This window comes from Somniosus microcephalus, chromosome 3 (assembly GCF_052327205.1).
Source record: "Somniosus microcephalus isolate GS21.2 chromosome 3, FLI_Smic_1.0, whole genome shotgun sequence".
Lineage (NCBI taxonomy): Eukaryota > Metazoa > Chordata > Chondrichthyes > Squaliformes > Somniosidae > Somniosus > Somniosus microcephalus.
This window is the reverse complement of record NC_140989.1, coordinates 80,411,603-80,483,691: the sequence shown is the minus strand read 5'-3', so window position 1 is coordinate 80,483,691 and position 72,089 is coordinate 80,411,603. Positions and strand designations below refer to the sequence as shown.

The window sequence follows — 72,089 nt, the reverse complement described above, 5'->3', positions numbered from 1 at the left end:
TTATTTCAAATGCGTTGTGCTCATCCTCGCTGTTTGCCAGATTTCAGAATATATCTCATCACTTCTTTCATGCTGACACCTAACAGTTATATTTCTGTGCCTTCTCGCTTTTATTAATTTGAACCTGTGTCCTCATATCCTACTTTTGCAAATGATTTTTAAGTATTAGTCCAGATTTACCTTTTCCATTTCCTCAACTATCATACATACCTTGATAAGATCACCGCTCAGAGATTTCTCCAGTCTCTCCTCAAATAAGAACATAAGAAATAGGAGCAGGAGTAAGCAATGCAGTCCCTCGAGCCTGCTCTGCCATTCAACAAGATCATGGCTGATCTTCGATCTCAACTCCACTTTCCCGTCTAATCCTCATATCCCTTGATTCCCTTAGTGCCAAAAATCTATCGATCTCAGTCTTCAATATACTCATCGTCTGAGCACCCACAGCCCTCTGGGGTAGAAAATGCCAAAGATTCACAAACCTCTCAGTCCTAAATGGCCGACCCCTTATCCTGAGACTATGACCTCTAGTTCTAGACTCTCCAGCCAGGGAAAACAGCCTCTCAGCATCTACCCTGTTAAGCCCTCTAAGAATTTTATACGTTTCAATGAGATCACTTCTTATTCTTCTAAACTCCAGCGAATATAGGCCCAATTTACTCAATCTCTTCTCATAGGACAACCCTCTCATCCTATGAATCAATCTAGTGAAGCTTCGTAGCACTGTAAGTATATCCTTCCTTAGGTAAGGAGACCAAACCTGTACACAGTACTCCAGGTGTGGTCTCACCAAGGCCCTATATAATTGTAGCAAGACTTCTTTACTCTTATACTCCAACCCCCCCTTGCAATAAAGGCTAACATACCATTTGCTTTCCTAATTGCTTGCTGTACCTGCATGTTCACTTTCTGTGATTCATGTACAAGAATACCCAAATCTAATGCACGGAAGGTAGTAAAATATTTTCGCATATCACGTTTGTATCTCAATATTTATTCATGATTAGATTTTAGCATTGCTACAAAAACACAGCACGTGATTTAGAAGAATTGATATATCTTAATACACTAATTGATCTTCTGTTGCATTGCATACTGTGAGTCAGAGAATATGATCATTCTTACTTGTCTCTATTCTCTTTGTTTTGCTGATTCTCTCTTTAAGGTGCTCTCTCTCAGTCCTCTTCTGTTTCTATCTGTCTTTTTCTATTCCTCTTTCCTTTTGGGTGGGTGGTCTGGCATGGCAGGTAAAGTAGCCACCAGTAGCTGCAGATTGCATTTTCGGTGGACGCTGCAGGATAAATATGGTGCTCAGTCACAACCCTCCCCAAATCACTTGTGATTTCTCCCCCAATCCCTTGTGTTCCCTATTCCACCTTCCCACTATCAATTCCCCATCCTACAACCCCCCCTAACTCCGATCACTACCCATATTTCTTACTCTTTGAATGACCCACTCAATCCCTGTACTCTTCCATCCCCCTTGCTCTGCTGGATTTCACCTCACCCATAATCCTCCATCACTCGCCCACTCGCTTCCCCCAAGGTTGGGTGCTGAAAGGCAAGAGGCTCCCACATCGTCAATCAGTTTCCCTCCTCCCCTTCCCTCTCCTTCCTAAACTCCCTTCTTATTTGTTGCCCTCAAAGAGGCTTTGTTTGCTTTTAAAAGTTAATTTTTTTAAGGAAACTAAATTAGAATGAAGATAAAGTCAGTGTCAGTCTTTTTTCTCTCTTCTTTCCCCCTGGTCTCACACGTGTTATTAACTAGAATCTCTGTCACACAGGTGTACGCAATTAGCATTGATCTTCTAACTGTCAGGTGGAGAATTAATTAGCTTCAAAATTGTGCAAATATCAGGGTATTTAACTATAAAATAGCAGGTATGACACCTTTCATTTGGAAAGCAACTATCATGGCACCACTTACAGGATTAAGCATGCACCTCTTGTACCGGATTTTATATATACGTTAGATAAATCTCTTGTACTGACTTTAGCACTATCACATCCTCTTCTCTTTTCCTGTTGGGATAGGTTTTTGTTCCTAAATTTGTTTCTTGACTGCTGACAAAGTATCTATATATATAAAAGGATATGTCTGTCTGTCTGTCTCTCTGTCTCTCTGGCCGGCTATTACAATCAAAAGTTATAGAGCGTACCTACACATATGTTATATCAAAAGAAAGCTCATCATTAGGGGACTCTTGTAGGCGTATTTACTTTTTGCTCGACAAAAATTGTGCCGACGGTATCCAAAAAACGTTCAAAATTCCTCTCATTATCCGCTCATTTGCATCGAATGGGGGCGGGTTCATTGTGTGTGCGGGCGGGCCATCCTACAGTTGAGTGACGTGATGATTGACCAATCCTACAGTTCAGTGACCTGACGGTTGACCGGTGCGTGTGTGGGCGGGACTTATCATTCTGAACCGAGGTGAGTCGCCACCATCTTGATTCCAAACTTTTCATTTCTTTTTCCCACTTTCTGCGTGTTTCTTTTCAAATCTACATTTCCAGCAAAAAAAAAGTTGCTTTTAAAACACAAATTGTTTTTAAAAAAAAGTTAATTAATTTGTAAATCTTTTCTCTAACATCTAGAATTTTCCTACCTTTCACCGTTTTTCCAGGCCTGTAAGCCTGGGCCTCTGTTGCCGAGCCACACCCGAGCTAGGCACCACCCGTCGCGCTCAACAAGCGGCTCGCGATCGCCGCCATCTTTGTGAAGGCTGGAGGAGGCGGGCCTAAGCCGAGCGTCGCCACCCGCCGCCATCTTAGTAAAGGCGGGTGGGGCAGGAGTCAGCGCGCGCGACTTGAGTCCGGCCGGGCCTCACGCGGTAGGTTGTGCGGCGGCATCTCTCTCTCTGCTCTTGAAGCCGGCTCGGGTGGGGGGCGGGGCTCGGGAAATCGGGGTTCGGCAGATCGGGGCTCGTGAGATCTGGCCTTGGGAGATGGGGGGGCGAGCCTCGGGAGATGGGGGGTGCGGGGCTCGGGAGATCGGAGATCGGGCCTCGGGAGATCGGGGCCGGGGCTCGGGAGATCGGGCCTCGTGAGATCGGGCCTCGTGAGATCGGGCCTCGTGAGATCGGGCGGGGGGGCGGGACATCGGGGGGCGGGGCTCGGGGACTCCCCCCTCCTTCCCCCCTCTCCCCCTCCTTCCCCCTTCCCCGGCAGAGGGGAGAGGGTCTGCTGGCTCCCCCCTCCCTTTCTCCCCCCCTTCCCCCCTCCCCCTCCTCTCCCCTCCCCCTCCCCCCCTTCCTCTCCCCCCTCCTGCCCCCCCTCCCCACCCCCACTCCCCCTCCCCCCACTCCCCCGCACACCCCCCGCCCCCTCCCCCACTCCCCCCACACCCCCCTCCCCTTCCCCTCCCCTCCCCCCTCCCCTTCTCCCCTTCCCCCCTCCACCCTCCCCCTCCCCCTCCCCCTCCTCCTCCCCCTCCCCCGTTCCCCCTTTCCCCCCTCCCCCTTCCACCCCCTTCCCCCCTTCCCACTCCCCCCTTTTCCCCCTGCCCCCCCCATCCCCCTCCCCCTCCCTTCCCCCCCTTCCCCCTCCCCTCCCCCCTCCCCTCCCCCTCCCTTCCCCCTCCCCCTCCCTTCCCCCCTCCCCTCCCTTCCCCCTCCCCTCCCTTCCCCCCTCCTCTCCCTCCCCCTCCTCCCCTCCCTTCCCCTTCCCCTCCCTTCCCGCCCCCTCCCTTCCCCCCTCCCCTCTCTTCCCCCACCTTCCCTCCCTCCCCTCCCTTCCCCCCCTCCCCTCCCTTCCCTTCCCCCTCCCTTCCCCCCTCCCTTCCCCCCTCCCCCCTCCCTTGCCCCCTACCCTTCCCCCTCCCCCTTCCCCCTCCTCCCTCCTCCTCCCTCCCTTCTTCCCCCCCCTTACCCCCCTTCCCCCTTCTCACCCCTTCCCTCTTCCCACCCCTTCCCCCCTTCCCCCTTCACCCCTTCCCACCCCTCCCCCCTCCCCCTTCCCACCCCCTTCCCCCTTCCCACCCCCTTCCCCCCCTGCCCCCTTCCCACCCCCTTCCCCCTTCCCACCCTATTCCCCCCCTTCCCCCTCCCCTCTCTTCCCCCTCCCCCTTCCCCCCTCCCCTTTCCCCCCTCCCCGCACCTCCCCTTTCCCCCCCGCCCCTCCCCTTTCCCTCCCTCCCCGCCCCTCCCTTTCCCTCCCCTTTCCCCCCCGCCCCTCCCCTTTCCCCCCACCCCGCCCCTCCCCTTTCCCCCTCCCCTTTCCCCCCTCCCCGCCCCTCCCCTTTCGCCCTCCCCGCCCCCCTTCCCCCCTCCCCTCCCTTCCCCCCTCCCTTCCCCCCTCCCTTCCCTTCCCCCCTCCCTTCCAGCCCCCCTCCCTTCCCCCCCCTCCCCTCCCTTCCCCCCCTCTCCTCCCTTCCCCTCCCTTCCCCTCCCCTCCCCCCACCCCTTCCCGCCCTCCCCTCCCCTTCCCCCCCTCCCCACCCCTCCCCTTTCCCCCCGCTTCCCGCCCCTCCCCTTTCCCTCCCTCCCCGCCCCTCCCCTTTCCCTGCCCCTCCCCTTTCCCCCCCACCCCTCCCCTTCCCCCCCGCCCCGCCCCTCCCCTTTCCCCCTCCCCTTTCCCCCCTCCCTGCCCCTCCCCTTTCCCCCCTCCCCGCCCCCCTTCCCCCCTCCCCTCCCTTCCCCCCTCCCTTCCCCCCTCCCTTCCCTTCCCCCTCCCTTCCAGCCCCCTCCCTTCCCCCCTCTCCTCCCTTCCCCTCCCCTCCCCCACCCCTTCCCGCCCTCCCCTCCCCTTCCTCCCCACCCCTCCCCTTTCCCCCCTTTCCCCCCTCCCCTTTCCCCCCGCTTCCCGCCCCTCCCCTTTCCCCACCCCTCCCCTTCCCCCCCTCCCCTTCCCCCCCTCCCCTTTCCCCCCTCCCCGTTCCCCCTCCCCTTTCCCCCTCCCCTTTTCCCCCCTCCCCTCCCCTTTACCCCCTCCCCTTTCCCCGTCCCCTCCCCTTTCCCCCCCTCCCCTCCCCTTTTCCCCCCTCCACTCCCCTTTTCCCCCCTCCCCTCTCCCCCCTCTCCCCCCTCCCCCCCTCCCCTCCCCTCTCCCTCCCCTCCCCTCTCCCTCCCCTCCCTTCCCTCCCCTCTCCCCCTCCCCTCTCCTCCCTCCCCTCCCCTTTCCCCCCTCCCCCCCTCCCCTTCCCCCCTCCCCTCCCCTTTCCCTCCCCTTCTTCCCCCCTTCACCCCCCCTGCCCCCCAGTCGCGATCTCTCTTCACCCCAGTCGCGCTCTCTCTTCCCCCCAGTCGCGCTCTCTCTTCCCCCCAGTCGCGCTCTCTCTTCCCCCCAGTCGCGCTCTCTCTTCCCCCCAGTCGCTCTCTCTCTCTCTCTCTTCCAACAACAACATGCCCTCAAAAATCCCTCGGTACCGCCGGGCACTTCAGCTAGTATATTATAAAAGAGTATATCGATATTAATATATAACCATTCTTCCCACTGATCTATTATAACACTCTAATCTTCATCACTCCTGTTTATTTCCTTTTTGATCAACAGTGACAACTCCATGAGAAAGTGATGAAAAGGGAGGACGATGTGGGCCTGCACCTTCAATAAACTTCCCTTCTCCAATAACAGCCAGAGTTGTAGCCATTCTTGCAGCTCCAGGCCTGTCAGGGTTTCTGTTTCTGCCCCCTGTTTCCCAGAGCATTACTCTTCCGGGGGGGCAGGCCTGCACCGGGGGTGTGACCAGATCTTGCTAATAACCTGGTCCATTTAATTACAGAAGCACTGTTCAGGAGAAGTGGCCCTGCCCTGCAAAACTGCAACAATCACTTTAGCATTTTGGGGATGTGGTAAACCACTGTTTGTATTCCTGTTTGTCCTGTTTGTATTCCACTGTGTACATGCCTGGACATGCCTCGGCTGACTCCTCCCACAGGTCCTAGTATAAAGGTGACTGCTCCCCAGCCCTTGTATCCTGGACCGGTCGACCACTCGAGGCAGACCTCCATTCTGTTGTTAATAAAAGCCTTTAGTTACTCTTCTAACTCTCAGTCTTTTATGAGTAATTGATAGCGCATCAATTTTATTAACAACATTTTTATAATGGAGAAGATCCTCACACCAGCATGCCTGGACTTAGATCATCGGGAGGCAGACTCATCCACCAAGTTTACTCACTGGCTTAAGTGTTTCGAAAAATTCCTGACCGCCTCCGAAGCAATCAAATCGGACGAGGACAAACTGGATGTCCTGACCTCCAAAGTGAACCACCGAGTGTACTCGGTCATCCAAGACGCGACCTCGTACGCGGATGCTATCAAGCTCCTCAAGGACCAGTACACGCGCCCAGTGAACGAAGTGTACGCCAGGCACCTCCTGGGGAGTCGTAAACAACAACCTGGGGAATCGACCGTGGAATACCTTCAGGCACTGTCTGTGCTTGGCCGGGCCTGTGGTTGTAAGGATGTAAAGGCCGCCGTGTACACAGAGGAACTTATCCGGGACGCTTTTGTAGCGGGCCACAGATCCAATTACACACGACAGCGACTGTTGGAGCAGAGTAACCTCGACCTCAACAAGGCCTCTGAACTCGCACTATCGTTGGATGCAGCCTACCAGGGCATGGATGCCTACTCCTCTGCACCGTGGACGCCGCGGGGAATGACAGCCTGGGACACGGTAGGACCGCCTCATAGCGCCGTGCCACCCCAGCCACACCCCAACAACGGCTCAACTACCGCAGCAGTGTCCCAAGGCCAGACAGCAGTGCCCCAAGGCCAGAAATGCTACTTCTGTGGCCAGGCAAAACACCCCAGAGCGCGCTGCCCGGCGAAAAACGCGATCTGCTGGGGCTGCGGGAAGAAGGGACACTACGCTAGCGTCTGCAGGGCCAAAGCCACCCCGAACCCCAGCAGCGCCGCGTGTGGGCCATGCGGGCCGCCATTTTGGACCTCCCCGGCCGTGTGCGAATCACCGGTACAGCAGCCATTTTGGACGCCTCCAGCCACATGGGGATCATGGACGCCGCCATCTTGGACGACAGCCGGGACGCAGCAGGCCCCCGACACCGCCTCATCTGATACCCGCAGCGACACACCGACCCCTACGCTGGCATCCGTTACACTGGACCAAGCGAGACCGCACCAACTGGCCAGTTCCACAATGGACATTAAGGTAAATGGTCACGATACAATCTGCCTTTTTGACTCTGGGAGCACGGAGAGCTTCATCCACCCCGACACGGTGCGGCGTTGCTCTCTCCCAGTCCTGCCTGCGCAACAGCGGATTTCTATGGCCTCCGAGTCCCAGTCGGCGGACATCGGCGGCTACTGCGTGGTGACACTCGTAGTAGACGGGACCGTGTACGATCATTTTAAACTTCTGGTCCTGCCTGACCTCTGCGCTGCCGTCCTGCTGGGGTTAGATTTTCAGTGCCACCTTAAAAGTGTTACGATGGCGTACGGTGGACCCCTACCCCCACTCACAGTCCGCAGCCAGCAGCTTCCAAATTGCCCGCCGCGCACCAGGTGCAACCTCTCCACACTCAGAGTCACCCCCCCACCACTGTTTGCTAACCTCACCCCCGACTGTAAGCCCATCGCCACAAAGAGCAGGCGATACAGTGCCGGGGACAGGGTTTTCATTAAAACCGAAGTGGAGCGGCTCCTGAAAGAAGGGATTATTGAGGGCAGCACCAGCCCCTGGCGAGCCCAGGTTGTGGTCGTTAAGACCAGCGAGAAGCAGCGCCTGGTCATCAACTACAGCCAGACAATAAATCGCTACACCCTGCTGGACGCCTACCCACTCCCCCGTATAGCTGATATGGTCAACCAGATCGCGCAGTACCGCGTCTTCTCGACCATTGACCTGAAATCAGCGTACCACCAGCTCCCCATCCGCCCTGAGGACCGCCAGTACACTGCCTTTGAGGCAAACGGCCGCCTCTATCACTTCCTTAGGGTTCCCTTTGGCGTCACCAATGGGGTCTCCATCTTCCAAAGGGAGATGGACCGGATGGTAGATCAAAATGCGTTGCAGGCCACTTTCCCATATCTGGACAATGTGACCATCTGCGGCCGTGACTTGCAGGACCATGACGCAAACCTCGAAAAATTCCTCCGCACCGCCCAACTCCTAAACCTGACATATAACAAGGAGAAGTGCATATTCCGCACAAACCGCCTCGCCATCCTTGGCTGTGTTGTGGAACACGGAGTCATCGGCCCCGACCCCGACCGGATGCGTCCCCTTATGGAACTTCCACTGCCCCACTGCCTCAAGGCCCTGAAGAGGTGCCTAGGGTTTTTCTCCTATTACGCCCAGTGGATCCCCTACTATGCGGACAAGGCCCGTCCGCTGATCAAGTCCACCTCTTTTCCCTTGACGGCAGAGGCCCGCTTAGCCTTCCACCGTATCAAGGAGGACATTGCCAAAGCCACCATGCACGCAGTGGACGAATCCATCCCCTTCCAGGTGGAAAGCGACGCGTCCGACTTTGCCCTGGCCGCTTCCCTCAATCAGGCGGGGAGACCCGTGGCCTTCTTTTCACGAACCCTCCAAGGCCCGGAGACCAGACACTCCGCTGTTGAGAAGGAGGCCCAGGCGATTGTGGAGGCTGTGTGTCATTGGAGGCACTACCTGGCCGGAAAACGATTTACCCTGCTCACTGACCAGCGTTCAGTTGCTTTTATGTTTAACAACAAGCAGAGGGGCAAAATCAAAAATGACAAGATCTTGAGGTGGAGAATCGAACTTTCCACCTACAACTACGAGATCTTGTACCGGCCAGGGAAGCTAAATGAACCCCCGGATGTGCTATCGCGTGGCACCTGCGCCAGCGCGCAGATCGATAGACTACGGGTCCTCCACAATGACCTCTGCCACCCGGGGGTCACCAGGTTCTTCCACCTCATCAAGGCCCGCAACCTGCCTTACTCTATTGAGGAGGTCAGGACCATGACCAGGAACTGCCAAGTCTGCGCTGAGTGCAAACCACACTTTTATAGACCACCTGATAAAAGCCACTCGCCCCTTCGAGCGCCTGAGCGTTGATTTTAAAGGGCCTCTCCCCTCCTCCGACCGCAATGTGTACTTCCTCAATATTATTGATGAGTACTCCCGTTTCCCGTTCGCCTTCCCCTGCCCGGACATGACCAGTGCCACGGTCATTAAATGTCTGAACAACCTCTTCACCCTGTTCGGCTTCCCCAGCTATATCCATAGCGACCGGGGCTCATCGTTTATGAGCGACGAACTCCGTCAGTACCTGCTAACTAGGGGTATTGCCACAAGCAGGACCACCAGTTACAACCCCCGGGGGAACGGACAGGTGGAAAGAGAAAATGCGACAGTTTGGAAGGCCGTCCTGCTAGCCTTAAAGTCTAGGGGCCTTCCAACCTCCCGCTGGCAGGATGTGCTCCCCGATGCGCTCCACTCTATTCGGTCACTGCTCTGCACTGCCACTAACGCCACCCCTCATGAGAAAATGTTTGTCTTCCCAAGGAAGTCCACATCAGGGACATCGCTACCGCCATGGCTGACGTCCCCAGGGCCGGTCCTACTGAGAAGACACGTGAGGACCCATAAAACGGACCCCCTGGTCGAGAGGGTCGACCTCCTCCACGCCAACCCCCAGTATGCTTACATCGCATACCCGGACGGGCGGGAGGACACAGTCTCCATAAGAGACCTTGCACCCTCGGGGACCACAGTAACCCACTACCCACTACCACCCCCCCCCACGATCCGATATCCAGCCCCAGCAGACGGCAGGCCTGGGCCCCGCGACCCGCTCGACATCTACGAGGACGACACGCCTGTGCCACAGCCTACGCTGGACTCGACGCCGGTAGCTTCACTACCCCTGCCGTCGCCACGCCGATCACAGCGGCAGACAAGACCTCCGGAGAGACTCCAATACACTAACTTTTAATACACTTCACCCCGCCGGACTCAATTTTAAACAAGGGGTGAATGTGGTAAACCACTGTTTGTATTCCTGTTTGTCCTGTTTGTATTCCACTGTGTACATGCCTGGACATGCCTCGGCTGACTCCTCCCACAGGTCCTAGTATAAAGGTGACTGCTCCCCAGCCCTTGTATCCTGGACCGGTCGACCACTCGAGGCAGACCTCCATTCTGTTGTTAATAAAAGCCTTTAGTTACTCTTCTAACTCTCAGTCTTTTATGAGTAATTGATAGCGCATCAGGGGATTACCAGTACCATAGATCAGCTGAGCCACAAAAGCTTTGAAGGTTCTTTGTGGGTTTTAGAAGGGAACACAGTTAATCACTGATAACAGGTGAGGAAGGAGCAGAGCGGGTGGCTGAAGAAGGGCTTGTTACTGCTGAATGGAGGCACCCCAAGTCACTTTGTGGCTTGGATCGGTCGAGATCACTGAGCATGAACTGAAGAGCATGTCACTATAAGCTAACCTGAACTGAGTTGCAAAATCTACCATCCAGCTAGTCAATATCACAAAGCAGGAGTTGTCGGTTCTGCCAAATATCATTAAGTAGCATGCAACATGAGGGGAAATCTAAAGCACACCGCTTGCAAACACAGTTGGAATATCTCTCAGTAATGTTCCTGCTGATGATGTTGAGGCATTGGAGTCTGAGCTGAATTTGAACCCAATTTTGCAAAGTGAAAGAGAAGTCCATTATCCAGGCCCTGCTAATATTTCTTAAACTGACAGGCCCCTGTCAAAAACATACAAATTGGTCAAAATTTGTGTATGTTCTAATTAGCCAGAAATGACTCAATTACATTACTGAAATTCAATCTGGCTCTTACTCTTGCTTACTCTTAACAGGTCAGTTCCTCTCAAAGCAGCACTGTCATACAATCTCTTGATACTTTCATTTACAGCAGTTCATAATGGAATTATATCAAAAGAACACAAAATATTACAGATACTAGCAAAGATTAGTCCTATTGCTCTACTGTTCTTTGCAAGCATTAACAATAGTACAAATCACTAATCAGCCAAGTAAAAGAGATAAAGCATTATGCTGGCACTGCAGTTACAACTTTCATGTGTTCTAACCTTATGGGACTGAGCGTATAATCAGTCTGTGAAATTAGCAAGCCTTGTTCAACAAAGCAATCACACACTTACTATACACGGGCCAATTTTTGCTGCAGAACTAGAATAATGCCAATCAGACTCCATTTTAAAATCCCTTTACCACTGGCACTAGGATAACACTTCATCTTCTACAGCTGCTCAATACATGTTGGTCACCTAATGCATTCCAAATGTCTGGTGTGTATACTATGTTAACAACAAGTTGAGAATTTTTGGGAAATAAGATTCAGAAGAACCCTCAGAATATTCTGGGAAAAACATTTTTAACGTTGAAAACTAATTCCATAATCCAATTTGTTGGGTATTCACAAGTGTCTTTCTGATAAGAGATGCATGCATGAATTTGGCCCAACATCTTCATGTGGAGTCATTCATTGTCATTTCAGAAGAATATAACCATCAACTGGAAACAAAAAGTTTGACAGCGCTGTTGCAAGGTTTTTCTGTCCAACTACCCAGCACTGAACCAGAAACCACCAGTAGAGTGAATCTTTATCAGATATAAACTTCAAAGTTTTAATTTAGTTCAGCTGTCTCCAGTTGAACATTCTGGGTATTTATGTGATTGTAAGTTCCCCTTATGGCTCAGTTGGTAAATTCAGTGTCCAGTGTGGAACTGAGACATACAGATTCAGAAGATTTCAAAATTGATGGGGAAAAACATGGTAATTTTAACATACTTACAACCTGTGGGCGATGAAATACTATTGGTGAGTTAAGTCATTTTAATCATTGTGACAATAGGCACATTGTTACAATTCAAACACAAACAATTGCTTCCACAGACAAATTATAAACTGCAGCATGAACTACTCACAAAGTAACATGGGAGGTAGTGTGCCCTGACTGAATAAACCTGTGTCAATATGTACACTGCAAATTATACATATTACCTTTATAAACTCCTAATCTCTCCAGCGGACAGGCAAATAACTGACAACCCATACATGTCAAGCTAAAATCTATGTATCAGGTTCATTCAAGATAAATTTTAAACAGAAGCAAAGGCCAACACAACAGATTTCAATAAAAGAATTTCTCACATTACCTTAAATTCACTACAGTATTACATTTTTGAGTCTTATCTAACCTCACTCTAGATTATTTTGGCTCTCATATCTTAGGTCATTACACGAACTCAGGATGTGCCAAAACACTTTACAGCCAATAAAATAATTTTGAAATGTAGTCACTGTTGTACTGTGTTTGTACACAGCAAGGTTCCACAACGTTACGCTTTTGTTCAAGAAAGGGGAGAAGGATAAACCTGGTAACTACAGGCCAGTCAGTTTAACATCCGTGGTGGGGAAGCTTTTAGAAACAGTAATCCAGGAAAAAATTAACAGCCACTTGGACAAGCATAGACTAACAAATGAGAGCCAGCATGGATTTGCTAAGGGCAAATCATATTTGACTAACTTGATTGAGTTTTTTGATGAAGTAACAGAGATGGTGGATGAGGGCAGTGCAGTTGGTGTTATGTATATGGACTTTCAAAAGGCATTTGATAAAGTACCACATAATAGGCTTGTTAGCAAAAATTGAAGCCCATGGGATAAAAGGGGCAGTAGCAGCATGGATATAACATTGGCTACAGGATAGAAAACGGAGTTGTGGTGAATGGCTGTTTTTTCGGACTGGAGAGAAGTATACAGTGGTGTTCCCCAGGGTTCAGTACTAGGACCATGTTACTGATATACGTTACTGACTTGGACTTGGGAGTACAAGGCACAATTTCAAAATTTGCAGATGACATGAAACTTGGAAGTGTAGTAAGTCCTTACAAGTTACACTTGAAAAAAGCATGTGTAAAGTTGTTCCAAGGCTGCGGAGGAAGATATATTTTATCGTGGAGCTTCTGAAAGGCAATATTTTTGTTTGGGAAAGGGAGGGAAGTTATTTTAAGAAATTTTAAGTAAGTTTTAAAGTTTAATTATTTTTTTTTAAACGGGTTTTCAGAACGGTAGGTAGAAGGAGCAATTGTGGCTGTGTGAATGGAATGTGAAAATGAGTGTTCTAAAATGAGTAATGTAACATTTCCAGCACTTTTAAGAAAGAAACTTTTCATCAGTAATAAATAATTATGTATGTATGTCCGCATATATTCCTTTACGTATATGTATGTATGTTTTATATTCCTTTACTTATGTGTATGAATGTATGTTTTTAATTATGATTTTCCAATAAGTTACTTTCTCTGAAAGTCATAATTAAATACATACATTCATACACATAAGTAAAGGAATATATACATACACGCAAAGGAATATATACAGACATACATACATAATTACTTAAAAGAATATATTACTGATGAAAAGTTTCTTTCTTAAAAATGTTGGAGTCATTTTCACATTTAATAAACACAGCAAATTCAATTCACATAGCCACAATTGATCCTTCTACCTACAGTACTGAAAACCCGTTTTAAAAAACGAAAATAAACTTTAAAACTTACCTCAGCATTTCTTAAAATAACTTTCCTCCCTTTCCCAAACAAAAATATTGCCTTTAAGAAGCTCCACGATAAGAAATATCTTCCTCCGCAGCCTCTGGAGCAACTGTACTCATGCTTTTTTCATGTGTAAGTTGTAAGGACTTGACCTCACTGAAAGCATGAATGAAAGCGGCGAATTTTACTGCGCACGCGCTGCCTGTACAGTCACACGCGTTCTGCCTCTGAACCCCTTCGTTCAGAGGACAGGAAATGCTGGTTTTCCCCACATGCGCTGTGCATGCTGAAAACCGGCATTTCCTCCGGCCAGACGCGTATGTACCCCAACCGTACTCGCGCGTTTGGAAGGGAATTACTGGGCCAACATTTTACATGTCAATAAAATGAAAAATTTAACAATTGCACGATTTGCCCCCTCGCATCTGCGACTGAGGGTCCAAGGAGGTGCATTGCGCAAGAGGTCATCGTCGTACGTATCCTCACACTGTTCCCTTTCGGGAACTGTATGAAGTGGTGGAAGGATTTCTGGCCACGTTAACACTCCTTCCGTGACCATAACCATCTTCATACCAGCCATTAGGGTGGTTAGTCCTATGGCGTGAGGGTTTTACGGGCTCCCACAACCCATCTGAGGGGGGGCACCCACACCCGCGGACGCAAGTATCCCGCTGGATGTCCACCCAGAATTTATAGTTGGAGCTCCGACTCCACTTGCCGGGACTGTCTGGAGCGGGGTTCGAAACCCTACTCCTTCTGGCCCAGCGGCGGGGATGCTTACCGCTACGCAAAAGGCCCACTCCGTGCAAAAGGTGACACCCATACGTTTCCTGCGCCTTTTCCCTCCCCGTGACTGGAGCCCTATGCTGCCACTTGAAAGACCAAGCTATCATCTGTCCTTTTTGCGGCGCCTTTGACTTCTCATTACCAATGATGAGCAGGCGCTGCGCCTCCACCTCGTTGAGGAGATTGCTGAGGTCATCATCAGTTCAATTGTGAGTCCTTTTAATGCCGTGAATTGTGCTCATTCCAGCCATTTCACGTTACTAATCGGATTGGGCCTTTGGCGTAGCGGTAGGATCCCCGCCGCTGGGCCAGACGGGGTAGGGTTTCGAACCCCGCTCCAGACAGTCCCGGCAAGTGGAGTCGGAGCTCCGGCTCTAAATTCTGGGTTGACATCCAGTGGGATATTTGCGTCCGTGGGTGTGGGTGGCCCCCCCTCCTTGTATAGCTTGTGGGAGCCCGTAAAACCCTCCCGCCATAGGACTAACCACCCTAATGGCTGGTTCAAAGATGGTTACGGTCACGGAATGAGCGTTAATCACGGCCATAAATCCTTCCACCACTTCATACAGTTCCCCAAAGGGAACAGTGTGAAGACACGTATGATGACGACATTGCTAAATAAATAAATGGAATTAAAAAAATTCTTTTAGGGCTTTTAAAAGTCTTTAAATTGCTTTAATTCTGTTTAAAACTACTTCAGATTCTTCAAAATAATGTAAACGTTTTTAAAAGTTTATAAAAGTTACCAAAAGCTTCATAAAAATACCAAAAACCTATTTAAAATGCTGCTTTGCATGTAAAAATGCTTAGCAGCTTGTGAGAAACATTGGGGGCGTGTCCTATTAAACTGAGACCTCAAGGGGCGTGTCTCAGTTGCACAGCGCGCTACAGGCTTCGCGCTGGCTGCACTCCTGGGTGGCGTGACGTCAGACGCTGCCCGGGAGTCAACATTTTAAAACAGCAATTCCAGGCGTCCCTGAAGCTCAACGGCCGGCGCGTCGGGTAAGTGCAGATCGGGGGCTTACACGCGCGGCAAGCCCCCGACTCGAATTTCTGGGCCATGGAGTACAAAAGCCAGGAAGTTATGCTAAACCTCTATAAAACACTAGGTCGGCTCCAGCTGGAGTATTGTATCCAATTCACACTTTAGGAAGGATGTGAAGGCTTTAGAGAGATTTACAGAATGGTTCCAGGGATGAGGAATTACAGTTATGTGGATAGACTGGATTGTTCTCCTTAGAGCAGAGAAGGCTAAGAGGAGATTTGATAGAGGTGTTTAAAATCATGAAGGGTTTAGATAGAGTAAATAAAGAGAAACTGTTTCCAGTGGCTGAAGGGTCGATAGCCAGAGGACACAGATTTAAGGTGCTTAGCAAAAGAACCAGAGGATACATGAGGGAAAACCTTTTCACGCAACAAGTGGTTAGGATTTGGAATGCATTGCCTGATAGGCTGGTGGATACAGAATCAATAGCAGCTTTCAAAAGGGAATTGGATGAATATTTGAAGGAGAAAAATTTGCAGGGCTATGGGGAAAGAGCAGGGCAGTGGGACCAACTGGATTGCTCTTCGAAAGAGCCGAAGCAGACTCAATGGGCCGAATGGCCTTCTTCTGTATGGTACTATTCCATGATCAGCAACGAGATAAATGACCAGCTAATTTTTAGTGATGTTGGTTGAGGGATTAATATGGGCCAGGATACCGAGAAGTTTTTACACCCACTTTAGAGGGCAGACAAGGCCTCGGTTTAACGTCTCATCCGAAAGACAGCACATCTGACAGTGCAGCAGTCCCTCAGTACTGCACTGGGGTGCCAGTCTAGATTTTGTGCTCAAGTCTCTGGAATGGAGCTTGAATCCACAACCTTCTGACTCAAAGACGAGAGTGCTACCACTGAGCCACGGCTGACACCTATGATATCAATACGTGTTAGGGTGCAGTCCCAGCCTGTTAGAACAGAATGCACCAGCTGCTGGAAGGGTTCATACAGCTCTGACTGTATGAAGAATGCAAAACATAACAGGGCTCGACACTAAATGTTATCTGTCAATGACCTTTTGTCAAATTTGGAGCTGTCAGATATTTGGCACTCTTTAGCTTCTTGAGGATCTCCTCTATGCAAGCCCAATTGAGTGAACATTCCTAGTAATGGGTCCATCATAAGGTCTGCATCCATGGACACGTGAGCTATCACATTTGGATAACAAGATGCAGAGCATACCATGTCTAATATGTACCTTTTCTACAACTGACTCCTGTTAGGCCTGGAACCTGTGATATCTGTGCTCACTCTTTTGAAAGGTTCATTAATAATGGGTTGGGGATGTAATGGAGCTTTGTCGAAGTCTTCCTGCCCAGTTTACCAGGACAGTGACATGAAGTTAAACTGTGTCTTTAGAGATGGTAGGCTAAGGTAGCCTTTTGTATATTTTACCCCTTACTATCCTGAGAGGGATATCATGGGCCACTTTAGTAAATCTTTTTGATATTCCTGTGGCATAACTATCTTCCAGTTCCTGACCCTCAACAAGTTTGAATTTGTAATATCAGACCAAAGGTCCATTCTCATAACTATACAATCCTGCTGGTTCAGGCTGTGTGTCTCTCGGTTAATTTTCTTGCATGTCTCCTAATGCAGGGTCAGTCTGCTGAGCCTCTGTTAATTCTTTCTTTAAAATTTATGGTTCTCTGTCATTTCAAGAGCATGATGGTCCTGTTTATCGTTCTCATTGGCTTTCAATTCCCATGGATCTCTCTGTTTGCATCTACGTTACTCTTTCTTTTCTTAAATTGCTTACACTGCGGGGGCTGCATTGATCTAAACAATCTCTCACAGGTGTTTCAAACTGACTCATTGCCCTCGATATTAACCCTTATCCCCCACGACAGATGGGAAAAGGTGGGTGGGGGTGGTAGTTAAACATAGAAACATAGAAGATAGGAGCAGGAGTAGGCCATTCGGCCCCTCGAGCCTGTTCTGCCATTTAATGAGATCATGGCTGATCATCCAAATTCAGTCCCTGTCCCTGCCTTCTCCCCATATCCCTTGATCCCTTTAGCCTTAAGAAATATATCTAACTCCTTCTTGAATATATTTAATGAATTGGCCTCTACTGCCTTCTGTGGTAGAGAATTCCACAGGTTCACCACTCTCTGGGTGAAGAAATTCCTCCTCATCTCTGTCCTAAATGGCTTACCCCTTATCTTTAGACTGTGACCCCTGGTTCTGAACTCCCCGGTCATCGGGAACATCCTTCCTGCGTCTAGTCTGTCTAGTCCTGTTAGAATTTTATAAGTTTCAATGAGATCCCCTCTCATTCTTCTAAACTCCAGCGAGTATAAGCCCAATCGACCCAATTGCTCCTCATACGTCATTCCTGCCATCCCAGGTATCAGTCTGGTGAATCTTCGCTGCACTCCCTCCATGGCAAGAACATCCTTCCTCAGATAAGGTGACCAAAACTGCACACAATACTCAAAGTGTGATCTCACCAAGGCCCTGTACAACCGCAGCAAGACATCCTTGCTCCTGTACTCAAATCCTCTCGCTATGAAGGCCAACAAACCATTTGCCTTCTTAACCGCCTGCTGCACCTGCATGCTTACCTTCAGCGACTGGTGCACAAGGACACCCAGGTCTCATTGCACTTCCCCTTCTCCCAATCTATTGCCGTTCAGACTTAAATACGGGGAACACGTTCCCAACAGGCTGCGCACGCCACCTTTTTTATGGCAGCGGATATTGAGGTGCCCAAGTATCCCATCGTGGAGTAGCGGGACAATTCGTTAACATATTTGAATCAGGCTCCCACAGTGCAATTGGGAGCCCGATTTAAAGTTCACTGCTGTTGCGCGGGTTTCCCAGGGGTCAGGATACCCGGCAGTGAAGGAAAGGCGGGAACTGTCGACTCCACAAGGTAAGTGCCTTTCTCAGCACTCCTTGTGGGCCAGGAGCAGCAGGAATGCCCTTCAAGGCCCTTCAAGGAAGCCTTCGGCCTCTCCCTCCCCAATTGCCAACCTCCCTCCCCCCTCCACATCGCGGCCTCTCTCCCTCCCAGTCCCGATTGCCGATCTTCCCCCCCTCCTGATTGCCGGGGACTACCCCCGGCTGCGGCCTCCTGCCGCTGGTGTCCCGTATTTGGCCCCGGCCGCCGCTCAGGCTGTCAATTTCGGCAGGACCTCCGCACCCCCGGCCTCAGTGGGCTCTTCGGTCATTTTCGGTCCCCCCCCACACCCTCCCCGTAAATATCAGGGCCATTCTTTCTTTCAGAGATTTTCCAACTGTTTCCCCAATTCTAACAGAACCGTTCATTTTATATTCCAAGTAAGATTTACTGGGATTTCTTGGATTTTAAATAGCTGGTCATTCAAATTTAACACAGAACCGTCAGTATTATGCAAAGTGGATTAATTACACAATATTGTTTATGTTTGAATTAGTCCTCTCTCCAGCCTACAACTGACCAAAGTTGCAACAATGTATCAAGATAAGCTTAGTATAGACATCTGGATTCCAGTTATTTTTTAATTGCTATGTACTACAACTGGACTTAAAGGAGCAGGCACCAAACCAAAACTAGAGAAAATACAGAAAATGCTGGGAACACTCAGCAGGTCAGGCAGCATTGGTCGAGAGTGAAACCGAATTAACGGGCTGGATTTTCATTCAGAAGTTGGGAAGGAGGCGGGACTACAACTTTCGGGTTGTAGTCCCGCCTCCATCAAGATGCGGCCAATCCACGCGATTTTCACTTGATTGACCTTGTTGAGCCCGCTGGGCGGGCTCAGCAGACCAATTAAGGACCACCCGGCAACAGGTGATGTCACAGACTGAAATTTCATCCGTGTTGACAGATGAAATATCAGTGTTTCACAGCTGTTTGAAGCTGTCAAACACTGATAGTCTTACTTCTAACCTGAGTCCTTCTACACAGACTCAGTTAGAAAACTCGCCGGCACTGAAAGCTGCAGGCTGTCACTTTTGACAGATCACAGCCGTTCTGCTTTCTGTGCCGGTTAGATGATGGACTCCCGAAACCTAGATGAAGGAAGGCTGTAAAGGTAAGTACAGGTAATTTAAACTTCTTTACACACTTTAGACACACCAAACACACTTACCTTTGCACTCATGCACCCATCACTCACCTGAACACTGACATCTCGACCCCTCCAAGTCCTTCAACCCGACGGCCCGACTCCTCTAACTTGGCATGGTTTGGAGCCGTCGGGAATCCCACACGACAACCTTCAAAATAGGGATTAGGCTAAAAACTGCCTGTTAACTACCTGTTAACAGGCAGTTAATTGGCACTAATCCCTTCCCACCTCGGGTCGGCGGGTCCCAGTGCGGGGCGGGTACCCACCTCCTTTGAAACTTACATGGAGGCGGGTTTTGGGCGGGATGGTGTCGGGACCCCCGAATTCGGGATTTTAGCCCCCCGCATGCCTAAAAGCCCGCCTCACGGCACACTGAAAATTAACCCCAACATTTCAGTCAATGACCTTTCATCAGAACTGATCGGTGAACCACAGACAAACACCATAGATGGCTAAAAACAGTCCTTTACACCATTCCTCCAGGGGTTCCAACAATCTTCCACCAATACTATGGTGGCTCGGCAAAACCACACGGCAATTGAGGGCCAGAGGCTCCAAAGCTCCTGTGGTCCCATTCTGCCATTGGGATGTAATTTCATCTTATCGTGTATCCTATTTATGATATTCGGTAGCGTTAACCTAAAGAAAAATTACATTTTCATGAGAAGCATATATTATTCCAGAAAGATTTCACAGGGAATTTCTTAAGTAGAAATAAATACGTGTTCTTGTTTTGTCATGAAAACTGGTTTTTGACATTGTTCTATTGACACATCTCTTAGGCAGGCAGCAGTCCCTTGGAACCAAGGATGACTTGCTTTCACATTAAAAATGAGTTCTCAGATGACTGATGAGTCCAATGCGGGACCTACAGTCTCTGTCACAGGTGGGGTAGACGGTGGTTGAAGGGGCGGGTGGGTGGGGTGCTTGGGTTGATGTGCGCTCCTTGTGCTGCTTGCACTTGGCTTCCGCTTGCTCCCGGCGAAGAGACTCAAGGTGTTCGGTGCCTTCCCAGATGCTTCTCCTCCACTTTGTGTGGTCTTGGGCCAGGGATCCCCAGGGGTCAGTGGGGATGTTGCACTTTTTCAAGGAGGCTTTGAGGGTGTCCTTGAAGCGTTTCCTCTGCCCACCTGGGGCTCTCTTGCTGTGTCAGAGCTCTGAGTAGAATGCTTGTTTTGGGAGTCTCGTATCGGGCATGCGGACGATGTGACCCGTCCATTGGAGCTGATTGAGTGTGGTCAAAGCTTCGATGCTGGGGATGTTGGCCTGAGCAAGAACACTGACGTTGGTGCGCCTATCCTGCCAATGGATTTGCAAGATCTTGCGGAGGCAGCATTGGTGGTACCTCTCCAGTGCTTTGAGATGCCTACTGTACATGGTCCATGTCTCTGAAGCATACAGGAGGGCGGGTATCACTACTGCTGTGTAGACCATGAGCTTAGTGCCGGGTTTGAGGTCCTGGTCTTCAAACACTCTCTTCCTCAGGCGACCGAAGGCTACACTGGCACACTGAAGGCAGTGTTGGACTTCATCGTCGACGTCTGCCCTTGTTGACAGTAGGCTCCCGAGGCATGGAAAGTGGCCCATGTTGTCCAAGGCCTTGTCGTGGATTTTGATAATCGGGGGGCAGTACTGTGTGGCAGGGGCAGGTTGGTAGAGGACCTTTGTCTTACGGATGTTTAGTGTAAGGCCCATGCTCTCGTACGCTTCGGTGAAGGTGTTGACGATGGTTTGGAGTTCGATCTCCAAGTGAGCGCAGACGCAAGCATCGTCTGCATACTGTAATTCGATGACAGAGGATGGGACGACCTTGGGTCTGGGGTGGAGGTGACAGAGGTTGAACAGTTTCCCATTTGTTCTGTAAATTAGCTCCACTCCAGCAGGGAGCTTATTGAGGGTGAGATGGGGCATTGCAGCAAGGAAGATCGAGAAGAGCGTTGGCGTGATGACACAGCCTTGCTTGACCCCGGTCCATACGTGAATTGGGTCTGTGGTGGAACCATTGGTCAGGATCACAGCTTGCATGTTGTCATGAAGCAGGCGGAGGATGGTGGCCAACTTTTGAAGGCAGCCGAATTTGAGGAGGACACGCCATAATCCCTCATGGTTGACAGTGTCAAAGGCCTTTGTGAGATCAAAGAAGGCCATGTATAGCGGTTGGTGCTGTTCCCTGCATTTCTCTTGTAATTGTGCCCCTTAGTGGGTGGGATCCGCATTGCGATTCTGGAAGGAGCTCTTCGGCCACTGGGAGAAGGCGATTGAGGAGGATTCTTGCAATGTCTTTCCCTGTGGCAGACAGCAGGCAAACTCCTCTGTAATTACCGCAATCGGACTTGTCGCCTTTCTTGAAGATGGTCACAATTACGGCATCCCTGAGATCCCCTGGCATGCTCTCCTCCTTCCAGATAAGAGAAATGAGTTCGTGAATTCGCGCCAGTAGTGCTTCTCCGCCATGCTTTAGTGCCTTGGCAGGGATTCCATCTGCTCCTGAGGCCTTGTTGTTCTTCAGTTGTCGGATGGCCTTTTCAACCTCATGCCGGGCTGGGGTTGTGCTGAGATGGTGGCGGGTAGCATGCTGCGGATGGAGTTGAGGACACTCGCGTTGAAGACAGAGTCTCGGTTAAGGAGATCTTCGAAGTGCTCCTTCCAGCAGGCACTGACTGCCTCTCTGTCCTTGATGAATACCTCTCTGTTCTTAGCCCGCAGTGGGGTAGGACCTTGGGTGCTTGGGCCGTAGATGGTCCTAACAGCGCTAAAGAATCCACGCACGTCGTGGTTGTCGGCTAGCTGCTGGATCTCCTGCACTTTCTCCACCCACCATCTGTTCTTTAGGTCGCGAGTTTTTTGTTGGACCTCGGCCTTCAGGCGTCTGTAGAGCTGCTTTCTTGCTCTCGAATTGTGTTGCTGTTTCCAGATCAGGAATGCCTTGCACTTGTGGCTTATTAGCTCCTGGATTTCCTGGTCATTCCCGTCGAACCAGTCTTGGTGTTTCCTGGTCGAGTGACCGAGCGTCTCTTCACAGGTGCTGATTATGGAGGCCTTGAGTGCAGACCAGGCGCTGTGGACACTCTGTGTCTCTGCATCACTGGGAGTTGCCAGGTTGTTTGTGAGGCGTAAGCTGAATAGGGCTTTCTTAGCGGGGTCTTTGAGTGCTCCAGCATTGATTTTCCTGCGGCATTGTTTCTGTTGCCGCCGCTGTTTTGGGGCTACATTGATGGAGATGACAGAGCGGATTAGGCGGTTGTCTGTCCAGGAGTCGTCAGCTCTTGTCATGGTGCGGGTGATGCGGACATCCTTGCGGTCCCTCGCTCGGACGATGATGTAGTCCAGCAGATTCCAGTGCTTGGAGCGAGGGTGCTGCCATGAAGCCTTGTACTTGTCTCTCTGACGGAACAAGGTGTTGGTTATGACAAGGGGCCATGTGTGTGCTAGGCCGTTGTAGCAGAGCCTGGTCTCCACTCGTCTTGAATACCCTTGCATTGGACCAAGACCTTGCTCTGTCAAGCCCCTGTGGTAGCTGGTGGGCAACAGCCACCCCACGTTAAAAGAATTCACGCACAGGCATCTTCCACCCTCTAAAATGAAGTTCGGGACCTGGAATGTCAGGACCCTCATGGACAACCCCAACAGTGACAGATCGGAACGCCGTACTGCTATCGTTGCCCGGGAGCTCAGATGTTTCGACATTGACATCGCCGCCCTAAGTGAGACCCAGCGGGCAGGGGAAGGCCAGTTCAAGGAGCAAGGTGGTGGCTTCACCTGAACCTGAAGAAGTACACTGCCTCCATGGGGTAGGCTTCGCCATAAAAAATGAACTAGTTGGGCGTCTCAGAGACTCTCCTAGCGGTATAAACGAACGCCTCATGATTCTTCGGCTCACCCTAGCCCGGAACCAGTGCACTATGGTCATCAGTGCGTACGCCCCAACGCTGGGAGCCACAAACGAGACCAAAGAGGAATTATACTCGAGACGAGACCAAAGAGGAATTGACACATAATCAGCTCTTTTCAAATTTTGTTTTCAATTCCTGTGATCACAGGATCATTACGTTAGTGTAAGGAGTCTCCTGACACAATACAAAACTTAGGACTCCTTTATTTCTGATAATGAAAGCTCAGTTTCTCTGCAGTTTAACTTTTATGATGAACAACGCAAATTATTTTAGAGATTTTTTTAAGTAACAAGGATATGCGGAATAAAATCTGTCACTTTAAAGAAAATCTGGGAAAAACTCCATTATTTCTAAAGGAATTATTTGTACACAACTTGGAAACAGTTAGAGATCAAGAAATTGAAGTCAAAGCCAAATTTACACATGAGCACACAATGGTGTGGCATTTCCACCACATAGTAGAGAATAACTTTCAAAAATACTAAGGGGGAAAAATTCAGCATCGCCCTGTTTGGGGCGCCCTTATCAGCCGTGCGCAAAGTTTAGCGCCTGGCGCTAATTATCGCCTCCAACAGCAAACTTGGCTTTTATCGCCCCTGGAGGTGATTGAAGCGCTAAATCAGGCGCTTCACACCTGTCTTAAAGCGCAAAGGCCGAGGAGCGAGGTGCTACCTCACAGCGCTGGTGAAGCAAGGAAGGGCAAATCAAAATAAACTTGCAAAGTGCTGCTCAGTACTCAAATCTCCTTCACACAGCGTTGGATCTCCCCAGAAGTCTCTCTCTCTCTCTCTCTGAGTGCGTGGTGCAAAAATGTCACCGACAAAAAAAGGCAGGAAGCGGTCGCCTTTAAATACCGCTCCCCTAGTCCCTTTCTGACAGCATAACGCTCCCCTCAACCTGTCGTTGCTAGCGGCAGGCGGTAAGGCAGGGGGCGCCACTCAATATCCGGTCCGGGGCGCTAACGGGGCGTTGCGCACTCGACTGACGTCACAATCTGCCGGTGCAGGAGATCGTGGCGGTAGTGTTTAGCGCCGCCGCAAAATGTCTAGTTAATTTCACGAGCGGCGCAAACATCACCGTGCCCGGGCGCTAGTTGCTTTGCGCCCCATTAGTGCCCTCTTAAGGCGCTAACGGGTGGCACAACAACTGAATTTTTCCCCCTAAAGCTTTTTCTGCTAAAGAGCTGATGATACATTTAATCAAATAGAAGGCCTTGAACAAACTTTGAACTGTCAATGGAGATAACACTAAAAGGATAGATCAACCTGCAAAAGGGACAAATCAGCGTTTTCCAATATCACAGCTATCATTGAGTCTACAATAAATTTCACAGAAATTCTTACTTTAAACAATTTCAAACATGAAGCAGGCCACACCTCTTGAACAGTTAAAAAACTATGGCCTAGAAATTCAGCCACACAGGACCTGTATTTCAGGCGCTAAAAGGCCTCCTAACTCCTAAGACACCAATACGGTGGGCAGGAAGCGCACACACGGTCAGAAGTGCGCCATATTAGGAAAGGTAGAAGCGCTGGCGGCAGGAGCACATCAGGAACATTTTAATTATAGAATAATGTATGTAAATTAGAGTCCTCCGCGTCTTGCAGGACCCGTTTCCAATTTTGGAATGCCCTAACCGCCTCACTTGCCATGTGCTGAACTCGCTCAGCACAATGTGGCGCTAACAGGCAGGAAGCCCCCATACTTACCTGCAAGTTGAGCCAGGAAGAGCAGGAGAGTACCTCCCAACCACATGTCAAAAAAAGGTGCTTATCCCCACCCCACCCATCGTTGCCGCTTCCCCCTGACCACCAATCGCACCTCAGTCCAAGGCCCGATCTCTCCCCAGCTTAAACCCAGCAGTAAATTCAATAATCCCAGCTCAAACCCACAGTAAATTCAATAATCCCAGTTCAAACCCAGCAGAAAATTCAATAACCCCAGCTCAAACCCAGCAGTAAATTCAATAATCCCAGCTCAAACCCAGCAGAAAATTCAATAAACCCAGCTCAAACACAGCAGTAAATTCAGTAATTCCAGCTCAAACTCAGTAGTAAATTCAATAATCCCAGCTCAACCCCAGCAGAAAATTCAATAAACCCAGCTCAAACACAGCAGTAAATTCAGTAATTCCAGCTCAAACTCAGTAGTCAATTCAATAATCCCAGCTCAAACCCAGCAGTAAATTCAATAATCCCAGTTCAAACCCAGCACTATATCCATGGTGGTGCGTTCATGCGCCATTGCCTCCACCACGGCAGTGCTGATGTTAGAGATGGACTCCTCCATTCTATCCACACTCGCAATAACCCTGGAGGCAAACCCTTCCAGAGACTCCTGCACTTGTTCCTGTATTTCCCGAGGTATAGCATCTGCATGCAGCTCAGCAGAGCTAGGAAAGTCCTGTGACCTCCGCCAAGGACTCTCCACTGCTGTTGCTGTCTCCACCATCTGCTGATGCTCACTTGTGTGCTGTGATAGACCAGGTGGCAACACTACTCTAACTCGTGATGGTCCCACTGAGGTGTGCATTGCTGCGCTGGTGCTGGGTGCACTGAGTCTTGGTGACGCTGCTCCCTCAGAGGCTTCAGGTTCCTCTGAGGAGATGTCCGGCTCTTCGTCCTGGACCGTGGGGAGGGGGGCGCTCGATGATCCTGTGGGAGAGTAAAGGCATGATTTAGACATCTGATATTGATGTAGCAGACACATCCTTTTGAGCAGATGATACAACACGATTCTCTATGAACATCATATGCCATTGCAGTCAATCACTAAATGTCAATGAGAGGAATGAAACACTATTATGTCACCAGCTTCCTCTAGTGTGCCCGTCTCTCCATCGCCCACTTCCAGGTCCTCGCCACCTCCAACAATTTCGTATGCAGACTCCTCAGCACTTGTCAATGTTGCTAGGGTAGTTGTTCCTCCTCCAGTCAGTGCTCTCTCCCTCTTATTGTGGGCTATCTTTTCCTGCAAGGAGGGACACAAGTGGAGTTTCAACCACAGTGATGGAGTGAGTGTGAAGAATCCCTACCATAGAAGCTTTGAGGGAGACCAAGATGGGGTAAGTTGCCAAGAGGAAGCGAGCTCCCTGTGCGTTGTTAGTTATTGTCACTGCATGACAGGGAGAGCGAGTCTAAGGGGTGCATAGGCAGGATGCTGAAGTGATTCAGTACAGAGACAGAGATGGATAGGTAAAGGTGCAAGGGAAGTAAGGGTAAGGTGGTATGTGGGGGAGCAGGCTTACAAAGCAGAGTGCTGGTGATGAGAAGGGAAGCAGATTGAAGGCAAATGAGATGGGATACTCACTTTTGATGTTCGCACAAGATCATTAAACCTTTTTCGGCACTGGATCCAGGAGCGTGAACAACTGAACTTTTCATTCACCTCCTCAGCAATGCGCAGCCAGGCTGCCTTGGTCTGCTGAGGAGGCTTCCTACGGCCATCAGGAGGGAAGAGAATCCCCCTGCGCCCTCTTACAGCATCCACAAGAGCATGGAGGGACTCATCATTAAATAGAGGAGCTGCCTTGCCTCTGGAAGAAGTCATTGTGGATGGAGCAATCTCACTGAGTATCAGAATGCAGAAGAGAAAGGCTTAGGCTGAATGGCAGCTTTAAAACCAGCTGCTATGATGACGTCATCAGAGGCGGCCCGCCGACCCGATCGCACTCATTGGACCGGCCAGCGCGCCCCAATGAAATCAACAAGCTGATTAAATCAAAATCGGACATCAGCAGTTGATCCCGCCGGAAGCGGCTCCAGAACCTGCCCACCGCGCAACCCGACTCCAACCCGCATCGGAAATAAAAATCAAGCCCTAAGCGCCTCTGATAGTACTGGTGTCAGGTAATTTACACCTCAAGGTTGCTTTTGAAAGCACTGTTGCCATCAACAGCAATTCTGTAAGGCAAAGTAGACATCTTGACTCAATTTATGATTTCCTCTCTTAGGAAGTGTTTTTCCTATCAGTAGGTTGGCTTAGATCCCTCATTGCATGGGGAGAATTAAGAGCATGTACTAGTGCTCCATGGTGAGTAACTCAGTACACCAGCACATCAAGCTATTATTTGTCATTATTATACCTTCCACAGAATCCTAAGAATATCTCAGATAATAGAAGCATCTTTGCAGAGAAAAACCACATGGCAAACAACCTTTATTCAACTCTTCCTATTAAACAGCTGTATGACAATTGCAATCAATTATTTTGTGCATACAAGGACTATTCAAGATGACTAGATTAATTTACTATTTATTCAACTGACATTTAATTTCTGGTACTGCAAAAAAAAACTGTAACTGAACTTAATCACCCTAAAAATTATTAGATTCAGTCATCTTTACAGTAAAGTAGCTCTCTGCTCTGCAATGGGTGGTTTGCAAATTAATTACTAAATCATCACTAAAGGCCTGTTCTATTTCCTGCCAGTTTCTACATCAGTTGTCCACCTACATTGCTGGTGGGAACAACGCATAACACCTGGTAAAAATGCAACAGCTGATATCATAACTTACTTTACATCTCAATTTTAAAAGTTCAATTTTGTCTGCCTTGCAGCACAGAACCAGAACTGCTAACAATCATTTTACCCAGTCTCAGTGATGTGATTTACCATATTCAAAATGCATGTGAAATACAGATATTAAGAATTTTCAGGCATCTGGTATATCCCGAACATGCTCCTAAACCTTGCAATCAGGAGGCGGAAAGGAGAATCTATCTGGGTTACTTTTGTATTAATCATTGTTCATTGGATGTTAATATATATTTTAGACATTTGAATTCACAGATGCTAATTAATAAAAGCAGAAAATCCACTGTGATTTTCTTTGAAATAAAAACAATTTCCATGAATTTTTCAGAAACATTTTGTGCATTGAAGTCTTGTTTAGTACTAGGTCATTCTACACTGCTAGGTCACTTTATCGTGTACACCTGAAATCTGATCACCTACTCTAGCTCATAAAGATTTATAAATCATTTACCTTGCAGTACAAGGCATACTTGCCAGTAAAAATCACAATCGCTTTCATAGACTTTCAAAAAAGAAGTACATGTACATTATTATTATATATACATGGGTGCAACAAGTTGTATCTTGCCTTTTGGTCAAAGAACATAATTACTGTTTGCAATGTAATAAGTATTTTTGATTTTAGAGGAGGAGGTTATTGACCCAAGACTGATGAACTTTTGAACCATATCTTCCCTCGGGTCAAATGTTCAGCCAGATAAAATTCAATACATTATATCTAAATTGCATAAAATTGCTGGAAGTCCAAATGTAACCCCTAGCATCAGTTAATACAATCCTACTTGCTGACAGTCATTCTGTGTTTTTTCACTGAACGTTACGCCAAGCAGCTTTCATTCCCAGATTTAACTGTTTAAACTCACTAATCATAAAATATTACAGAAGAGAAGAAACCCATTGTGCCTGTGCAAACTCTCAAAAGAGCTAACCCACTTAGTCCCAGTCTTTTAATTATTTTCAAATATTTATCCACTTCCCTTTTAAAAGCAATTATGAATTCTGCTTCCATCACTGTTTCTGGTCGGGATTTCCATGTCACAAGAGTAAATGATAATTATCATAAGGAAGGTCATTTGGCCCATCCAGAGAGATCCTATTATCTTCCCTTGTAACATCCAATTGTTTCTTAAACGATTCCAGGGTATTTGCCTCCACTACTTTATCTTGGAGCCCATTCCACAGGCTCATCACTCTTTGTGTGAAGAAGAATTTCCCTATATCAGTCCTAAAATTACCTTTATTAGTTTGAACCTATGTCCTCTCGTTCTATTTCCACAGTTTAATTTAAAGTAATATTATGGATTAACTTTTTCTATACCCTTAAAAATCTTGTATACCTTGATAAGATTATCACTCCGATTCCAGTCTGAAAAGCCCATTTCTCCAGTCTTTCCTCATAACTCAGACCACAGACACTCAGGATTAGCCTCATGGCTTTTCTCTGCATTGCCTCTAGTGCTTGAATGTCTCTCTTGTTTCTTGGTGACCAGAACTGGATGCATTATTAAAAGTGTGCTCCGAGTACTGTAAAGTTTGATCATAAGCTGCTTTGACTTACATTGGCTATGTAGTTCAACATCCCATTGAATTTATTGATTTCTGCTCTACAGCGGTTCAATATGTTTAGCGTTGAATCTACTAGAATTCCTAGGTCTCTTTGAGCTTCATCCTTAGCTATTTTAACACCAATCATGGAGTACATCTGTCATAGTCGGAGTCATCTCCGTGAATAAAGGCTCGAGACCCATGAGTCAGATCAATTTGACAGATTGTTTTGGACAGTGCAAATGATTAATACAAGCAAGCGATATGTCTATACACTCAGCAGAGACTCATTGAAGGCTAGGAGCATCACCAGTCGAGGTTGTTCCTAACGCTGAGTTCACCTGACAGAGGGTTTTACATATTGATACATTTCTTGAAACACACCTAGCTGTACAGTTTATTTGTCTGCAGTTGTCACTCATACTGACTTAGTAGATGTCACATGATTGGTTTTGGTGTGAAACCATGGGAACTAAGAGCCCCAATTCATATCTGTACTTCTCAAGGATACGTTCCTTACATTGTTAGGCTGAGCTCATCCCTATTCTCTTAATAATTTTCCATTCTCCTTAGGTCGATAATCACTCCTGTGAAGCACCTTGGGATGTTTTACTACGTTAAAGGCATTATATAAATGTGAGTTGTTGTTGTTAGTTTATTACAATCATGTTTTATTAACTTAATTGAGTCTCTCCATTGTTCATTTTAAATTTAGTTTACATTGTGCTTAACCATAGATTGTCATGTCTGCTTCCACTTCTGCTTTCTTAGTCTTATCTTCCTTTTCTAACTGGTTGGCTCAAGAGTGTGTTTCCTATCTACATTGTGTCAGGAAAAAGCAGTTATGTGTACATGTCTAGTTGAGTTTGGTTAATGGATTCCCTTTACTAACTCACCCATCTTGCTCTATGTTCATGCCAGGCCATTTAACCTGTCCTGATACACTCTGTCATCTATGTTTTCTTCTTATATGTCTCACTTTAAAATTGTCTGTATTAAACTTCTTCTGCCATTGTTTTGCCCACTTACATATCTTGTCCTCAGTCTGTAATTTCTGAGCTGCCTTTACCAACTCCACTGCTGTTTTTAGTTGGTATCGTGTCCTAACAATGTTCTGCACCAGTTCCACTGCTCCTTTTCATTGTTATCATGACATAAAAGCCTATGTAAAAAAAAGTTGTACTAACTTTTCCCTTTATTTTTTTGATGATGATCTTAAATTTATGCCCTCTAGTTACCAACTCACCAACCATTGAAAATAACCTTATCAAAGACCTTCATAATTTGAGCAGCAATATCAGATTTCCTCTTAACCTTCTTTGTTCTAATGAAAAGAACCCCAGTTTGTATGGTCTCTTATAATTAAAACCACTTATCTTTGGCATTGTCTTAGTCTATATTTGAGTGGTGAGTTCTTTTTCTAAAATTTAATTTCTCCTTTCTGGAATAAAAAATATAAAATTAGGGAGTTGAGGTAGAATAGAGTCATGACAATTGGGTAGAGTTCCCATGAGAAGAGTAATATAGTGGACTAATTAGCAGGAAAATTATTTAAGCAAACTGTATAAGTTGGTTAAGCAGGCAGTTGGATATGGTTTTGGAAAGACAATAGATGTGGGGATGTGCTGAGGAGAGTAGATGGGATCAATCTATCAGAAAGAGGAGCTTGTTGGGTCTAATGGGTTGTTTTTTTACTCCTAAGAATTCTTATGTATGCAAAGTACAAGATTTATTCAAATACTTTTGCTCAAATTGAACAAGGATTTCATTTGAACCCTTTGGATAATGAACAACCATTCCAGCTTTCAAAATATTCCTATATTTTCATAGATTGGGGTAAATTCTCTTTTTTATATGGTGATGTAGGTCCATTACACAGATTTATGAAGTTTGTTAAATATGTTATCCAGGAGTTAAAAGGGAGTTAACAGGAGTTAAGAGTGGATTAGAAGTTGATGATTGGTAAGTGACCTTTTCACTGAAGCTCCAACAATCCATTTCTGGATTGGTTTTCCCACTCTTCCCCCACCGCCCACTAATAAAAAAGCTCCCTTTTAAAAAATTTTAGTAAAGGAGAAAGGTATGAGACCTAAAGGGAAGAAGTGAAGCACTGAAGGGATGTTTGGCCTGAAGCTATAGGACCACAACTGGTAAGTGCAAGGCATTTTGCAATAGTGTGCTATCTAATTGTGTGAGTTTCTACTCTCTATTTTACAAAGTGCAGTAAAGCAGTAAAAACAGAGGGAGGGACTGTGGACGGTGCTTGCTTTAAATTGGTGTAATCCACAGCATTGTTTATGGTTAGATTCACTGGCTCCAACATTCCTGGGGTTCGCTCAATAACCCCATTGGGAGGTTGAATGAAGTGTGGGGAAAGATTAAACTAATATGGCAGGAGGGAAAAGCAAGGAAGTAAAATACACAGCTTGGAAGGGAAAGTACGCTTTGGGTGTATAGGGAATAGGAGGCAGAAAGATTGAAAGAAGTTTAACAGGACAAGACGATAAAAAAAGCAAAGATCAGGATCTGGGAAGGCAAGAAAAGGAAAATTTGCCAAACCAAGAGAATCCAAAACAAAATGTATTTAGACATTAATACACAGAATATTAAAAACAAAACTGGCAAACTAGAATCATTGATTAAAATTGAAAATGATAATAGCAGCAGTAACCGAAACATGGGCACAGGCACATTGGGCCTTTCATGCTGGAAGAAAGAAAGGGAGGAGGAGTAACGGTATAAATTAGAGACAATATCATAAAGCAAGAGCATAAGGATTTAAATAGAGAATTGGCCCAAACAGGATTCCTTTGAATTAAGCCGAGGAATAGCAAGCTTACTGGGACCAAATTTTTAGCCCATCAAATAGTAGAAACACAACAGAAGATGACATTTCTAGATAAGCTAGTAATAGCAACAGTCAAAATTGTAGAATTTAATTATCTAAAAATAGACTGAGCTGGAGGAAATGTTTGCAATGAGAATTTTTTTTTTTTGCAGTGTGTCTGGAATGTTTTTTTTAGTCAATATAGTGCTGCCCCAACAGGAAAGAAGTACTATTTGACCTGGTTCTGGCTAATGAAAGGGAGCAAGTAGGTGATCTGAAAGTAGGGAAACATTTGGGAACCAGTGATCACAATGTAATTAGGTTCAGTGTAAGAGTAAAAATGGAAACAGAATAGTTGAGGACAAGGGTACCCGAGTGGAAAAAAGCAAATGATACTGAGATAAAAGGGGCTTTACCTCGATCAAATGGAAGAAAAAATAGGTAAGATGGGATCCTCCAAGTATCTATCCTTGGTCCCCTCCTATTTCTCATCTACATGCTGCCCCTTGGCGATATCATCCGAAAACACAGCATCAGTTTCCACATGTACGCTGACGACACCCAGCTCTACCTCACCACCACTTCTCTCGACACCTCCATGGTCTCTAAATTGTCAGACTGCTTGTCCGACATCCAGTACTGGATAAGCAGAAATGTTCTCCAATTAAATATTGGGAAGACCAAAGCCATTGTCTTCACTCCCCGCCACAAACTCTATTCCCTAGCCACTGACTCCATCCCTCTCCCTAGCATTTGTCTGAGTCTGAACCAGACTGTTCGCAACCTTGGTGTCATATTTGACCATGAAATGAGCTTCCGACCACATATCCACGGCATAACTAAGACCGTCTGTTTCCACCTCCGTAACATTGCCCATCTCCGCCCCTGCCTCAGCTCATCTGCTGCTGAAACCCTCATCCATACCTTTGTTACCTCTAGACTTGACTATTCCAATGCACTCCTGGATGGCCTCCCACATTCTACCCTACGTAAACGTGAGGTCATCCAAAACTCAGCTACCCGTGTCCTAACTCGCACCAAGTCCCATTCACCCATCACCCCTGTGCTCGCTGACCTCCACTGGCTCCCAGTTAAGCAACGCCTCAATTTCAAAATTCTCATCCTTGTTTTCAAATCCCTCCATGGCCTCGCCCCTTCCTATCTCTTTAATCTCCTTCAGCCCCACAACCCCCAGAGATATCTGCACTCCTCTAATTCTGGCCTCTTGAGCATCCCTGATTATAATCGCTCAACCATCAGTGGCTGTGCCTTCAGCTGCCTAGGCCCTAAGTGCTGGAATTCCCTCCCTAAGCCTCTCTGCCTCTCTACCTCTCTTTCCTCCTTTAAATGTAAGAAGTCACACAACACCAGGTTATAGTCCAACAGTTTTATTTGAAATCACAAGCTTTCGGAGCGCTGCTCCTTTGTCAGGTGAAGTGGAGAGATGCCTATAGACACAGATTATATAGTCAGAGAATAATGCCAGATGATTACAGGTAATCTTTCTAACTGCCATTTATCACACCTCGGCAGAGAGATAATCACAGCAATCAAAGGTGTGAATGGTGTCCAAACAGGTTAGTCAGGAAAACATTACATCAAAGAACAATGAGGTGGGGTCACAAGGGGTCAAATGTTGCAGATGCTGGGGTCTGTATGAAAAACAAAAAACAGACCGAAAACATTTTTTTTGCTGGAAATCACAGCAGGTCCGGCCGCATCTGTGTAGACTCTCTAGCCAACGACGACTCGAGTCTGGGCGACCCTACATCAGGTGGGGTTACATGTAGCGTGACATGAACCCAAGATCGCGGTTGAGGCCATTCTCATGAGTGCGGAACTTGGCTATCAGTTTCTGCTCGACGATTTTGCGTTGTCGTGTGTCTCGAAGGCCGCCTTGGAGAATGCTTACCCGAAGATCGGAGGCTGAATGTCCTTGACTGCTGAAGTGTTCCCCAACTGGGAGGGAACACTCCTGCCTGGCGATTGTTGCGCGGTGTCCGTTCATCCGTTGTCGCAGTGTCTGCATGGTCTCGCCGATGTTCCATGCTCCGGGGCATCCTTTCCTGCAACGTATGAGGTAGACAACGTTGGCCGAGTCACATGAGTATGTACCATGTACCTGGTGGGTGGTGTCCTCACGTGTGATGATGGTATCTGTGTTGATGATCTGGCATGTCTTGCAGAGGTTGCCGTGGCAGGGTTGTGTGGTATCGTGGTCGCTGTTCTCCTGAAAGCTGGGTAATTTGCTGCGAACGATGGTCTGTTTGAGGTTAGGCGGCTGTTTGAAGGCAAGTAGTGGAGGCGTGGGGATGGCCTTAGCGAGGTGTTCATTGTCATCGATGACATGTTGAAGGCTGCGAAGAACATGGCGTAGTTTCTCCGCTCCGGGGAAGTACTGGACGACGAAGGGTACTCTGTTGGTTGTGTCCCATGTTTGTCTTCTGAGGAGGTCTATGCGATTTTTTGCTGTGGCCCGTCGGAACTGTCGATCGACGAGTCGAGCATCATATCCCGTTCTTACGAGGGCGTCTGTAGGTGTCCATCGCGTTCCTCCTCGTCTGAGCAGATCCTGTGTATTCGCAGGGCTTGTCCATAGGGGATGGCTTTTTTAACGTGATTAGGGTGGAAGCTGGAGAAGTGGAGCATCCTGAGGTTGTCCGTGGGCTTGCGGTAGAGTGAAGTGCTGAGGTGTCCGTCTTTGATGGAGATTCGTGTGTCCAAGAATGAAACCGATTCTGAGGAGTAGTCCATGGTGAGTTTGATGGTGGGATGGAACTTGTTGATGTTATCGTGTAGTCTTTTCAGTGATTCTTCGCCGTGGGTCCATAGGAAGAAAATGTCGTCAATGTATCTGGTGTATAGCGTTGGTTATCTCTCTGCCGAGGTGCGACAAATGGCAGTTAGAAAGATTACCTGTAATCATCTGGCATTATTCTCTGACTATATAAGCTGTGTCTTTATGCATCTCTCCACTTCACCTGACGAAGGAGCAGCGCTCCGAAAGCTTGTGATTTCAAATAAAACTGTTGGACTATAACCTGGTGTTGTGTGACTTCTTACATTTGTCCACCCCAGTCCAACTCCGGCATCGCCACACCATTCCTCCTTTAAGACACTGCTTAAAACCTACCTCTTTCACCAAGCATTTGGTAATCTGCCCTAATTTCTTCTTATGTGGCTTGGTGTCAAATTTTTGTCTTATGACACTCCTGTGAAGCGCCTTGGGATATTTTACTGCGTTAAAGGCGCTATATAAATAAAAGTTGTTGTTGTAAGTCAAACTGTAGATCGACAATAGGAAATATTCAAACAGGTGATTCAAAAAGTGAAATTTAAATGTAAGCGTACTCCAATATTGAAGGTTGGAGTTCCAATTCTGAATAGGGAGATTAGATCAAATATGAAACTAAAGAAAGCAGTTAATACTTACAGGGCAAATAATTTAAAAAAACAAAGAAAACCAGGACAAATATTAAAAAAATAGGGAAACTGATTAAAAGCAGATTAAAAAGGCTGTAAAGGACTTTGAGAGGAAATTATCAAAAGGCATAAAGGACAATAAAAAGGGCTGAACAGAATTGAAGGATGTAGGCCGGTTGGGGAGAGCGAGGGAGTGGCCAAGATACTACATAAGTACTTTGCCTTAGTTTTCACAAAGAAGGTGCATATTGGAATTGTAGAACCACCAGGAGGCGGGTATATAGCAGCTAATACACGTTAATAGTCAAAGAAAAATACTAGCAAAGAAGTAAAAAAATAGGTTAGACAAATCACCAAGATCTGATGATTTATATCTAAGGAACCTGAGGGAGGCTGGGAAGAAATAACAGTGCTTCTGGCTATAATTTTCCAAAATTAAATAGTTGCTTAAAAAGGAAGAATAGAAAAGAGTATGGGCAGTAAGCAGGATGGTAGGATTAGACTAGGTGGGTCATGCAGAGAAAAACACCAGCATAGACCTGACAGTTAAGTGGCCCGTTTCTGTGCTGCAACATTCAATGATTCTATGTCACAGCTCACAGTGCTGATATCAGAGTATGGCAGTCAATCAAGTGCATCAGAATAATCAAATGAAAATGCATGTATATGAATGGCAAGGGGCAAAATGAACACTCAGAATATCATACAAACAAAATGTCTGACTTAAGTAAATTGGAGTGGCCCGGAAAGGATTATAAAGAAAGCCTTTGATTTCTGTCGTATCTTTCATGAGCTCAGGTCGTCCCAATGCGCTTTACAGCCAATGAAGTGCTTTGAAATGTAGTCATTGTTGTAATGTAGGAAACTTATAGTGAGGTACTGCCATACAATCTGGCCCACTAGTGTGTCATGACAACCATTACAAATCAGCACAGTGCTTGTGATATAGACCAGGAGGAAGGACCTGAAGTGTGAGGACATGGATCAAGTGACCAATATTAGGAGAAAGCTGTGACAGACTGGAGGGAGATCCCACAGTCTTCATAGAGTCATAGAGTTATACAGCACGGATAGAGGCCCTTCGGCCCATCGTGTCCACGCCGGCCATCAAGCCCTGTCTGATCTAATCCCATATTCCAGCATTTGGTCCGTAGCCTTGTATGCTATGGCATTTCAAGTGCTCATCCAAATGCTTCTTAAATGTTGTGAGGGTTCCTGCCTCCACAACCCTTTCAGGCAGTGAGTTCCAGACTCCAACCACCCTCTGGGTGAAAAAGTTCTTCCTCAAATCCCCTCTAAACCTCCCGCCCTTTACCTTGAATCTATGCCCCCTAGTTATTGACCCCTCTACTAAGGGAAAAAGCTCCTCAGCATCCATCCTATCTATGCCCCTCATAATTTTGTACACCTCAATCATGTCCCCCCTCAGCCTCCTCTGCTCCAAGGAAAACAAACCCAATCTGCCCAGTCTCTCTTCATAGCTGAAGCGCTCCAGCCCCGGTAACATCCTGGTGAACCTCCTCTGCACCCTCTCCAACGCGATCACATCCTTCCTGTAGTGTGGCGACCAGAACTGCACACAGTATTCCAGCTGTGGCCTAACCAGTGTTTTATACAGTTCCATCATAACCTCCTTGCTCTTATATTCAATGCCTCGGCTAATGAAGGCAAGTATCCCATATGCCTTTTTTACCACCTTATCCACCTGTTCCGCCGCCTTCAGGGATCTGTGTACTTGCACACCCAGAGCCCTCTGACCCTCCGTCTTGCCTAGGGTCTTACCATTCATTGTGTATTCCCTTGCCTTGTTAGTCCCCCCAAAGTGCATCACCTCGCACTTTTCCGGGTTAAATTCCATTTGCCACTGTTCCGCCCATCTGACCAACCCATCTATATCGTTCTGCAGACTGAGGCTACCCTCCTCGCTATTTACCACCCTACCAATTTTTGTATCATCCGCGAACTTACTGATCATACCTTTTACATTCATATCCAAGTCATTAATGTAGACCACAAACAGCAAGGGACCCAGCACCGATCCCTGTGGTACCCCACTGGCCACAGGCTTCCAGTCACAAAAACAACCTTCGACCATCACCCTCTGCCTTCTGTCACTAAGCCAGTTTTGTATCCAATGCGCCAAGGCACCCTGGATTCCATGGGCTCTTACCTTCTTGACCAGTCTCCTGTGCGGGACTTTATTGAAGGCCTTACTGAAATCCATATATACCACATCCACTGCGTTACCCTCATCCACACACCTAGTCACCCCCTCAAAAAATTCAATCAAATTAGTCAGACATGATCTTCCCTTGACAAAGCCATGTTGACTATCCCTGATTAATCCTTGCCTCTCCAAGTGGAGACAAATTTTGTCCCTCAGAATTTTTTCCAATAATTTTCCTACCACTGATGTTAGGCTCACTGGCCTGTAGTTCCCCGGTTTTTCCCTACTTCCCTTCTTGAATAATGGTACTACATTAGCGGTTCTCCAGTCCTCTGGCACATCCCCTGTGGCCAGAGAGGTCCTGAATATATGTGTTAGAGCCCCCGCAATCTCTTCCTTTGCCTCACACAGCAGCCTGGGATACATTTCATCCGGGCCTGGGGATTTATCCATTTTTAGGCCAGCTAAAACCGCCAATACCTCCTCCCTCTCGATGTGAATATGTTCGAGCATATCACAGTCCCCCCGCCCTATTTCTATGTCTACATCGTCCTTCTCCATAGTGAAAACAGATGCAAAAAATTCATTTAGAACCCCTCCTACAACTTCCGGCTCCACACACACATTGCCACTTTTGTCCCTAATGGGCCCTATTTTTTCCCTAGTTATCCTCTTACCCTTAATATACTTATAAAACATCTTAGGATTGTCCTTTATTTTGCTCGCCAGTGTTATTTCATGGCCCCTCCTTGATCTCCTAATTTCTTTTTTAAGTATCCCCCTGCACTTTTTGTACTCCTCTAGGGCTTCCTCCGTCTTTAGCCTTTTGTATCTGCCAAAAGCCCTCCTTTTTTTCCTAATCCATTCTCGTATATCCCCTGACATCCAAGGTTCCCTGTGGTTTTTGGAACCACCCTTGACCTTTACGGGAACATGTTGCCATTGTATGATCCCAATCTCCCTTCTGAAAGCCTCCCATTGCTCTGATGCGGATTTTCCTACAAGTAGCTGATCCCAGTCCATTTTGGCCAGATCCTGCCTTATCCTATTAAAATCGGCCTTCCCCCAATTTAGAACCTTTATTTCCGGCCCATCCCTGTCCTTTTCCATGACCACCTTAAATCTTACCATATTATGGTCACTGTCACCAAAGTGCTCACCTACTAGCACTTTTTCCAATTGGCCAGCCACATTCCCTAGAATTAGGTCCAGTACCGCCCCCTCTCTTGTAGGACTTTCTACATGCTGGCTCAAAAAGCTCTCCTGGATGCACTTTAAGAATTCTACACCCTCTGAGCCTTTCACACTCTGACTATCCCAGTTAATATTGGGGAAGTTGAAATCCCCCATTATTATTACCCTATTATTTGCACATTCCTCTGAGATTTGCCTACATATCTGTTCCTCTATCTCCCCCTGACTGTTTGGAGGCCTATAGTACACTCCCAGCAAAGTGCTTGCCCCCTTTTTGTTTTTAAGCTCCACCCATGTGGCCTCATTAGAGGAACCTGCTAATATATCATCCCTCCTTACTGCAGTAATTGACTCCTTAATTAATATTGCGACACCCCCTCCTCGTATACCTCCCCCTCTGTCTCGCCTGAAGATTCTGTACCCCGGAATATTGAGCTGCCAGTCTTGCCCCTCCCTCAACCATGTCTCCGTGATAGCAACAATATCATACTCCCATGTGTTTATCAACACCTTCAGTTCATCCACCTTATTTGCAAGACTCCTTGCATTAAAATAGATGCCATCCAGCCTTGCCCTTATATATTTGCCCTGTCTACCAAGCAGACTTGTTTTTTTCTCTATAATTGGCAGCACATCACCCCCTATTTCAGCTCCCCTCTGTATCCCATCCCCCTGCCAAGTTAGTTTAAACCCCCCCCAACAGTGCTAGCAAACCTCCCCGCAAGGATATTTGTCCCGCTCTGGTTCAGGTGCAACCCGTCCGACTTGTACAAGTCCCACCTTTCCCAGAAGCAGGCCCAGTGATCCAGGAAAGTAAAACCCTCCCCCCTACACCAACTCTTTAGCCACGCATTCATCTGCTCTATCCTCCCATTCCTATACTTACTAGCACGTGGCACTGGGAGTAATCCAGAGATTACAACCTTTGAGGTCCTGCTCTTTAATCTGTTACCTAGCTCCCTAAATTCTTGATGCAGGACCTCATCCCCCTTCCTACCTATGTCGTTGGTCCCAATGTGGACCACGACCTCTGCCTGCTCACCCTCCCCCTTAAGAATGCCCTGTAGCTGCTCAGTGACATCCCTGACCCTGGCCCCAGGGAGGCAACAAACCATCCTGGAGTCACGTTTGCAGCCACAGAAACGCCTATCTGTTCCCCTTACGATAGAATCCCCTACCACTATTGCTCTCCCACTCTTTTTCCTCCCTTCCTGAGCAGCAGAAGCGTCCCTGGTGCCAGGAAGCTGGCTGCTGCTGCCTTCCCCTGGTGAGTCATCCCCCGCAACAGTATCCAACTTGGTATACCTGTTTGAAAGGGGGATGTCCGCAGGGGTTCCCTGCACTACCTGCCTGCCTTTGTTGCTCCGCCTGATGGTCACCCCTGTGCTGCCCTACCCTGAGGCGTGAACAACTCGCTAAACGTGCTATCCACGACCCTCTCAGCATCGCGCATGCTCCAAAATTCATCCACCCGCAGCTCGAGCGCCGCAATGCGGTCTACAAGTAGCTGCAGCTGGATGCATTTCCCGCACACATGGTCGTCAGGGACACTGGCAGCGTCCCTGACTTCCCACATGGAGCAAGAGGAGCAGAACACGGGTCTGAACTCTCCTGCCATGACTTACTCCTTTAATTAATTTAAAAATTTATTCAATACCCCAGTTACAGGTATACTCTAGGGCGCTTTATTTAACAACTATCCCCACTACACCACAGAAATTTAACACCACAGAATTCAAGCTTGTATTGAAAAAAGAGAAATACTCACCAACCAATCACTTACCTGCTCCCTGGTGACGTCACACTTGGATTACTTTTTACCTCTCTCCTGGAACCTGGATTGGTCGGTGCCTCTGACTGCTCCCTCTTATACTCCGCCGCCTCGGGCTGCTCCCGCGCAGGTCCGCTGCTTCTCCGGTCTCGGGGCTGTGGGCCTCGGTGCCTCTGACTGCTCCCTCTTATACTCCGCCGCCTCGGGCTGCTCCCGCGCAGGTCCGCTGCTTCTCCGGTCTCGGGGCTGTGGGCCTCGGTGCCTCTGACTGCTCCCTTTTAAGCTCTCCCGCCTCGGGCTGCTCCCGCGCAGGTCCGCTGCTTCTCCGGTCTCGGGGCTGTGGGCCTCGGTGCCTCTGACTGCTCCCTTTTAAGCTCCGCCGCCTCGGGCTGCTCCCGCGCAGGTCCGCTGCTTCTCCGGTCTCGGGGCTGTGGGCCTCGGTGCCTCTGACTGCTCCCTTTTAAGCTCCGCCGCCTCGGGCTGCTCCCGCGCAGGTCCGCTGCTTCTCCGGTCTCGGGGCTGTGGGCCTCGGTGCCTCTGACTGCTCCCTTTTAAGCTCTCCCGCCTCGGGCTGCTCCCGCGCAGGTCCGCTGCTTCTCCGGTCTCAGGGCTGTGGGCCTCGGTGCCTCTGACTGCTCACTTTTAAGCTCTCCCGCCTCGGGCTGCTCCCGCGCAGGTCCGCTGCTTCTCCGGTCTCGGGGCTGTCTATCATATTCCAGAAGAGCAGACAGTCTCTTAAAGATTCTATTTTTCTTAATACACATGGAACAGGTGCAGCTTGTAAGGGGTTGAATATCAACTGAAAATATGTGTACATCAGTCAATTTAATTTTAGTTTGCAGGGATAGTAAGATGCCAGAAATAGCTGTGTCATGGGTGTGGAATGCATATACTTAAATACACACAACCAAAATTCAAATTTAGAGAAGTTTCCAAAATCAATTGTATATGGAACTCAGTGCCTTGGGGACAACAGGAAGCATTATTTCAACCCCACTGTATCTTAGAAGTATTCAATAGAAATGCTCCTTGTTCCCTTTACTATTTTTATCTTGTCTTTAGAACCTTAGTACAAAACTGAACATTAACAGGTCAAACACAGCAAAACTAGACAGAGATTAAAGCTCTATTTACTCTCACCCATTGGGCCCTATTTTCTGGATCGTGCGGGAAATTTTCAGGTTCCCCGAATGTCAGGTTCCGACCCGAAGAAAAATGGGTCAGCCAGCTGCACACAATTTTCCCTCAAGTGGCCAGCGTGCGGGCAACCTTGCTAATTGTCCATTTCCAGTCAGAAAGCCCCACAGTATGGTGTCATCATTCGTGGTGCTTTTAAAGTGTCCAGCAAGCTTCTCCACCTCTGCAGGCTTCTCAACCACTCTTGCAGAATGGCAGAGGAGCCTGCACCAGCTGCTGCCAGCGGCAGAGGCCGAGCTGCCGCCAAATTCAACGAGACGTCACTGCAGACCTTGGTGGATGGGGTAAGGGCCCACAGGGAGGTCCTCTACCCTCGCTCAGGGAGGAAGAGGCCTCCCAAAGAGACCAGGGCTGCCTGGATGGAGGTGGCTGCAGAGGTCAACTCTCTGGGAGTCACCCGTCGCACCTGGATGCAGTGCAGGAAGCGCTTCCATGACCTTCACTGCACAGGGAAAGTAAGTACGAAGTTTCCATCACCCTCAACCTGATCCCCATTGCCTTTCCCCAACAGCACTCAGCTTCAGCAATCTCTTCCTCCACATCCCACTTCACAGTCACATCCATGCACCCTTACCCATTCCCTATCTCTCTATGCTCACATTCATATAACTATTCCACCATGCAGCCCTCACACTGCCTCTCACTCTGATGCTTGGAACACAACTGACAACACACAGGGAGGGCCCTTGGTCTTGCAGCCTCACAACATCTTTGTCTCCTTCTAAGTATCTATGCTATGCAATCTCTACACTCACTCCTGCACTCTCACTCAAACTCCACTTGTCTCTCTCTTTGCAGGAAAAGAGAGCTCACAATAGACGAGAGCGTGCGAGGGCTGGAGAAGGACCACCATCAGTCGCCCACCTGAGCCCCTGGGAGGAAGCTGTGATCGAGATTGCTGGGGCTGACGTGCCTGTGGATGCTGGGGCAGGAGAGACAGGAGCAAGCCCGCAAGCTGGTGACAGAATAGTTCCCCACCTCTCTCATTGACATAGCATGAGTTGCTGATATGATTCTGAAGCCACATCATTTGGACTTATGAGCATATGCCAAATCTATTGTGCAAGTAGCCTTGGCATCACATCTCTAACTCTTTCCTTTACTCCCCCACAGGACCATCCGGAGCCCCCATCGCCACTGCCGAGGAGGAAGAGGCTTTGCAGCCAGACTCCTCAGAGGAAGCTCCAGCCTCTGAGGGCGCAGCGTCAGCAGAAGTAAGCGCACCCAGCACCAGCGCAGACACTCACACCTCGGTGGGACCCTCGGGACATAGAGTAGTGTTGTCACCTGGTGTATCACAGCTCACAAGTGAGCATCAGCAGAGTGTGGAGACAGGGACAGCAGTGGTGAGTCCTCGTCGGAGGGCGCAGGCCTCTGCCAGCTCAGCTCAGCTGCATGTCGACCCTATGACTCTGGGTCCATCTGCAAGAGAGGAGGTGATGGATCTCCATGCACAGATGCAGGAGTCTCTGGCAGGTTTTGTCTCCAGGGTCGCTGCGAGTGTGGAGCGAATGGAGGAGTCCATGGCGAGCATGAGCAGAGCCTCATTGGAGTCATTGGCGCATGAAAGCATCACCACGGAAAGGTTGGCAACCTCCGTGGTAAGGCTGGCTACTGCCGAGGAGAGGAGGGCTGCATCCGAGGAGAGGAGGGCTGCATCCGAGGAGAGGAGGGCTGCATCCGAGGAGAGTAAGGCTGCAGCCGAGGAGAGGAGGGCTGCAGCCGAGGAGAGGAGGGCTGCAGCTGAGGAGAGGAGGGCTGCAGCCGAGGAGAGGAGGGCTCTGGCTGAGGAGAGGAGGGCTACAGCCGAGGAATGGAGGGCTGCAGCCGAGGAGAGGAGGGCTCTGGCTGAGGAGAGGAGGGCTGCAGCTGAGGAGAGGAGGGCTGCGGCCACGGAGGAGCTTAGTCGCCAGGGTGTCGAAAACATGGTGAGTGCTCTGAATAGAATGGCATCTCTTGAGGAGCGATGGGCACCTATTGAGCACCGAAACCAGACCTTCATGGAAGTCCCTCTGAGCAGGACTTCCAGTGCTGAGGCGGGTCCCCATGGCCCCCCTGATGTGCAGCAAGGTGCTCTCCAGCCACTTGCAGGCGCTGATGGGGAGCTGACCCATGAGAGAGAGAGGTTGTTGGCACACCTCAAGGAAGTGGGGGCTCCTCTCCACGCGCTCACACTTCCATGCCACTTCAGATCCCTCGGTCAGAGGCCCGCCGGAGTCCACACCCCAGTGAGATAGGAGTCTCAAGCCCTGCACAGCCGCAGGAGCAGCAGACTGCTGGCGAGCCCTCACAGGCTCGCCACCCCAGAGGACGCCCGCCAAAGGTGTCGAGACAGGCGCAGCAGGAAAGTGAGCAAGGGGCCTCCACATCTGCTGAAGCCACAGGGGTACCATTACGTAGGAGCACGCATAAGAGAAAAATAAAGCACCATTAATCACAAGGGTAGTCACTTGGGTGAAAAGTCTTGTAAATAGTTTTAATGCCATCATTTTCCTGTACATAAAAAATCTGGTGGCAACTGCTGCAGTTATGGCATCTGTCATTTGGCAAATGGGGATATCACATAGAGGCCTTAGGATAACTTGCAGATGTCAGTAAGCTGGTCAAATAGGTAGGAATGTGTAGGCATGGGCCACTGTCCATGGTCAGTTAAGAACCAGTGAGGCTGCAGTGTTTGATGTATCAGGCTACGCAAATCTGCCCAGGATGAGTGCGTTCCTTGCATTCCGCCCAGCAATGTTCTCGCGCACTGGTGCCGCTGGTTGGCGGGCCTCTGCAGGATGCTCGTTTCCCTCCTCCTCCTCCTCAGCATTATCCTCAGCATCATCCTCATCCAAGGCGGCTCTGTAAGGAGCCTCTTGGTCCTGCGGAATCGGCAAGCCACGACGCTGTGCCATGTTGTGAAGCACACAGCATACCACAACGATTTTGGAGACCCTGGCTGATGAGTACTGTAGGGCTCCACCTGATCTATCAAGGCATCTGAAGCACATCTTCAGCAATGCAATGGTTTGCTCGATAATGCATCTGGTGGTAATGTGGCTGGAGTTGTAGCGCTCCTCAGCTTCGCTGGCTGGTCTCCTCAACGGCGTCATTAGCCAAGAGCGCAGGAGATATCCCTTGTCTCCAAGTAGCCATCCTTGAAGTTCACTTGGTGGACTGAATAGCAGAGGCACAGTAGACTGGCGCAGTATGAAGGAGTCATGGCAGCTGCCAGGGTACCTGGCACAAACATGCAAGATCACCTTCTTGTGGTCACACACCAGCTGAACGTTAAGGGAGTGGAAGCCCTTGCGGTTGACAAAAACTCCTGGATTGCGGTGGGGTGCCCTAAGGGCCACATGTGTGCAGTCAATGATGCCCTGCACCCTTGGAAAGTCTGCCAGCTGAGCTAATCCAAGCACTCGTGCCCGCACACTTGCGCGATCCCTGGTGAAATGGATGTGATTGTGCGCGAGGGCAAAGAGGGCATCGGTTACCTGCGTGATGCAAGTGTGTGCGGCCGCCTGGGAGATGCCGCTGATGTCTGCTGCTGATCCCTGGAAGGAGCCTGAGGCATAAAAGTTGAGTGCGGTGGTGACTTTGATGGCCACTGGTAAGTAGTGTGGACCTGGTGCTCTGGGCGTCAGGTCTTGCTGCAGCATTGCACAGATGTCAGTCACAACCTCTCGCGAAAGTCGGAGCCGCCTCTGGCACTGCTGCTCAGTCATGTTGAGGTAGCTGACCCTGTGTCTGTAGACCCTGTTTGGGGGGTATCTCCTGCGCCGATGGCCTTCCATGCGCTGGCCCCTTCTGGCCTGTGCTGCCCCAGGTGGCTGAGCCGCAAGCCTGCCGCTCCTGCTGGTGCTGCTGTTGTTGCTGGTGCTGCTGTTGCTGGAGTTGCTCCAGCCTCCTCTGCTGTTGGAGATCCTCTAATGCCAGGAAGGGAAGGAACAAAAGGCCTCCCATGCTTCTAGCAGATGCCTCCGTTGAGGAGGCGCTGAGTTAGGGTGATGAGAGGGGCTTCCCAGGAGCTCACACTGGAGAAGTGTGTGAGGCTCCAACCTTCCACAGCTGTGCCTAAGCCTTCAACAAGTTGCCCCAAGCCTTCAGCAACAAGGTCCTGCAGCCTACAAATGCTGTCTGATTAAATCTCTTCAGTCCTGATTGACCTGCAGCTAAAAGCAAGCAAGCCAACACTGTTCACGCCAGGTTTCATCAGCGGTGTTCCCACGAGGCGTGTTTTACATGGGGAAAGGCTGAAAATTGCAAGGGCCCTTGAAAATAGGATTAAACATGCCAATAATTGATCATTAGGCTCCCGCCGACCATTCCCGCCTGCGGCGGGCGGGACTGATTCGGGTAGCGCTGAAACCGGGGGCGAAAGTCGAGCGGGACGGGGAATCGGGCGGGGGGGGTCGCGACCCCCTATTTCTGCGATTTTCAGCCCCCGCCCACCTGAAAACCCGCCCGATGGCAGGGAGAAAATCGGGGCTATTGTGTCTAAACCTCAGGCTTAGAAGAGCAATAGTGTGAATTTTTCCAATTCCCACAGCCATCTTGCGGCCTGGCTGAGTGAGATTCCCAATTTAGTGCCATATTGTGTACCAAGTAGGAACTGGGTTCAGACTACCCTAATTCATGTTTTGTAGGACTCTTGTAATCAATAGAGAAAGGAGATTTTTTCCCCTAGCTTCTAGAGATGAAAAAATAATATGCCAACCTGCTGTGCCATCCCTGCTGGAAGTGAAGGAAATCTCAGCACTTACTGAGTGAACTCAAAAATATCTGAAACAAATCCTTCATTGAAATCATATAGCCCTACAAAGTGGGCAAAAATTATTTTTCTTGTAAAAGCTACGAAATATTTTGAGTGCTTCCTCACCATGAAGTGAAAAAGAGAATTAATCTGGAGAAAGTCAAATGGTAATCTTCTGCTTCTTACATATTTCACATTTAAGACTGAAGTTAGCTGGGTGTCTGGAGAAACAGGAATTCCTAAAGCTCAAGACTTTGCAATGTTCAATATCATGGCAGTGGAATAACCATCAGGAGATTATATTAAAAATAGGTAATGGGGAAAATATACAGCAGATTTAGGTGTGACTCTTAACCAGAACTACTACAATCAACAACAAAAACTTGCATTTATATAGCACCTTTAACACAGTAAAACATTCCAAGGAGCTTCACAGGAGCGTAATCAGATAAAACAAATTGACACCAAAGGAGACATTAGGACAGATGATCAAAAGCTTGGTCAAAGACTTTAGGAAGGAGAGGTGAAGAGGCTGAGAGGGAATTCCAGAGCTTAGGGTCTAGACACCCCATTATAGAACTGACAGAAATAAAGAGGAATGGGGAGAACAGGATAGAGGTCAGGAGTGCAGATATGCTGACCACTTTCCACAAAGAAACAGCTGACGGGTGTAATAGCATAGAGATTTTAAAATGCCTTCACCAGCCTGACGAGGACTGTTTTGATGAAGAGTCGCACTATAATGTTAAACTATCTTTCTCTTTTCAACTGCTTACTGACCCATGTATTTCCAACATATTCTGTTTTCAAGTTTTCAGTACTCATGGTCTTTTTTATCGTAAAATTAAAATTTGTTTCTTTTCTTTAAAAAAAAGACAATCATGGTCTGGACTAAAATATTACTTATTTTCTGACAAATGCTTTGACTAATTTAAGCCACTAAAAAGCTTTATTGTGTGCAACTGTCTGTACTTGGAAGATAGAATAAGGAATATGAAATCAGAGAAGATAATAAATTGTTTGCTGCCTTAATTTTTTTAATTAATTATTGCCATATAGCCAGTGTTTTAGTATAAATAGGCTCATATCATGCTTCAGGGATTGTAATGGTCCAATCAGCAGTTACAGTCAGAGAGAGGAAATGGTGGAACAGCGCTTTCAACTGAAATTCATGTGGTTTCAGATTTTATAAACAAACATCTAGTCCCTGCACAACCAGACCATAGAAAGGAGAAAAACATTTTGCTGTTTGTAGTACTAGCTGGCAGTTAAAGAAAAGAAGCATGAGGGGAGGGGGATGGCTCATAATCTCTCTATGAACTCAGAAATTAATATATGTGTGTGTGTGTGAGCAAGTCCTGGGATCAGTATAACTTAACAGGAGTAAAGATTTTTGTCTGAACTACCTGGGCATTAAGCATCGCCTGGGCCGAGTGCAAAATGGAAACTTTGGTGGGGAGGTTCTTGCAGCCCATACAAATCCCAGTGGATTTTCTTTCCATTCATTCCACGGAAGGAGTATCAGGCTGGTTGTGTGCCCAGCGTCTGATCCTCCCCACCAGATTTTCTTTACTGCACTCTGCTCCAAGCAATGATGAATGCCCAAGCGGTAAAGATGAGAATCTACGCCTTCATGTGCTGCACTCCATGGGGTCGATTTTAACTCGGGTGCGGGGAATTGTCGGGTTCCCCGAATTTGGTGTTTCCCACACGAATCTAAATAGGTCTGTGAGATTGATGCAATTTTAACTCAATTGGCCAATTGATTTCCAACGTGAGGGAAGCCTTGGCAACTGAGTATTTCCAGTCAGAAAGTCGCAGAATATGACATCATCATTGCTGCTGCTTTTAAGGTCCACAGGAAGCCTTGCTTCTTCTGCAGGCTTCCAAACTTCACCATTGAGATGGCACAGGAGCCTGCAGGAGCAACGGCCAGCGGGAGGGCAAGAGCTGCCCCCAAATTTGATGAGGCTTCACTCCAGGCATTGCTGGATGGTGCTAGGGCCCACAGGGAGGTCCTGTTCCCTTCTTCAGGGAGGAAGAGGCCTCCCAGTCAGACCAAGGCTGTGTGGCTACAGGTGGCTGGTGAAGTCAACTTCTTGGGGCTCAGACGGCGCACCTGGATGCAGTGCAGGAAAAGATTCCATGACCTTCATCGCACTGGAAAAGTAAGTACTGTATGAAGTTTCCATCACCCTCAATCTGATCCCCATTGCCTTTCCTCACCAGCACTCAGCTTTAGCAATCTCTTCCTCCACATCCCACTAGACACTCACATCCATGCACCCTTACCCATTCCCTCTCTCTCTATGCTTACAATCACATAACTGTTCCACCATGCAGCCCTCACACTCCCTCTCACTCTGATGCTTTGAACACAACTGACTACACACAGGGAGGGCCCTTGTGTAGTGTATGTAACCGTTCTACCCTTAAGAGAACTATTGTATGTAACCGTCCACCTTTAAGAGAACTATTTTAGGTGTTGCACTACTTTATCTTGGCTGCGGTATACTGTAATACCAGTGGTGACCACACCGGTATATAAGTGCTGTGTAATGAGTGATTGGGCAGATTCGCCCTGACCTTCGAATAGTAAAGTCCTGTTAAAGTTTACTCTTGTAGTCTGTGTAATAATTTGCAATATAACACACAGATTTTACAGTGGCGACGAGTTCGATCTTACCCTGCGGCAGCGATACATCCGAAGCAGTTAACGAGCGTCGAGAAGAGGCATCCACCCTCGTCGTTCTGCTGAGAGAAGACTCGAGTCTGCAGAGCAAGGAAGAAGGAAGAATTCAGACACGAAGCCTTCCATCAGCAACAGGCAGTGATCGTCCCTTCTGTCACGGTGGTGAGTGAGCCGATCAGCCACGAGAAGCAAGTCGGCCACGTTGACTGTGAGTAGGGGGGAAATAAAAAGAAACGGAGGATAAGGGCGGTGAACTCGACCACGGTCGGGGGAAAGGAGCCGGACAGAAGTCGGGGCCAGAGACGCTGAGACTGGGGCAGCGTAGGGCACGGAAGCCGCGGTACAAGCGGGAACGCAGCCGGTGTGAGAGACCGGGCTACAAGCGGGAACGCAGCCGGTGTGAGAGACCGGGCTACAAGCGGGAACGCAGCCGGTGTGAGAGACCGGGCTACAAGCGGGCTGGGAGATGCAACAGCGTCGTCAGACAGCTCGACCGCGACCGGCGAAAAAGGCCGGGCAGCTACCGAGGCCGCGAGGCGCTGCGACCGGGATCGTAAGGCGCGGGAAGAAATAAAAAAATAATAAATAAATAAAACCGCGGAGAACTCAGCCGCAGCTGGGGGAGGAAAGGACTGGACTGCGAGAGGGCTGGGAGGCGCGATTGGAAGCCGCTGAGGGAGAGACAGAGCCCGAGCGAGCGGGAGAGACAGAGCCCGAGCGAGGGGGAACGGGACCGAGCGAGGGAGACCGAGCGAGATTCCGCCCAGCGGCTGGAACTGTTCGCCGCCAACGGGTTGTCCCCAGCGCCGGTTGCCCTGCCGAGAAAAGGGAACAAGGAACGCACTGAAGCCGGCGCGCAGGCTGCGAACCCCGAAAGCCAGCGGTCGTCGCCCGAGAGCAAAGCTTACCCCTCCCGCCAGGGGAAGAAACGCGGGAAGCCGCCAGTAGGCGGGGAAGAAGACAGGAGCGGGAAACCGCCATTTTGAAAGTGGGCGGGGAAGAAGACAAGCGCGGGAAACCGCCATTTTTGGAAAAAAAAAGTAACGAACAAATTCATTGTTGTTTCTCAGAAAGATAGTGAAGATGCCTAAGCATGGTAACATCAACGACTTCGATTCCGAGGTGGAAGATTGGGCCACGTATGTAGAACGCATCGAGATATATTGTGAGGCCAATAAAATAGCAGATGATGATAAAGCTCTAACCTTACTAAACTCAATGGGGGCGAAGACATACGGGCTATTGAAGCATCTTCTATCACCAGCTAAACCGGCGGATCAGACTTTCGCTAATATTGTTGCTGTCCTGAAGGATCATTTGAACCCCACACCGCTGATGTTGGCGGAACGATTCAAATTTTATGCGAGAACGCAATGGAAAGAGGAAAGCAACACGGAATACTTGGTTGAACTGCGTAGATTAGCGAAATACTGTCAGTTTGGGGAAAATCTGACAGAGGCATTGAGAGACAAGTTCGTGTGCGGGTTGTCGAAGGAAGGAACACAAAAGCGACTGCTAGAAGAGAACGATCTTACACTTGATAAGGCTGTCCTTATTGCAGCATCGCACGAAGCCGCAGCGAGAGGCACTGCAGAAATGCAGCTGAAGGCAGCGGTACTCAGCGTGGATCAAATGACTTCGGGTACAACGAAATGTTATCGTTGTGGGAAGACAACACACGACCAGAACCAATGCTGGTTTAAAAACCAGGAATGTAGAAAATGTGGCAAGCTTGGTCACATAGCTAAAGTATGCCGGTCAGGAAAGAAGACCAGCAACAAAAAAAAGTCACCGCAGGAAAAGTACAGCAAGGTACACAAGGTGGCTGAGAAGAGTTTGGATGAACAGAATTCGGATTCAGACCCAAACGGCCAGGAACTGGGTAGTCTGAGAATTCACAATGTGAGTAAGGAAGCTGACCTACAAACTATCTGGGTCATGCTAAAAATAGCCGGAGTCCAAGTAAAAATGGCATTGGACACAGGATCAGCCCTATCAGTCATAAATCGAAGGGATTACAACCGGCTATTCTCACATATACCCTTGAGAGATACCAAGATCGTATTGCAGACATACACGGGGCATAAAGTATACCCCATCGGAAAGATAAAAGTCAAGGTGAGAGACAAGGGCAAAGAACACCAAGGAATGGACTTATATGTACTACCTGAGGGAGGTCCACCACTTCTGGGACGGGAGTGGATCAGGGAAATAAACATGGAATGGCACTACCTAAAAGCAATAATGAGTGAGAACTCGGTGAAGACAATCAGCTCAGACTCTGAAACTGATGACGATAAGACCAGCCCAGGTGCGAAAGACAAGTCTAAAATGGACTTGCTGACTAAGGTTGGAAAAACGAAGGAGGGCATAAATGCTTATGCTTCAGAGGAGAACAAAGTTTCAGAACAGAATTCCACTGAACAACAACAACATAGTTTGACAGAGAATTCTGAGTCTGTCCAGTTTACAGACATGCACAATTCTGAGGAACACCGGGCTCGAACTCAACTCCATTTCAAATTACAACAGCAATTAGAACAATTGAGTTGCCGTCTTGAGCAAGAGATGAAAGCAATGAAAAAGTTCTTTGACACAGAGTGGGAGAATCTGGAAAGACAACAGAAGCAGCTGATGGAGAAAAGGGTGCAGGAGCACACAAACCGTCTGCGCGAGGAGGCCAAACGAATCAAAGCTGATTCGGTTTCTGAAGGTGCGTGCTCTAATCTGGTGGAGCAAGATGTTCAGCAACTGAAGGCGCTTGTTAGCAGGTTGCAGGCAGAAAAGGCTGATTTGGTCGCCATGAATTCCGAGCTCCTACTGAAGTTGGGTGCAGCATCACCGGACGATTCATTTGTGGAAATTCAAATGGTGGAGGCTGCGGATGATGGCGAAGTAGAAACAGCAAAGGAGCCCCAGGGCAAGGTTATAAACATCCCTGCAGCTACTGGGAAACGGATGATGTCAGAAAAGTTAACGGTCAGCCAACTCCTTCATATGCTGAGGGACAAGACTCTGAAATGGGAACAATTTGAACATGAGCTTAAATCTTCAAAGGAGAGGGGTTTGGAGCTCTCAAAAGTTATTGAAATAGCTGAGGTTGCAACACAGACTGAGAAGATGGCAGCAGAGCAACCCTTGGATGCCAAAAGTACGCTGACTCACGTCAATGTTGAACAACAGAATGCTGAAACAGCTGCTCCAGTAGAGGGATTGAATAATACGATCAATCAATCTCCGAATGAAGTTGAAGTATTGAAATCACGAATGAGGTCATTAGTAAAAGACTTGCAGGAAGCCCAGAAAAAGCTGGAGGAAGCTGAACACATGAAGAAGTCTCTTCAGGAGAGATGTCTGGATTTGGAACAAAAGCTGACTAACGTCCAGCTGGGCATGGAGGAAATAAAAGACCCTCTCGCTGGCCTAGCTCAGGACGACACCGATTATTACCATGTCCTGTTGAACGACACCGAATATAACGATGACCTGTTCTGCCCAGCTTGTGGGGAAATCTTCCGAAGTGCAAAAACCCTGAAGAATCACAAAAAGTCTAAGAAACACCGGGAGATGGTGGCGTTGCTAAGGCAACAGGAGAAAGAGGAGGAGGAACTGTGCATGCGGCTGGCAGCGGAGCACAGAGAGTCTCCAAGAAGCAGGAAAGGAAAAGACGAAACAGAAGATGACCCATCTGAACCATTATCACCCCTACCAGATCACGCACGTGGTCCCTCCGAATGGAACCAAATCAGTTTGGAAGTAGAAAAACTTCCCAAGGTACTCAAGCTTTTAGAAGTCAGCAATGCTGGTTCAGAAGTGACGGAAGTTCAAGCTGTTAAGTCCAGTGAAGGACTATTGGATGAGTCACCCCAGCAAAGTGAACTGACTACACCACAGGGAACTGCTACACCACCGAGGCGTTGTCCAGACCGAGTCAAGAAGCACAGGAGGCGCCTCCACAGAGACTGAATCTGTGAACTGTTTTCCACAGAGACTGAATCTGTGAACTGTTTCCCGCAGAGACTACATCTGTGAACTGTTTTTACATGAAGTTGGATATATGTTATGATGTTATGTTTAATGGGGAATAAGTATGTTGTAAGCTAAAAAGGGAGGATTGTAGTGTATGTAACCGTTCTACCCTTAAGAGAACTATTGTATGTAACCGTCCACCTTTAAGAGAACTATTTTAGGTGTTGCACTACTTTATCTTGGCTGCGGTATACTGTAATACCGGTGGTGACCACACCGGTATATAAGTGCTGTGTAATGAGTGATTGGGCAGATTCGCCCTGACCTTCGAATAGTAAAGTCCTGTTAAAGTTTACTCTTGTAGTCTGTGTAATAATTTGCAATATAACACACAGATTTTACACCTTGGTCTTGCAACCTCACTCCATCTTTGTCTCCTTCTAAGTGTCTATGCTATGCAATCTCTGCACTCACTCCTTCATTCTCACTCAACCTCCACTTGTCTCCCTCATTACAGGAAAAGAGCTCACGACAGGAGAGAGCGAGCCATGACAGGAGGAGGGCCGCCCTCATTAGCCCAGCTCGCCCCCTGGGAGGAAGGCGTCCTGGAGATTGTCGGGGCTGACATATATGCGGAAGTTGGGGAAGGAGAGACAGGTGCATCCCCGCAAGCTGGTGACAGAATAGTTTTCCATCTCTCTCATTGGCATTGCATGAGTCGCTGATTCTGAAGCTACATCAGATGGACTTCTGATCATCTGCAAAATGCAATGTGCATGTAACCTTGGCATCACATCTCTAACTTTTTCCTTGACTCCCCCACAGGACCATCAAGAGTCCCCATCCCCAGTGTGCAGGAGGAAGAGCCTGAGATGCCAGACTCCTCAGAGGAATCTGCAACCTCTGAGGGCGCAGCGTCAGCAGAAATAAGCACACCCAGCACCAGCGCAGACACTCACACCTCGGTGGGACCTTCGGGACATAGAGCAGAGTTGTCACCTGGTGTATCACAGCTCACAAGTGTGCATCAGCAGATTGTGGAGACAAGGACAGCAGTGGAGAGTCCTCGTCGGAGGGCGCAGGACTCTGCCAGCTCGGCTCAGCTGCATGTCAACCCTCTGCCTCTGGGTCCATCCATAAGATCAGAGGTGATGGAACTCCATGCACAGATGCAGGAGTCTCTGGCAGGTTTTGTCTCCAGGGTCGCTGCGAGTGTGGAGCGAATGGAGGAGTCCATAGCGAACATGAGCAGAGCCTTTGTGGAGTCATTGGCGCATGAACGCATCATCACGGAAAGGATGGCAACCTACGTGGAAATGATTGCTGCCTCCGTGGTAAGGCTGACTACGGTAGAGGAGAGGAGGGCTACGGCCATGGAGGAGGTTAATCGCCAGGGTATGGAAAACATGGTGAGTGTTCAGAATAAAATGACATCTCTTGAGGAGCGATGGACATCTATTGAACAGTAAAACCAGACCTTCATGGAAGTCCTTCTGAGTAGGACTGCCATTGCAGATACGGGTCCCCATGGCCCCCCTGATGTGCAGCAAGGTGCTCTCAAGCCACTTGCAGGCACTGAGGGGGAACCGACCCATGAGAGGGAGGTTGGTGGCAGACCTCAAGGAAGTGGGGGCTCCTCTCCAAGCACTCACACTTCCATGCCACTGCAGAGCCCTCGGTCAGAGCCCCGCCGGAGTCCACACCCAACTGAGATAGACGTCTCAACTCCTGCACAGCCGCAGGAGCAGCAGACTGCTGACGAGCCCTCAGAGGCTCGCCACCCCAGAGGATGCCCGCCAAAGATGTCGAGACAGGAGCAGCAGGAAAGTGAGCAAGGGGCCTCCACATCTGCTGAAGCCACAGGGGAACCACTACGTAGGAGCACGCGTAAGAGGAAAATAAAGCACAAATAGTCACAAGGGTAGTCACTTGGGTGATGTTGTAAGGGGTGTTCCTCTGGAGGTACAGTGTGGGAAGAAAGCTCTGCTTTGCATCCAGCCTGTGCTACACCCACAACACATTGTTGAATGTGTAGCTTTACATGGAAGTTTGAATTCCCCTCTCAACCCATCCACTGCCTCTATGTTGTCCAACTGCTTGTCCGGTAATCAGTCTTGGATGAGCCATAATCTCTGGGTTCATTGAGCTGGAGAGCTAAAGCAATCATGAAAACCCAAGGTTTGGTTCCAAATCAGCTTTCGACTACTCAAATTTCACTGAAGCCAAATTTTAAATGTGAATCCAAAGCTGAATGTCTAAAGGATTCAGAATGAAAATATCTCATCTCAGTGTCTGCATCTTGAATGTATCGTAATGTATCCAGTACGATTTGGACAGGTTGGGTGATTGGGCAGATGTATGGCAAATGCAGTATAATGTGGATAAATGCGAGGTTATCCACTTCGGTGGCAAAAACAGGAAGACAGATTATTATCTGAACGGCAATAGATTGGGAAAAGGGGAAGTGCAACGAGACCTGGGTGTCCTTGTGCACCAGTCGCTGAAGGTAAGCATGAAGGTGCAGCAGGCGGTTAAGAAGGCAAATGTTAAGTTGGCCTCCATAGTGAGAGGATTTGAGTACAGGAACAAGGATGTCTTGCTGCAGTTGTACAGGGCCTTGGTGAGACCACACCTTGAGTATTGTGTGCAGTTTTGGTCGCCTTATCTGAGGAAGGATGTTCTTGCCATGGAGAGAGTGCAGCGAAGATTCACCAGACTGATACCTGGGATGGCAGAAATGACATATGAGGAGAGATTGGGTCGATTAGGCTTATATTCGCTAGAGTTTAGAAGAATGAGAGGGGATCTCACTGAAACTTATAAAATCCTAACAGGACTAGACAGACTAGATGCAGGAAGGATGCTCCCGATGGTGGGGGAGTCCAGAACCAGGGGTCACAGTCTAAGGATAAGGGGTAAGCCATTTAGGACTGAGATGAGGAGGAATTTCTTCACCCAGAGAGTGGTGAACCTGTGGAATTCTCTGCCACACAGGGCAGTTGAGGCCAATTCATTAAATATATTCAAGAAGGAGTTGGATATATTTCTTGAGGCTAAAGGGATCAAGGGATATGGGGAGAAAGCAGGGACAGGGTACTGAATTTGGATGATCAGCCATGATCTCATTAAATGGTGGAACAGGCTCAAGGGGCCGAATGGCCTACTCCTGCTCCTATCTTCTATGTTTCTATGTAATAGAATGTGCTGAGTAGAAGGAAGAGCAGGACCTGGAGCAGAATCTTCTGCATTGCTCTAGCTGTCGCAGAGACATATGTTGGGAAATCTTGAGTATAAATAGGGCTTATAATATCCCACATTATAATGCCCCTTCATTACAGTTCTCTCTCAGCTACAATACTCATTCTTGACTGACTCCCAAGTAGTGACATTATAATAAGGGTGTACCAGGTCTGCACACACCAATCTGTGATTATTGATATCAGTTAGATTGGTTTTTTAAATGCAAGTTGCTATGCAAAAATCATAAAAAGGGAAAATAGTGAAGCTGCAGAGAAAACGGGGGAAATCAAAAACATCGACCATGAAAGGTACACAGCTGGATAGTCCATATGTTGCTGGTAAAGTACTTCATGTCAGTGAAAGCATTCATTTTTCACACCCTGACAGATACTATACTTGGAACAAGTAAGCGGGAAAAGCAAAATCTGTGAAAAATGTTGGCTTGAGGTTATGAATAATTAATCAAACTCCCTACAAAATATACTGAAAAATTAAAATAATCACACATTTTCTTTTTAAAGTCGTGATCTAATTTCACAGAGGTTTATTTTTATGTGGCTAGCATAATTACTGAATCTAGTGTTTCAGGGAAAAAACTGAAATGTATCTGGGAAAATGTGGTGTCGTTCAAATACTGCATGAGGATTTTCTGGAATGTTTTCATAATTTACTCCCACTTTAGCACCTTGTACTTAGCTTGTACAACTGCTGATCTTGGTAATGTAACGTATGGAAAAGAAAGGAGAGAAATTCTCATTTGATAGATCAGAACCCTGCATTTTTCTTAAATCACAGCAGTGACCAAATGAATTTGATTTAAATTAAGAAGGAACAGATTCTTATCTTTACCAGGATTTACACTGTTGTGCAGCAGTAGCTGGAAAGAAATCAGAATGAGTCAGGAGCCAAGCAATGTTCCCTGTAAGGTGCACGGGTGCGCGGCCGCACAGCGATCTGTAAGGTCCCGTGCACTTAAATTCACAGGCTGCGCAGTGAGCTGGAGTGGGGGAAGGGGCCCAATACCCAACATAAAGTGCAAGCGGGAAAAAGTCATAGAGATGAGAGAATGGTGGCACCAGTGCCCTAGACAAAGATGGCGGCACTACGTACCACATAAAGCAGAACTCCCGCCCACACTCAGATGGCGACACCCATGCCCTAGACAAAGGCGGTGGCATTGCTCAATGAACAAAGCAGTAGAACCCCCGCCCCGCCTAAATATGGTGGCGCTCACGATCTGGACAGCAAAAGTGGCTCTGGGGCTTCGCACAAAGATGGTTGCATTGCCTTTTCCATCGGGTGGTTGATGCCATTGCAGTTCCCTTCCCGGAAGTGATGCCTGGTGAGTTCCAGTGGGAGCTGAGAGTCCGGAGGGCAGCAGCTGGCGGTCCGGTTACCATGGGAGTGAGCAACCCAACCGGTGGCCTGCAGGAGCCCGAGTAGCCCAGCACCGTAAGGAGGAAGCCCGGCACCAGGCTGTGGGCTTGGTGTCAGCTCAGTTCCTGTCAACCATCCTCCACATTAGCGCAGCACCACTCGGGACTCCCGCACCTACTGGGCCCGGCCTGCTCCAGACCCTGGGGGTGAGGGGATGATTGTGAGTATCAGGGTGTGGGGGTATCTCTGGGTAGCATGGGTGATGGGGTATATCGGGGTGAAGGGGTATTGGGGGTGAGGGACTATCTCCGGGTTTTGGGGTGAGGGGCGATCGGGTGAGGGGCAATGTTCCCTGTACGGTGCATGAGTGCGCAGCCGCTCAGCGATCTGTAAGATTCCGTGCACTTAAATTCACAGTGAGCTGAAGAGCTGGAGCGGGGGGAGGAGTCCAATACCCAATGTCAAAGCGTGAGCGGAAAAAAGTCAGAGATGAGAGAATGGCCCGGGAATCCTCACACGGATAGTCGTTCGTGACCTCACAGAGCCAATCCAAATTGGAATGGCATTTGATAAGATACATAGCCTTGGAACCCAACAAGTGTTGTCTCGGGATTCTGTTGGTACTTTTTCCATGGAGATGCGTGCAGGCGGTTCCTGGGGACTGAGCGGCAGCAGCACTTTGGTACAACATTCTGTGGGAGCTGGTTATTGATCGGAGAAAGTTGAGGAAAAGGCATCCACAGTAACAGTTGACAGGTGTATTTTGGGGTTTGTTCCTCTTACGATGGTTTCTTGGGGTTAAAACCGGGTACAGCTCAAGAAATGAGCCCCTGCTGGCACCTACACAACAGGCATTGGGTCCACAGGTGATGTGGCTACAAGTAGCTGCTACGGAGCCAGGTGCCTTGATAATATGGTTAAATGGCCAAGAAATTCAAATCAAACTACTAACCCACAGGAGGTCCCAGGCCTGCGAGAATAGTCTGTATTTGACTAGTCTTCATGGCTGCCCATCTGCTGCACTTATGAGAGAAGAATGTTTTAATCCCCTTCGTTCTGGTCTATTTGCAGAGTTATTATGGCATGTCTCGGGTTGACGTTACACCAGGACTGTATCGGTGTGAGAATTTACACCAAGACTAACCTAAAATCAATGCACAATTTTTCTATTCTTGTTTTTAAAAAAAGCTTCAAATTCAAAAATATTTTCTAGCTAGACCGTTAATTATTTATACTATTTGGTAACTCTTTTTACATAGTCTGTTCATTAAATTACCAGACCTTTCATTTGTGAATGTTTGTACCTGCACCATTACTGTTAAATGGTTGTATCTGGGCAGTTAAAAATTTATACCAGGACCATTCTTAAATAGACCCATAGAAGTCGTTTCACCGAACCAGTCCGAGCCCTCTGTGGATGGGTGGCAGGAAAGTGAATATAGTTATATTTTTATTATCTTATATTTGGAATATATTTATTTTTAGGTTAACTTTTTTTTAAATAAATTATCCCAATCTCGAGACAGTGAGTGTCTTGGTGAACCTCTTCAGGCAAAGAATTTTTTATATTTCACGTTTCAATTCATGCTGTGTAATGCAGACAAAGGGGAGCGGTGGATGTGTAACCAAGAAGACGGTCCTGAACCGGAAATGTTGATGTGAGTGAGTGTCTGATTAAAGCTGAACAATACCAAGGTGGGATGGGGAGGGAAGCATTTTTTAATCTTAAATTAGGTCGCAGTTCTACAAGCACTTTTGCTCCCATGGAAAGTGGTTTTGGGTGCACTTCAATGAAAAAGTGGTGATATAACCTTACAGATAATTGAGGCTACTAAAGGCGTGAGTCATATCATACGGGTTTATATTTGCACTGAGTACACATTAACTCCAGCTTTAGTTTCTCACCACCTCCCAACAAATATTGGAAACGAAGTTATTGCTAATGTCTGGTGTAATAATAAGAAAACTTAACAGAACAAGTCTGGTTCATCAAGTGTTTTCCTTCCACCAACAATATCCAGTCTATTTGTTTTTGGGATGAGACATTAAATCTGCTCCTGTGGTTCAGATGGATTAATAAGGGAAGCACGGATTTGTTAAAGGCAAATCGTGTCTGACTAACCTGATTGAGTTCTTTGATGAAGTAACAGAGGGTTGATGAAGGTAATGTAGTAGATGTATATATGAACTTTCAAAAGGCATTTGATGAAGTACCACATAACAGACTAACTTGATTTAATGTTTTGAGGAGGTAACAAGGAGGGTTGATAAGGGGAATGTGTTTGATGTAGTCTACATGGATTTTTGCAAGGCTTTTTGACAAGGTCCCACATGGCAGACTGGTCAGAAAAGTAAAAGCCCATGGGATCCAAGGGAAAGTGGCAAGTTGGATCCAAAAATGGCTCTGTGGCAGGAAGCAAAGGGTAATGGTCGATGGATGTTTTTGTGATTGGAAAGCTGTTTCCAGTGGGGTTTCGCAGGGCTCAGTACTAGGTCTCTTGCTTTTTGTGGTATACATAAATGATTTAGCATTCAATGCAGGAGGCATGGTTAAGAAGTTTGCAGATCATACAAAAATTGGCCATGTAGTTGATAGTGAGGAAGAAAGCTATGGACTAGTCAGGTGGGCAGAAAAGTGGCAAATGGAATTCAATCTGGAGAAGTGTGAGGTAATGCATTTGGGGAGGGCTAACAAGGCAAGGGAATACACAATAAATGGTAGGATACCGAGAAGTGTAGAAGAACAGAGGGACCTTGGAGTGCATGTCAACAGATCCCTGCAGGTAGCAGGACAGGTAGATAAGGTGGTTAAGAAGGCATACGGGATACTTTCCTTTATTAGCCGGGGCAGCACGGTGGCATAGTGGTTAGCACTGTTGCCTCACAGCGCCAGAGGCCCGGGTTCGAATCTGGCCTTGGGCGACTGTCTGTGTGGAGTTTGCACATTCTCCCCGTGTTTTCTCCGGGTGCTCCGGTTTCCTCCCACAGTCCAAAGATGTGCGGGTTAGGTTGATTGGCTATGATAAATTGACCCTTAGTGTTAGGGGGATTAAATTCGTGGGGTTACAAGGATAGGGTGGGATATGTGTTGGTGTAGGGGTTACGGGGATCGGGTGGGATATGTGTCGGTGCAGGCTCGATGGGCCGAAATGGCCTCTATCTGCACTGTGGGGTTTCTGTGTGTCTGTGTGTGTGCATAGAATATAAGAGCAGGGAGGTTATGCTTGAAATGTATAAAACACTAGTTAGGCCTCAGCTAGAGTACTGTGTACAGTTCTGGTCACTACATTACAGGAAAGATGTGATTGCACTAGAGAGGGTACAGAGAAGATTTATGAGGATGTTGCTAGGACTGGAGAATTTTAGCTATGAGGAAAGATTTGATAGGTTGGGGTTGTTTTCTTTGGAACAGACTAGGCTGAGGGGAGACTTGATTGAAGTGTATACAATTATGAGTGGCCTAGATAGAGGACCTTTTTCTCTTAGCAGAGAGGTCAATAATTATAGGGCATAATTTAAAGTAATGGATAGAGAATTAGAGGGGAGTTGAGGAGAACTTTTTTCACCCAGAGGGTGGTGGGGGTCTGGAACTCACTGCCTGAAAGGGTGGTAGAGGCAAAATGCTCATCATATTTAAAAAGTACTTGGATATGCACTTGAAGTGTCATAGCCTACAAGGTTATGGACCAAGAGCTGGAAAGTGGGATTAGGCTGGATAGCTCTTCTTCAGCCGGCACAGATATGATGACCTCCTTCTGGGCCAGAATTTTTTTTTTTTTTTTTAATTCTATGAATGGGATGTGTGAGAAGAGTTAGAATGTTATGTGTGAGGAGAGATAGAATGGGATGTGAGAGAGTAGAGGTAGCGGTGTTGGACTGGGGTGGACAAATGTAGGAAGTCACACAACACCAGGTTATAGTCCAACAGCTTTATTTGAAATCACAAGCTTTCAGAGCGCTGCTCCTTCGTCAGGTGAAGTGAAGAGAAGCATAAAGACACAGCATATATAGTCAGAGAAAACTGCCAGATGATTACAGGTAATCTTTCTAACTGCCCGTTATCACACCTCGGCAGAGATAATCACAGCAATCAAAGGTGTGAATGGTGTCCAAACAGGTCAGTCAGGAAAACATTACATCAAAGAACAATGAGGTGGGGTCACAAGGGGTCAAATGTTGCAGATGCTGGGGTCTATGAAAAACAGGAAAAAAACACTTTGCTGGAAATCACAGCAGGTCCGGACGCATCTGTGCGGAGAGAACAAGCCAACAACGACTCGAGTCTGGATGACTATATGTCAGGTGGGGTTACATGTAGCGTGACATGAACCCAAGATCCCGGTTGAGGCCGTCCTCATGAGTGCGGAACTTGGCTATCAGTTTCTGCTCGACAATTTTGCGTTGTCGTGTGTCTCGAAGGCCGCCTTGGAGAATGCTTACCCGAAGATCAGAGGCTGAATGTCCTTGACTGCTGAAGTGTTCCTCGACTGGGAGGGAACACTCCTGCCTGGCGATAGTTGTGCGGTGTCCGTTCATCCGTTGTCGCAGTGTCTGCATGGTCTCGCCGCTGTACCATGCTCCGGTGCATCTTTCCTGCAACGTATGAGGTAGAGAACATTGGCCGAGTCACATGAGTATGTACCATGTGCGAGTAGAGGTAGCACAGGAGGTGTAAGACTTTGCCCAGAATGTATACTGAAGTGAGGTTCCTTCTCACCAAACCTCCAGACCTTGACATAATGGCCATCTTGATGCTTTAACTGCTAATCAATTTAACCTGATGTTTCCTGTCTGAATTTACAAAGGAACAAGAAATGACCTGGCCAATCCCAGATAGTTAATGTGACCTTGCTAATAGTTGTTATGTGTTAGCTTCGGTGCCTCCATTGTTCTGGCCAATCTGCTATTAACACCTCACATGGGATGTTGCCGACATATCAGCTTCTTCCTGCTCCTCCATTTTATCCCAATAAAGGGACAATGTACCCAAGTTACCACCGTCCCTTTAATACCATGTGCTTCTATTTTTGAAATAAGTCTGTTATGTGGTACTTCATCAAATGCCTTTTGAAAGTCCATATACACATCTACTACACTACCTTCATCAACCCTCCTAATCTCCAATATTAGCATATCCGAATCGGACAATGACCCGAGATGTTATGATTAACTTTAATGGGACAAATTCTAACACGAGCCACGTGTAATATCGTTTTTGTAAGATCTGTGACCTGTTAGAGATTAAATAAAGCCACTAATGAGGTTTATAAACTAAAAAAGAGCAACTGATTTCATGATTTTTAAAGAGTTTGTCTGATGGTCTCATGATTTGAGATGGTGAGGTGGCACAATGGCATTACTGTATATATGCCCACGGCCAAAAAGGTCACACTCAAAAGGAGTTTGTGGCCCGCTCAGTACAAAAAAAATAATGGGAACATTGGAGCCAAGCACATATAACACAGACTGTACTGGGTCAGGTTGACATGCTTTAGGAAAAACCAGGCTACAGCCAAAGCAATCAACCAGGTAAAGCAGTTAACCCTTTAAGTACTGAATTTCACTGGGATGCTGCGGACTTATGATAATTTGGAATACAGTGGCATTTCCTATTTATAAAAAGGTATTTTAAGTATCGATTTATGAGATAAGGGTGGTCACTTTAAATTTGTTTTACCTCAGGCTTAGTTTCTTTCGTTTAGAATGGGTGGCTGGAAATTGCCATTCTGGAAGAATTGTTCACAGATGTACTGCATTTTTTGTTTGCAAATATATTTTGACTAAAAGCCAAATAAAAACCACTGAACACAAACTTCTTGCTTTGTTCTGAAACATTCAATTTAAGGTAAAGGACTCAGTAACACATGCAAATGGAAGTGCTTACCATCTAGATAGGGTTCAACAAACAATAAGCTTTGTTCAACTTTGGAAGATACCTTTTGATTTCCTGTGCCCCAGGTTGAACATCAAAGGGTATGACAGGTGTACCTCAGACACTATGCTCCCAGCTCTTCAAGGTCCATTGAGATAAAAGCCAGAGACTCCATGTTGCAGGATGAAGCCTCATACATGTTACATACACTGATCTAGGTTTAGTATTACTAAGAGACTTAGGGAAGTGTTCTTAATAATGATTTTTGTATATCAGAGGAGGTTTGAGTTAAATATTCTGTAATCAATTGGAATTTCTGCTACTGCCTATATTCTTACTTTAAATAAGCCTAGTTTGTAGTTCATAGTCTAAATTGCATGTATCAATAGTGTTTATTTTCCACTATCCAAAGACTAAGAATAGACTTGTATTAATTCAGTGACAGGCATTTCTATACAACCACTGGGCAATCCTATATCATAAGATATTGAGTCAAGTGTCACATTCTGGTTTATAGAGAGTGAGGGCTTACTTACAGCAGTGGCCTTTGACACAGGGCAGGAGGGAAATACCTGAATATCTAACAGAACTTCCACAAATTCCATTTGATAAATTATTGGCAAATATAACAAGACAGTGAAAAGCAGCCACAGAAGTCAGTCACCATTAGTTACTAGTGTCTAAACAGATCCCCGTTTCCATTGCTGCCAGGAGTGTCCGAGGACACATATTATAACAATGTAGCAAGCAGTGTGCACGGGCTCTTACTTTCTTATATCATAGGGCACTCATTTTATTCACCTTAAAAGGAAGAATGAGAGTGATGCTGTCAGAAATGCAAACAAAGCACCTTCTGACCAGAGTCTAGTACTCAACCAATTTGAGTTACCCAATCATGAAATATAATAGACAATTAAAAAAAGCATTCTTTTCATTGGAATTGTCTTAATAATCTGAAGTAAAGCTGTAACATGACCCGTGTCAATTCCTGACAACCCAATAAAACTTTTCACACCCAGATTGATTGTGGATGCTGTCGAGGTTGGCAGTTTTCTCATTTCTACAGACTTGCCAGCCATCTCTTGTTCTGAAAGACAATCAGCCTTTATCTCTCAGTTACTTATTTGGCACTATCTATTCAACCTTGAGAGTAACAGTACAGAGATCACACAAACTCTATACACTATCTCACCAAACACTGTTGCATAGGATTGCTCATCCATGGGGATTGTTCCTGGATGTCACTCAACAAACACATTATTTGAATCATTCAGATATCAAAATTTCTTGGATTTGTTTCATTTATGAACCTGATGAATATCAGTCAAGATAGAACACAATGCAATATCCATGCCTCTGTTTTGGCGAAGGGTCATCAACCTGAAAACGTTAATTGTTTCTCTCTACAGATGCTGCCTGACCTGAGTATTTCCAGCATTTTCTGTTTTTATTTCAGATTTCCAGCATCCGCAATATTTTGCTTTTGTATCCGTACCTCTGTTGTTGTTTAATACCTAAATCAATATGCATATATTTTCTTTAAATATATATATGAAATGTTATCCATGTGACAGAGTTTTTGTCCTGGGTCAATTAGGGAAAATTTCTGTATTTTATGGCATACCATTTTGAAATAATGAGTTAAAATTGAAACCGTCTTTTGCCACCAAATATCAAAATGGAAGCAAGAGCCCAGCTCTTTGGAAGACACAAACCAAATTGTTTGATCTATAAATTAGTAAAGAGGCTAGTATTTACATACTAACTAAATTACAGCTAAAGCATCAACAGTTAAGAAAACCTAGATGCCATGGAATGCAAACATCTGTTTTGAACTTGATTCTTCTTCTTGTGTCCACGGACAGTCTATACATAGCCCAGCCAGAACTGGACACATTTTTGCGCCTTGTTGTTGAATTCAGCAAGACTTGATTGACAGCTCTCTATTCAGCAGCCTTTGTATCTAGAATGTATACCAGAGACTTCTCTCAATGAGGTAGATTTTGACTCTGATCTATCCCAATTTTTATTTCCATTGAAGTCAATAAAACGGGCTGCCGAGTCGCTGTCACCAATTTTAAACTATCGCACAACGTCAAAATCTACCCCAATATCTTTAGTTAAATTTAGTTCACTTTAAGTTTAAGCCTATAGGAATTGTTTCACTCAGAATTTACATTGCATTAGGAAGTCGTCAAAAGACTATTTCATCTAAAGATCTTGCAGACTGTCAGGCTGTGCAAGAAATGCATTCTAAAGAGGATATATTAACCTCTTGTGGCCTAACCCTATCTCTATTGTTTTAAGTATTGCATTGCTTCTTGCTGTGTTTTATTGGTTCTGTGCATTATATGACATACGTAAATCTGTCTATTTGTTTTAGCCTGAACATAATGGTCTGACCGTGTGGTAGTTAGTGCCTTTGAATGAAGACACAAGAATGTGCTCCCTGGTCATTATACCATAATTACTGTGTCACATTATCCCACTCACAGTATGCAGAAGGGCATAATTTTTGGTCGCACCTATTTGCAACACCAGATTTCTGATTGGTCCCCTTGGAGGACAAGACATACCCAGTTTGTCTGGAATGTATAATTTGATCCTGCCTGCTGGAGACAACCCTGCAATGTGTAAATTGATCCAGTCTTGCAAGACTACAGAAACTGGAATAAAAACAGAAAATGCTGGAGATACTCAGAAAGTGGAAGTCTAGTTAGCTTTGTGAAGATCCTCTGTTAATAGTATTCTGCAATTGTAATTATAGTTGTCCTTGGCTGGTAAGATAAAATACTTTATATTCTAATTAGTGGGTTAGTTAATTATTTGGTGTGTTATTTTTTTTTCCCTTCTGGAAGTGATGAAAATTCTTTAATTCTGAATGAACGGACCATGTGTGGAGTCAGTGTGTGTGGTGTGCAGGTGTTTTGCTCCCAAGTGCTGTTCCTAAGGTTTCCCTGGAGTTTGTAGCTCTGGATTGTTGCAGATTGGACTGCAGGTTCAGGCCGGAACCTTGTGTGGGGGGCCAAGTGCTGCACGGCCGGAGCGCTGAGCAGGTGCGCTCGCGAACACGTGTTTGGTAATAGCAGTTCCCAGAAGCCGCACGTGAACCCAGCGCTGGGCCGGAGAGCACGAGGCGCGACAGAGCCCTCAGCCAACACCACCAAACCCCGTGATCCTCACACACTTGCCGAGGACGCAAGATGGGCCAGTTCGATCGGGTGAGCGGGTCTTTTAACATCGGGGCCTGGTCCAGGTTTCAGCCCTCGGCTGATTCTCGCTGGGTTTGGGTTTAAATATTTATTCCTAATCTCCCGAAGCTGCCGTCTGTTGCTGGGGGAACAGGCCGCCCTCTGGTTTCCCCAAACCAACTGACCCTCCTTCATAGAAACATAGAAGATAGGAGCAGGAGTAGGCCATTCAATGAGATCATGGCTGATCTTCCAAATTCAGTACCCTGTCCCTGCCTTCTCCCCATATCCCTTTAGCCTTAAGAAATATATTTAACTCCTTCTTGAGTATATTTAATGAATTGGCCTCAACTGCCTTCTGTGGTAGAGAATTCCACAGGTTCACCACTCTCTGGGTGAAGAAATTCCTCCTCATCTCTGTCCTAAATGGCTTACCCCTTAACCTTAGACTGTGACCCCTGGTTCTGGACTCCGCCGCTATCGGGAACATCCTTCCTGCATCTAGTCGGTCTAGTCCTGTTAAAATTTTATAAGTTTCAATCTCCTGACCTTCTCCCCCAAACACGTGTAATACAAACAGACCGAAACTTCGGCCCGGCGGCTGCAGAGCCAGAGTCTGGTCTCCATGCCCAGATTCCCACCCAGAGGCCACGGCCTACTGCTCAGGCCTGCGCCCACCAGCCTGCCCCACAGATCGCTCGTGATGGGCTGACAAGGGCCCTCTGGTGTGCACGCGCGATTCTGATGGGGCCGGGCCGGTGTTTGGGTCCCACCCCCGTCTGGGAAATGTTTATTTTGCGCAGGACAGAGAAGACCATGCAAATAATCACAGGGATAGGGGTCGGTTCATAGGAGACTCACTCTACTTATGCAAACTACATTTTCCTTGTGCGCATGGGAGAAAGGCAACAGGAAAAAGTCTAAACTGTAACATGGTCATGATTCTCATGTGTTGACCCCCCTTCCTTGGGAGACTGGTGATGTTCTGACCTAATGGAGGCATACTTTGAAGAGTACAATAGCTCCCCACTTGCCCTCCAAAATAGAACACCTAATGGTAGAACAATGTTTTAACAACCAAAACCAGCAGCCACAAGCTTTGCACTCTGACGATAGCCAAGTTTAGCGTCAGTTATGGCTGAGAATCAAATTCCAGAACCTGCCACCTAGGCATCTGATACTAACAGAACCAAATACCACTCTTTAATTGGCTATAAAGTCAAATACTAGATTTGTAAATGATATAATCTGCTTTGAATGCAGAAACAAACTTTACTCCTCTATCTATATCTTAATGCCCCTAGCAGGTTTTTGCACAAACCTCCTTACTTGTGGGTGGGTAGTTGATTGTGAAAGATTGTATTCAACACTATAGAAATTCTTCCATTCTCTATATATGCCAACTGTCAAGATTTTTAGCAGGCGGTGTTTTAACGCATATAACAGCATTTTACAAGAAAAATCTGTCTTTTCACTGGTACTGAAGGATGTCAGAACATTTGGAACATAGGCCTGGAGCCTATCAGAACCAGATAGATTGGAGCAGGACTAGAATCATCTTTCTTCCATTATTTGTTGCACATAAATTTCAGGCACAAAAACTTAATGAACTGTTGTTTTGGGAGAGGCTCCATTACAGATTGTTTATATACAATTCCACTGGGGCAAACAAAATAAATAAATGTTAAAATGCAGTTTGTAACATCTTTTCATTTCCCTCAAAAGGAACAGTATGGGACATGCCTGGCTGTTTTGTGTGAAGGTTTATTTTCTTTAATACTTATTGCCTCTATTTTTTTGTTCCCTGGTTTCAATGTACTTTCAATGCTTTATTTTACTTGTGGGATTGCTACAATTTAGAAATAAAAAAGAGAATGGGGTTCAAGTACCAATAGATTTTACTTAATTAAAAAATTATAAAGGAGACATATTCAGAATTACAGTAGGCTCCAAATCACAATAAATGTATCAAATCAATGTACAAAAATTAATTCTTATGCCTTCAACACTCATCCCCAGTGTAATTTCTAAAGCGCCACTGCTACTAGCTCCGTTTTTGTTTGCTGCAATAAGCGATGTAATTACATAGAATTACACAAGAGTCTACAGCACAGAAAAAGGCCATTTGGCCTAACTGGTCTATGGCAGCCTCCTTTCACCCCTCTTCATCAAACCCTATCAGCATCCTTCTATTCCTTTCTCCCTCATGTGCTTATGTAGCTTCGGTATACATTCAGCTTAGCTTATGACAAACTCTTCTCCACTGCACACTCATTCAAAATCCTCATCTTTAAATGTCCCAGGTCTATATTCAGAGCTATTTGAGTGGGCATTTTTTTTAAGCTATCGGTCCGCTCATGCTAGATTTTTTAGGTTGGCATGAATATTTTAAAAAAGTTAGCAACTTTGGTAAAACAAACATGATCAAATAGTTTAATAGATAAATGTATTTATTTTAATGCCTTTGTTAAAGGTTTTAGCTGAAATACCAGTTTCATGGTTCACATACATCTCAGCTCAACTCTTGCACCTGTATCAAATACATAGGTTGAATTATGCACCCAGCATATTGGAAGAATTGAAAAAGACATTATTGGTGGTGGACGGGCTGTTATTTCCCTCCCCCCCCCCATGCACATGGGTACAGTAGCTACATAAATAATGTAGGTCTATCATTCAAATAGTATATAGCTCCAAAATGGCACATCTCAGCACCACCTTTTCTTCCCCACCCCATAAAATGGTCTCCCCTTCCTCTCTCCTGAAAGTGACTTCTGACTGAGATACAGTTCCACAGGTACTAGTTGCCTGCCAATACCTCATTCAAGTCACTGCTCATGTATCGGCCACGAGCGCGCTTCAGGCTATTGAACTGCAGGGTTTATCACAGCCAAGATAGATCCTGTTCTCACCAATGAAATTCAAGCAGGGAGAGGAGAGTTGCTGGTTAGCAGCTAGGGACAGGAACCTTGGCCTGGTTTCCCTCCCAAATCTAATGGCCCTACTGCTACCCTGGCAGAGATCAGCTAACTCAGCACAAGCCAGGGAATCAAACTTGGGATCTTCTTTGTCTGTTCAACTCAGTTACTCACCACCTTAACCAGCAGAGCCATCAGGAAAGCCAGAGTCCTCCCTTTTATGCTTTGTATATGCAGTCAAGTCCATTTAGGAGCAAGTAATATGTCCTAAAATGCATAGATTTTGCATTTCCATTACTGCTGTTTGATCCAAAAGTAAATGCATATTTGGAAATTAGACCCGAATGGCAACTTTCTGTATGCAATACAGCAATTGAATTTGAAATTAGTCACTTTTCTATAATTATTTGCTAAACTCCAAAATGAAGAAATTATATTGCAGAATACTAAATGTTCTGGTTTACTTAGCTATTGCTCAACAGTTTGTGGCTTTTGGAGCATTAGTATGTTTGCTTCACACCAACTAAGCTTTCACCTTGTGTTCTTCATGTGCTGGGTGAAATCTACCCATCAATCATGCTGTAAAGTTGAATGATGCAATATTCTGCCACATTACAATAGACTGAATGTCCCTATATCAAATACAATTGAAAATTAACACTGAATTTCTCAAAGCACTAAAAAGGTGGACATAAATTCAATGACTCCCTACAATTCTTTCCTTCCTCTTGAAGAAGTTTCAACACCAGTCATACATGCAGAACAAAATGTGACATTGAAGCACAAAGTTCATTGCTCCCACTGCAACACTCCTTTACTTATATAGAAAAATATATTCCTTTTAATGCTTTTAACTTGTTTACCACTTATTTATGTAGCCCCACTCCCATATTATTTTCTTTCCCCACGCAGAAACATGGATTGGTTGAAAATGAATTGTGCTCTTATTATCTATGCTTACTTATGAAAAAGGCTAATCATAAGTGAACATTCATAAATATGTTTGCGTTTCTTTCTTCAGAGTTGTACCTCAGAAGTTAAAATTGGAACATTCCAATTTAGAGTTTATCCAACTAAAGGTTGGAAGTCCGGACTTCATTTTATTTGTTCACAGATTGCAGGTTTCCAGCATTTACTTTTTTTCTTTTTGTTTGCACCAAATTTATTGGCCCAGAAATTCGGGTCTCCACGGGCAAGTACACACGGGGTACTCACCCGTAAGCCCAATGGAAGTGCTGGTTTCGTGCATGCACTGCGCATGCGCAGGAAACCGGCACTTCCGTTCCCTTGAAAGGAGTTGACAGGTGGAATGCGTGCGCAGGAGAGGCAGCGCGTGCACACTGAACTTACGGTTTTTTTTTTTTTTTTTGCAGGTTTTCCCGGGAGGGTAAGTCTCCAGGAGTTACACTTTTAAAAAGCAGGCGCAAGGCCTGCTTTTTACAAGGCAAGTGGTGAATTAATTAAAATTAAAACATTTTTTCCACAGGTTTATTATTTTTAAATACTTTAAAGAAAAGTAAATTTATTTTTAGCCCCGTTAGAAAATGTAATTTTTTTCAAAAATTTAAATTGTTTAAAATAGTTATTTCATGTAATTTATAGTTTATTTTTAAAATGTGTTTTTTTTTTATTTATTTGAAGATTTAGTGATGTTTTGGGGCTTATAATATTTATAGGTTTGCCAGGTCATGTCAAACTTATGAATGAAGCATTCCCTGCTACCATTGGCTCTCTGTGGCCCATGTAATCCCAGGGGACGCATCGAACTAACTGCGCCCCTGGGATACGCAAGCACTGCGCGCCGGCAGTTGGAGGAGGCCCAGGATCGGAATCCCATGCGGGCCCACAGCTCAGCGGCCGGCGCGGTAGGTAAGTGCAGGTCGGGGGCTTGGACCCACGGGAAGCCCCCAACCCGAATTTCTGGGCCAATGTTGTCTTTCACTAAACCCACTACACTTTTGTGGAATAATGGCTCCCCAATTTCCAGCTTCTCCCTCACCTGCTAGCACTCCTGTCTTCTCAGCTAGAGGGGACCCAACTCTGCTGCTCAGACATTGCATTGCTCACATGCCAGGTTAGGCAGAACCCACTCAAATAATAGTCTATGTGCTTAAGGCTGTAGCACTCACGCTCCACGCCACCTGAATCAAACTTTTACTCCAATAAGTT

At 47.1% G+C, this 72,089-nt stretch overlaps 1 long non-coding RNA gene across 2 annotated transcripts; it reads left to right on the top strand.

The window, feature by feature from the left end:
• Positions 1–18,125: 18,125 nt before the first annotated feature.
• Positions 18,126–71,571, top strand: LOC147121176 (uncharacterized). 2 transcript variants are annotated; one of them, XR_015077502.1, is made up of 3 exons: positions 18,126–18,189; positions 29,918–29,980; positions 71,294–71,571. It is a non-coding gene; the product is annotated as an uncharacterized LOC147121176 (long non-coding RNA). The 2 variants fall into 2 exon arrangements; XR_015077501.1 differs by lacking the exon at positions 71,294–71,571 and adding an exon at positions 30,579–30,719.
• Positions 71,572–72,089: the final 518 nt, after the last annotated feature.